The sequence below is a fragment of the Natrix helvetica genome (assembly GCF_964273705.1).
Source record: "Natrix helvetica genome assembly, chromosome: Z".
NCBI lineage: Eukaryota > Metazoa > Chordata > Lepidosauria > Squamata > Natricidae > Natrix > Natrix helvetica.
Genome location: NC_138554.1, coordinates 16,750,206 through 16,822,294, shown reverse-complemented (window position 1 = coordinate 16,822,294; position 72,089 = coordinate 16,750,206). Strand labels below are relative to the sequence as shown.

The window sequence follows — 72,089 nt, the reverse complement described above, 5'->3', positions numbered from 1 at the left end:
CTTTATCTTTAGTATGTGAAGATCTCTGGAATACTATCTGAAGATGGGAAAACACTTAAAAGATTTCACAGGTGTACAATTCACCGAAAGGTTCCCATTCTTATCCTATTTTTCTTGAGTAAGGATTGACTATTGATAGGAATATTGGGGTTATGTTATAAAATCATGTAATAAGTCTGCATGGATGTTCTTTACTCCCGCTAAACAATTTTTTCTAACTATCTCCTACTATTTTGAGCATACATTAGCCATTATATTTTGTGTAATTAGATTCTTAGACTGCCACCACTAATTCATTTGAGAAATGCTTTTATACACACCACAAACACACACATATGTGAAAAGCCAAGTTGAAAGTATTTTATATTCATTTTTATTTTAAAAATCCCCAAATGATCCTAAATGAAAGTTTATGAATCCCAAATTCAAATTATTATTTTTTTCATCAGACATGATAAAAAGAGAAGACATTGCCAAAAACTTTATTTTGTCCACAATTCCAATGTATTCAGACAGAATCCTCCAATATTTTAACACTATGGTTGTGTTTGCTCTTGGGAGATGTTTCTATACAATCCTATTAAAATTGTTTCAAAATTGAATTCCCGGCATTACATTGGAGGATATTTCAGAGTATATTGTCTTTGTTTTCTGAAGTATTTGAAAAAGTTATACTTTCATCTGACAAATGCTTGAAATTCCATAAATCTTTAGATTTCCAAGATGATGCCTCTGATAGCTGTCTCAGTGAAATGTTCTCTAATGGTTTCTTTTTATTATTATTATTCTCTGTGATTGTATCCTTACAATTTATATTGATTGTTTCCTAGTATGATTTGATTGCTTAATTGTACCCTATGACTATCATTAAGTGTTGTACCTTATGATTCATAACAAATGTATCTTGTATTTTTATGTACACGGAGAGCATATGCACCAAAGACAAATTGTGGGTCTAATCACACTTGACCAATAAAGAATTCTACTCTGTTCTGTTCTGTTCTGTTCTGTTCTGTTCTGCTCTGTTCTGTTCTTCTCTGCTCTACTCTACTCTACTCTACTCTACTCTATTCTACTCTACTCTACTCTACTCTACTCTACTCTACTCTATTCTATTCTATTCTATTCTATTCTATTCTATTCTATTCTATTCTATGCTTTGGTTCCCAGAGGCTTTCTTCTGAAGATTCAGATACCTAACAAGCATTACTTATGTAAAAGTTTGTTTCAGGATATTTTAAAACATATTTTGTTGGTAGGAAAGAAGTCACTTCCTAGGCCTTCTCTTTGTGTTCCTCTCCCTCCACAGTTTAATTTTTAAATGAAACCACTATATTAGGTCATCTGCTAGCTTGGGGGATGATATTATTGACATAATGAAGATACCAACTTATACCTCTTCACCACAAGCTGGCCAACTGATCCTGTTAAGTTCTTGTCCCAGTGTCTAAAACCTGTGCTGATCTGGAAAACTTTGAGTTAATCCTACTGAGTAGTTGTGGATTTTATGTCCTTCCTAGATGATGGGTTTTCCACCTTTAATCTTGGATCACATGTCCACATTCAAAAATAGTTCACAATCTGGAGGTTTTCCTGGTATTTGCACAGCTTCTTGTGTATCTATCATTTGTACCCTGTCCTGTATTAGAAAGCCATTCAGATGGCCACTCTTTCCTTTGTCATCTCATAATTTGACTTGCAATGCTCTCTACATAGATCAGCTCTTGAAGACTACTCTGAAGCTTCAATTGACCCCAAAGCATTTGGAAATGATGAGCATATGGCTTGTTTCTTTGCAAGCTGCACTTGTTGAAGGTATGCTTCCAGGTGAAATTCAAGGTGTGGTTATTACCTGCAGAGCCACACACATGACATACAGACAGATTATTTGAAGGACCACCTACTGTATTTCACATAGTATCTACCCAGAGATTAATTTTCAGCCTTGCCAAAATTCTTCTGAAATTTATTTCTGTCTTCTAGGATGTTAGTCGTTTTATCCCAATTTGTCTAATTTACAAATCTGAACGGCTTTTCCCAAGCTCTTTGGGTCATTAAAATATTGAAGATTAGACAATTGATGGGAGATTTTTGGGAAGCTAGAGAAGGAAGTGAGAAAAGATAGATCAAGAGATTGACAAGTCAGAAGACAGCATCTTAGCTCATAAATAGCAGCATGCTCAAATTAAAGAAATCTGGGAAGAATTCAAATCACTATAAGGGACTCTTCCTTAATTAACTCACTATAAATGAGGTTGAGAAATTTATCTTGCAGTTACCAAAACTCTGAATTTATCCCACTTTAGTAAAATCTATGTACTTGTTTTCTCTTGATTTTGCCCAAGTGTGTGGGGGTTCACAGGATATACAATACAATACAATAGCAGAGTTGGAAGGGACCTTGGAGGTCTTCTAGTCCAACCCCCTGCCTAGACAGGAAACCCTATACCATTTTAGACAAATGGCTATTCAACATCTTCTTAAAGACTTCCAGTGTTGGGGCATTTACAACTTCTGGAGGCAAGCTGTTCCACTGATTAATTGTTCTAACTGTCAGGAAATTTCTCCTTGGTTCTAAGTTGCTTCTCTCCTTGATTAGTTTCCACCCATTGCTTCTTGTTCTACTCTCAAGTGCCTTGGAGAATAGCTTGACTCCCTTTTCTTTGTAGCAACCCCTGAGATATTGGAACACTGCTATCATGTCTCCCCTAGTCCTTTTCATTAAACTCGACATACCCAGTTCCTGCAACCATTCTTCATATGTTTTAGTCTCTAGTCCCCTAATCATCTTGGTTGCTCTTCTCCACAGCTTTTCTACATTGTGATGATCAAAACTGAATGCAGTATTCAAGTATGGCCTTACCAAGGCATTATAAAGTGGTATTAACACTTCACGTGATTTTGATTCTATCCCTCTGTTTATGCAGCATAGAACTGAATTGGCTTTTTTGGCAGCTGCTGCACATTGCTGGCTCATATTTAAATGGTTGTCCACTAGGACTCCAAGATTCCTTTCACAGTTACTACTATTGAGCAATTTCCCCCTTTTCTGAAGATGGGAACCACATCAGCTTTTTTCCAATCCTCTGGTAGTTCCCCGGTGCTCCAGGATCTCTGAAAGATACAGTTCAGTGGTTCTGAGATCTCATCTGCCAGTTCCTTCAGAACCCTGGGGTGTAATCCATCCAGTCCTGGTGATTTGAACTCGTCTAGGGTAGACAGGTGCTCACTTACCATTTTCTTCCCTATTTCAACTTGTGTTTCTAATCTGATTTTTGTGGTGCTGTTTTTGATAGGTTGGACTGTTTTATCCCTTTGTGTAAAAACAGATGCAAAACATGAGTTAAATAGTTCTGCTTTCTCCCTGTTGCTTGTCACCTTCTTGCCACTTTCTCCCAGCAATGGACCAATTGTTTCCTTAACTTTTTTTTTAAAAAACATGTTGGAAGAAGCTTTTTTTGTTATTTTTTTACTTTTGTGGCAAGCCTTTCTTCATTGTGAGCCTTAGCTTTCCTCACTTCATCTTTACATGCTTGGGCTATTCTGCCTTAATTATGTCCCCCCCCCTTTCCACTTTTTATACTTATCTTTTTGGTCTTTCAATTTATCAGAGAGTTCTTTATGCAGCCATGCTGGTTTCTTTTGGGAGTTGTTATTTTTCTTCTTCATTGATATTGTGCTAGACGACTTTTGTAATCTCATTTTTCAAAATTTCCCAAGCTTCTTGAGTTGTTTTCCCCTTGAGGATTCTCATCCATGGAATTTTTCTCAAGCTCTCTCTAGGTTTATTGAAATTAGCTCTCTTAAAGTCCAAGACTCTAGTTTGATTTTGTTCTACTAATTATGTTTGAATAATGTTGTATTCCAATATTGCATGGTCACTTGCCCCCAGGGTTCCTGTGGCTTCAACACCTTCTATCATTTCCTCTCTGTTAGTGAGAATTAAGTCCAGTATGGCTGATCCCCTTGTTTCCTTCTCTACTTTTTGGAAAACAAAGTTGTCTGCTAGGTTTGTTAGGAACCTGCTGGATCTTCCACTTGGTGCAGAGTTTGTTTCCCAGTTGATGTCAGGTAGTTAAAATCCCCCACTACTGTTGTGGTATGCTTCCTACATATCTTAGTTAGCTGACTAGCAAAATGTTCATCTACTTCCTCTGTTTGGTTGGGTGGTCTGTAGTATAGACCTATGGCAATGTCATTTCCCCCCCAACCTTTAATATTGACCCAAATGCATTCAATATAGTTTTCATCATTGTTGTGCTCTATTTTTGTAGAGATGTAGTTATTTCTTATATATAGTGCAACTTCACCTCCTCTTTTATTTGGTGTATTTCTTTTAAATAATTTAAATCCTTCTAGCTGTATGTTCCAATTGTGGGTTTCATCCCACCATTTCCATAATGGCAACAATATCATATCTGCCCTCTTTTACTTGAATTTCTAATTCACCTGTTTATTCCTCATATTCTATGCATTGGTATATAGACATTTGAGTCCATTTTGATTGACCCTGTTTTTACTGTCTACATAACGGGCGTTATGCCTGACTGCTCCTATTTTCTTGCCACTTGTATGATTCATGCACATGATATGGCACTCACTATTAAATGCTTGGTTTTGCTTGACAGCAGGACTGATAATCTTACCTGCACAATATCTGTGTTACATGCACTGATAACCCTATGAGTTTTAGGTTGCTGGGGGACAGAAATGTTCTCTATCAATTAATTCTCTATCCCCACTGTTTAGTTTAAACGTTTATCCAGAAAATCTGTGAATTTAATGCCAAGTAACTCAGTCCCTTTCTTGGATGGGTGCAGACCATCTCTTTTGTACAGTTTTTCATTGGAGCAGCTGCAGGCATCATGACTAATAAAACCAAAGCCTTCCCTTTTACACCACTCCTTTAGCCACACATTAAACTCTGCTACACACTGGCCCTTCTCTTTTTGTTCCTTATATACTGGTAAAACCTCTGAAAAGATAAGCCTACAGCCTACACTACTAAGTTCATACCCCAAGCTCTGGAGATCATTCTTCACAGAAAGTACATCTTTTTGGGACAGATCATTTATGCCAAGATGTATAATAGCATAATAAATAAATAAATTTGGATTTATTAGCCGCTCCCTTTCCGGGCATCAACATCACAGTCCTTACTTGCATTCTTGACTATCTTAAGAATAAGCCTCTTGTCTCTGCTGGCAGTAGCATCTGGCAGACACATGACCTCTTTTGAAACCTCCACATCCTTTCCTAAATTTACATTCCTTATGATTGAATTACAATCAGAAGGTGACTTCTCTTTTTGCATATCTTGCTCTTCTTGTGCAACTCATGTGTGATATCTGGTTCCCCATTTTGCTTTTCCAAAGTAAGTTCTTCATTTTGGACCATGATCCTCTGCTTATTTGAGTCATCATTATCATAGCTACCTTGACCTGTCTCTTTAGTGTCCCCATTAGGGTCAGCAAGGGCGCTATATCTGTTATGCTGGGTTACAGCAAAAGCTTTGTGTTTATGGTTCACAGCTCTCACCCTGACAGATCCCACAGTTGTCCAGACTGCTCTTCTCCTGCAGGATCTTTGCGGTGGGGGGGCTGATAGCGTGGCATCTCTATAGAGTTGAATGGCCGAATTGTACACCTAATTTCTGCTTGGAGAGCACAGATTAGAGATTCTAGATAGGTAATCTGTCTATGTAGACTAGTAATTTGTTTACAAAGATGACAGTATCCAAATTTGAAAAGAGTACTGTGAAAGACAGGTGCAAGACAGCTATTACATTGAACTAAACCGGTCATTTTGAAATAAAATAAAATCACAATTTCAAGCACACTAATCCAGAATGTATTATTACTATTTTGGTTTATGAACATATGATTCATGTGCCATTAGGTGCGCGGGCCACTACCTACTCCTTTTTGTCTCTCTGCTTCCCCCCTTCCAGCCAGCAGCTCCAATCACAGGAAAGTTCAAATGAATGTAGGATGTAGGATAAAGTCTTGCTATAACTTATATGGGTATTATGAGGATAAGGTGGGACCCAAGGAGATTTTTTTGGGAAATAAACAGGAAGCTGAAACATTGAAAATTTCAAGATGAAATATGCATACTTTGTAGTTTGCATTTTCTGCAGGTTTTAGCATTTTAGTTTGATTTTGCTTGTGCTATATCTTTTTTGTGTGCAAATAGACAATCACTTACTCCATATTAGTCTCCCCTTTCTCTTTAGCAGTCTGCCAAGGGCTTCTTTCACTTGATTGTTTCTTAGACAGTAGATCAAAGGATTGAGAAAGGGTGTAATGGCGGTGTAAAAGAGAGTCACAGCCTTGGTGACTCCTAATTGACTTTCCCCACCTGGTAATAAATACATGCCTGCCACTGAGCCATAGAAAAGTGAGACCACAATTAAATGGAAAGAGATGGTAGAAAAGCCCTTCCTAAGACTGTCGGAGGTCTTGGCTAGAGTGAATATCACCATGCTGTAGGAGACCACGACAAAGGTTATATTGCCTATGAGCAGACCATTGAGACAAATCTGGCTGAAAATGGGAGCTTTCCCAAGTGGAGGGCAGGCCAAGGAGAGGATCGGACCAGGATCACACAAGAAGTGGTCAATGACATTGACGTCACAAAAGGACAACTTGGAGATCAACTTCGCTGGAACAAGATACCACAGAAAGCCAACAATCCAACAAACAGCCACCATCAGGTAGCAGAAGTTGTGAGACATAATGTATGGGTAGTGCAGTGGGCGGCAGATGGCTACATACCGATCCAAAGCCATTGTCGAGAGGAAGAAACATTCAGTGCAGCCCAGGGAGAAGAAGACGTAGAACTGGATGAAACACTCATGGAAGGAAATGATGCCACCAGGGACTGCTAAGTCAAAGAGCATGCGAGGCACCGTTGTGGAGACATAGCACATTTCTAACCAGGAGAAGTTGCTCAACAGAATGTACATAGGTAGCTGGCCCAAGTGGGTGTCCAGGAGCACCAAAATAATAATGGTGATGTTCTCAACCAAGGTGAGCACATACAGAATAGTGAAAAAGATGAGGAGTAGCAATCTGTTATGTGGCCCAATTCCGAATCCCAGCAACACGAATTCCTCAACTGAGGTCCAGTTGGATGAGACCATCTGCAATAAGATAAGATAGTTTCCACCTTGAACCATATTCTGTAACTTCATTTCGTGTCTTCTTGTACTATTCTGGGCTTCCCTTCCAGAACAAGAAGCTAAACAAAACTCCCCATCTTCCTCAGCAGGTTACATCTTTGCATACCATGATTAAAAATCAGAAGGGGGTGGGTAGGAGGAGAAGGAAGGAAGGAAAAGGGAGGCAGGGAGTGGGAGGGAGGGAGGAAGGAAGGAGGGAGGGAAGGGAAGAAGGAATGAAGGAAGGAAAGGAAGGAAGGAAGGAAGGAAGGAAGGAAGGAAGGAAGGAAGGAAAAGGGAGGCAGAGAGTGGGAGAAAGGAAGGAAGGAAGGAAGGAAAAGGGAGGAAGGGAGGAAGGAGGGAGGGAAGGAAGGAATGGAAGGAAGGAAAAGGGAGGGAGAGAGTGGGAGGGAGGGAGGGAGGGAGGGAGGAAGGAAGGAAGGAAGGAAGGAAAAGGGAGGAAGGGAGGAAGGAGGGAGGGAGGGAAGGAAGGAATGGAAGGAAGGAAAAGGGAGGGAGAGAGTGGGAGGGAGGGAGGGAGGGAGGAAGGAAGGAAGGAAGGAGGATGAATCTGAACAATGAACACAAAGTGTGGAGACCATGAAGTTTATAACATAACGGTTACTTGCCTTCTAGAGGATCTGTGAAATAAGTAAAGGAGGCATTGGCCTGACTGTACATTTTCATAGGTCTGGCTAGCATTAGATGGGAAGCATCTCACTGCTTCTCATGCAATGTCATTCTCTCTGTATCTATAAAAGGCAGGATAAAACATTGATGGGAATTTCCCCTCACTTCTCCTTTCCAAATATTTCATTGCCATCATCAGTTCCCTCAGCATAGTACAAGAAAACATCTCTGACATTCTCAAATATGATAAGTTTATCGATTAAAAAAACCATCTTTGGAAATAATTTTGAACTTCTCCATTGTGTTTCCCAGCAATGTAGGAAGCTCCCTTGTATCAGATCAGATTTTTAATCCATTAAATATAATATTGTTTCTTCTGGTACTCAGGCAAAGCTGCTTTCTTATTTTTTTTTCTTCCATTCTATCATGTTGGAGACTGTCTGGATATGTCCCTGCAGTCAATATGGCACAATTTTTTTTCCAGAAGCCATTTGCTATTGCCTCCTTCCGAGGACCGAGAGAGAGTGACTGGCACAAAATCATCAAGCTGGTTTGTGTTTAAGGCAGGTCTAGAAATCTCCTGGTTTCTAGTCTGATGCCTTAACCACTACACCAAATTGTCTCTCTCTTCCTCATTAGGCACTCCATAATCTTTGGAAGGAGATTTAATTGTACTGAAACAGATGTTCATTATTTGAAAATATTTCTTCCAAATCTTTCTCAACAGGGGATATTCAGGTAAGAGAAAGCAGAAGGAGCATCTGGTGTCCTGTTACTAAACAGTTTAGATGAATCCTTCATTTAAAATCTGATTGCACAGTTTGCAATCTGAGAAGGACAGTCTAGAAAATAAACACTATTTTGTGCTGAGATATAGATGGAAAGTAAAATAAACAGTGCTGGGTGTTTGTTAACTCTTATCAGCGAAAGCAGGCAACCCATTATATTTATCTGCCTGTTTTACAATTTAGAATGAAGTATAAAAAAACCCCACAGTCATGGCTTATTATTGCTAGTCATCCAATATTGTTCTCACACCATCTCACTGACCAAACCTCTTCTTTCTTGAGAAGATGGCAGCTTCTCAAGAAGATTAATTAATCAAATTAACTCCTCCATGGTCTTTTTTCACAAAATAAGTCCTTATCTTATAAGAATAGTTCATGTGTTACCTCAGTGTTACTCCCTCCAACAGAAAAGGTGTTGAAATAAGTTAGGATTAGGGGAGTGAGAGAAAGCTGTTATCCTCTAATTCTTACAGTGGTGCTTAAAAATCATATTCAGGGACCTGAGCAGGAAGAAAGGAAGTGCTGCGTGATTTACAAACCTTGAAGTTTGGTGTTAAGCATTGGATGCCCCTTGGCAATTGTGTCTCACAAGAACAGAGGTTGTTATCCATAAGCCCCAAAGAGTGTTTCTTTTGGGTTCTTTGGGGTTGTTGTTTAAAAAGAAAGAACATGCTATGTTCTCTTACGGTAGAATGAAGTCAGTTCTTGCAGATAATCAGTCCCTTTGTCTTGTCTAATGTCTATGGAGATTCTCAGTCATCCATGTCATGGTTGCCTCAAAAGTGCTTTTTCAAAAGGCAACTGGACTTTGTTTTTTCCTTGAGGAAGAAATTTCACTTTACATCCTTCAGTTTTCTGAAGAAGATGAGAAGCAAAACGTCTTCATCAAGGAAAAAAAACCAAAGTCCAGTTGACTTTTGAAAAAGCAGTTTTGAGACCACTAATGGTCACCTTTTCTGAGCTCACAAGTGGAGATAATGTGTTGTAGAGGAGGCAGTCACATTTAGAACATAGAACATAGAATAACAGAATTGGAAGGGACCTTGGAGGTCTTCTAGTCTAACCCCCTGCTTAGGCAGGAAACCCTACACCACTTCAGCAAATGGTTATCCAACGTCTTCTTAAAAACTTTCAATGTTGGAGCATTCACAACTTCTGGAGGCAAGTTGTTCCACTGATTCATTGTTCTAACTGTCAGGAAATTTCTCCTCAGTTCTAAGTTGCTTCTCTTCTTGATTAGTTTCCACCCATTGCTTCTTGTCCTATCCTCAGGTGCCTTGGAGAATACTTTGACTCCCTCTTCTTTGTGGCAACCCCTGAGATATTGGAACACTGCTATCATGTCTCCCCTAGTCCTTCTTTTCATTAAACTCAACATACCCAGTTCCTGCAACCATTCTTCATATGTTTTAGTCTCTAGTCCCCTAATCATCTTTGTTGCTCTTCTCCACATCTTTTCTACATTGTGGTGATCAAAACTGAATGCAGTATTCCAAGTGTGGCCTTACCAAGGCATTATAAAGTGGCATTAACACTTCATGTGATTTTGACTTTTTATAAAAAGGCAACATTAAAAATATGGTTTTCTGCCCGGATGGTCTCCTGCAGTGAGCCGATAGACAGAAAGGGGGAGTAGTGAGTTCCCTCCCATATTTGGGCATACCAGGGGTTGTAATACAAATACATACCTATTTCCCTGGCTCAGCTGATAAGGAGGAGAGCCTGTGGCTTAGTGGCTAATACATCTGCCTAATATGTAATACAGCCCAGGTTCGAATCCCAGTAAGGGTATTGCTAGCTGATGAACCACGTTTCTGTCCTGGTATCTGATAAAGGGCTCCAATTCACGGCTATGCAATTCAAGACCTTCTTAGAAGCACAGGGAATCAGACATGCCCTGGTCACACCGTTCCATCCGACCTCCAATGGTCAGGCGGAGAGAATGGTAAGATCTGCAAAAGAAGCCCTATCTAGGATGGGCCCGGGAGATTAGCAAACACAGGTTGACCATTATCTTCTAATTCAACACATCACGCCAAGTGCTACTACTGGGAGAAGCCCCTCCGAGCTTCTCATGGGTTGCCGGATAAGGTCCCACTTAGACTGGCTACACCCAAACTATTCTGCTGCATCACCCCCAGACTCCACAAGCAAAATTCAGAATTTTAGCATAGGGGATTCAGTTTACTCCCACAACTACACCGGGGGAACTCTGTGGATTCCTGCCACAGTGATAGGCATCACCGGGCCTCACTCTTATCTCATAGAATTCCAGGACGGTCAGAATTGGAGAAGGCACTTTGACCAACTCCATGGCCACCTCTCCAACTCCACTCTTAGGCAGCCAGAGGTAATTCCTGCATGAGTTAGCCAAAGCCCTACCCAAAAGAAGCATGAAGTCACAGCCAACTCAAACCCAAAGACACTGGGATACCTAGCTACTTGTGTTGCAGGCCTGCAGTGAGCTCCAAGTGAACCGGCTTTAGAAACTCCAGCCACGGCCTGTGAGAGGTTCCAAGAGCTTCCACCAAGCAAAGCAGCAGAGCAAACAGGTCCATCTGACCTGTCCGAAGAACATCCTCCGACTGAACTGCGCAGGTCTGGCAGAGCTACCAAAAAGCCCGCCTACCTGTGTGACTATGTTACCAGTAGGATTATTCCATCTAAGAGGGGAGGAGTGTTAGATACTAGCTACAGTTATTATGATTTCCATCAAGGTCCTCTGTTCCGGTGGGAATAGAGGTTTTATCTCATTGGTCGAAGGGTCTGTCAGCTCCCTATAAAAGGGCTGCTGTCAGACTCAACCTTCATTGGATTGTACATACTTGTTCTGTTACAATAAAGAGCTGTCGTTGCCTTTAGCCTGAGTGTGCCTTTCCATTACCCAATCTAACACTGGTCTTGTTGTATTTGGGTCTTTTCCCATGTAAGATTGAGATTGTCTTGGCAACGTTTCGCTGAGGTGTCACTTGCCATCTTCAGGCTGGTGTTTTCGGCTTAAAGCATGGTCGGAGTTGCCGTCTTTCTATAAATCTTGGTTTGTGTGTGTGTGTGTGTGTGTGTGTGTGTGTGTGTGTGTGTAGTCCTGGCTTTGGTTCAGTAAGTGGATTGATTGACTGTGTGGTTATATTCTGATTGGTAGATTGGTGCTGATTGGTGCTGGCTGTGTGTCTGTTGTTGTCTTGTGTTGTAACAGCCTGGGTGGTGGGTGGGGCTCATTTGTTTACCAGGGATGGTTTCCAGATATCTGGCAGGTGGAAAGTATCATCATGTTTATTCATGTTGTGGGGTGTTTCTCTATTTTGATAGCTTCCATAATTATTCTCTTGTTGAAGTGTTCAGTTTTGGAGATTAATTTGGTTCCTTCAAAATTAATTTCTCATCCTGTAGCTTTAAGGTGCTGGAAAAGGGAGGAACACAAGAACGCAGTAAGAAAAAAAGAAAAACTTCCACAGCCAGCACCAATCAGCACCAATCTACCAAACATGATACAACCACACAGCCAATCAATCCACTTACTGAAGCAAAGCCAGCACTCCACACACCCCCACCAAGATTTATAGAAAGATGGCAGCCCTGACCTCGCCGAAACACCAGCCTGAAGATGGCAAGTGAGACCTCGCCGAAACGTTGCCAAAACAATCTCAATCTTATATGGGAAAAGACCCGAATACAACAAGACCAGCATACCTACGAATCTAGTCAATTTATTAGTGGCATGGAGAAAAGTATGGCAAGAGAAAATCACCCTGATTTTGAAACCTGTTCTATGCAAAGCCTTTAAAGTCACAGAGAAGGAGATGAACATTTGAAATACTCAAAAATGTCAACTGGATATTGGGTTATGTTCTCAAGAACATCTTCTGAGCCTGATGGAAAGGAGTCGCTGAATGCATGGTGAAAAGACTGCCTTCAGAAGTATATCATAAATATACAATTCAAATAGTAATTAAGGAATTCAGCCTGTATACAAAGGAGCATGCTGCATCTGGATATCGGAAATAAGCTGAGAAGGGAAGGCATGTTTCAACAAAATAAATATTTTGGAGGCATTAGAATCCCACTTCAAGGTAGACCTTCTTGATGAGATGAGAGAGTATTGTGGTTGCAACCTCCCATTTTTTTCCTGTAAAAAGTGGTGTGTGTGTGTGTGTGTGTGTGTGTTCCTGAGAATCACAAGTGTCCACCTTGCCAGCTTCAACCTTTACACATTGAGTTTTCAAGTTGAATACCCTTGAGAAACATGTCCTCCATTGATTTATTCATTCTCATAGGAAATTTTGTTTCCCTGGCATTAAATCTATTCTCAACAGAGCAGTTCCCAAGAAGCTTTTCTTTGTTGGATGAAATCTGTAGCAACCTTTTTTGAAAATAAGAATAATTTAAATTCAGTATGACGCATATAACCAAACTTAAATCTTTTATTCCTTCACCAGCAAGTGAAATTCTGAGCACCAGACATACTGCCATGTCCCTGCTTGGCTGGAACTGCTCATCCTGCACAGCTATGGTAGAGAAATAATTCTTAACAAACCAAAATAGATAATATACTTTTAGAAGATAGATTTAGTCAAATATAATCCTCACAAATATAATCCTCGCTCCTGTTAATACATGTAAAATAAAATATACAATTTATTAATTTTTTCCTGGTACTATACCTAATTTAAAAAAACCATGTTTAAGTTCTACATGTTTTCCTAACATATTTACTAACCATATGCATATTTTTGCCTGAAATTTTTTTTCTTTAAATCCACAGATGGTAATATGTGCCAGATTTTTTGTTGCATTTCCAACATGTACAATACATATTTTTGAACATTTTGTTTAACCTGTCAGGTGGTAGACGCCATCTATAAAACATTTTATATAAATTTTCTTTATGTGAAGTTGCCATTGTTAATTTATAATTTCTTATTTTGTCAATTCTCTAATTTTATATTATATCCAAACATTTTTGACCACTATGTCATTGTTTCTTTTACTTTATTTTTGGGTAAGTTTCTGATAGACAGTCTGCAGCTGCTGACTCTTAGAATTTGCTTGGATATTTGAAGAGTTTTGCATAAAGAAATGATTTTGAAACATATATAGACACATATAGAAAAGAATGTGTATGCAAAAATCATAGAATACTAACTTTTTAAATAACCTCAGTGAATGGATGACGATGACAAGATATTTGGCAAAAAGAAACACAGCAGGTAAGACTTAAATCAACTTCTCTTTTAATAGGTATCTGACTTATTACAATCTAAATCGCTAATAGAGAAATGTATTGCATCATGATCCAGCAATTCTACAGTAGAATGGACTTCTCTTGGCTGCTATTTCCAAAACTTCTGTTGGCTGCTGTCTCTCCAGTTCATATCATTAAAAAAAAAAAGTTGGATCAGGTCTGATCAGTTCTAGGAAACTTTGGATCAACTGTTTCTCTGGGAACTGTGCTCCAGATGGAACAGTTTAATGCAACAACAATGCAGGAATTCATTCTGCTTGGCTTCAAAGTTGGACAACAAGGACGGCTTCTTCTTCTCATCTCATTCACAGTTGTCTACATCCTCACTTTGGTTGAAAACATGGTCATCATCCTGGTAGTATCTCAAGATGCTCACTTGTCTTCCCTTCCTATGTACATTTTGCTGAGCAACTTTTCCTGGCTGGAGGTCTGTTATGTAAGTGCTACAGTGCCAAGGATGCTCTTTGACCTGTCCTTCCCAGGTGGAGTCATCTCTTTCCATGCCTGCTTCATCCAATTTTATGTCTTTTTCTCCCTTGGCACCACTGAATGCCTCTTCCTCTCAGTCATGGCCTTGGATCGATATTTGGCTATCTGCTACCCACTACGGTACACGCAGATTATGTCTAAAAAGATGTGCTTCCTCCTGGTGACTCTTTGTTGGATTATTGGCTTTCTCTGCTACATTGCTCCAGCGTCCTTGATCTCCAGGTTGTCTTTTTGTGATCCCAACACTATTGATCACTACATTTGCGACTCTGGGGGACTTCTAGCCCTGGCTTGTCATCCCCCGGAATCTCTCTCTCTTTTCTGCTATGTCACCAGTTCTGCCTTGATTCTGGGCACTTTCCTTTTCATTGCAGTCTCCTATGTTAGGATTATTTTCGCACTGGCAAAAAAGTCCAGTGAAAACACTGGAAACAAGGGCTTCCAAACGGTATCTTCTCACCTAGCAGTGGTGATGCTTTTTTACGGTTCTGTGGCCACTATGTACATTGGGCACACCGAGAAAAACCGTACTGAGAATATTAAAGTGATGACACTGTTCTATTCTGCTGTTGCACCTTTGCTCAATCCATTGATCTACTGCCTCAGGAATAATCAGGTGCAGGAAGCATTGGTTAGGGTGTTGAGGAAGAAGGGAGTTATATAGGGAAATAAAAAGAAGTTGTAATGAATTACATCACGATCAAGTATTAGTCATACTTGTTAGGATAGATGAGTAGTTGTGAAAGTGGGGAGGCCAACTTCATCTGTGGGCAATGAGGAGTAAGGTAGTATTATGCAAGTTAGTAGTATGGAACCAATACACCTTAATACTAATATTGCCCTTAGTACCAATAATTTTAATTCTTGCCGTTTTAACAGCAGTAGAAATATTAAGATGAATAATACTTATTCTTGCCATTGTTTATTTCAAACTGTAATATTTCAACAAGGAAGTGATAACAGAGCAGTTCATTTGTACAGCTTCTCAAATTGACTATTCGGGAGAAGTTTAATAGATCCTTTGAGTAAGAAATTGTTGAACTCATATATTTCAAAAGGGTTGAGTTAATATCATCAGATGTCAAGAAACACATTCAGTTTTTAATACATTACACTTGTTAATTTTATAAAGTACTTGTCATTTATTTTGCATGTAACCTCCATCAGCATAATCTGTCTTCTTTCTCCCCCAATCTTTTCCTCTATTCTCTCCAATTTAAATCCTAATTCTGTCTAGCCAATCTATGCATCTAAAATAAAGTCAACAGCAGTTCTTGTAAATGTATGTTTTTCAATAAATTTTGTTTATTGAAAAAAAATTGAAGAAGATGCTCTATACTCTTTATTTATTTACTTGCTATAAGAAGCACGTGATTGTCATAGGTCAGGTTACACACAACAAGGCTATGGTTGGGTAGCATTTGGTAGGTCTCAAGGAGAGGCTGCTGGAAACACGATTGAAGGGGTTTGTGACACACACACACACACACACACACACACATTTATTCAATCTAAATGTTCTGCAAGCATGATATTTCCAATCATTCAATTAGCCTAGATATTGAACATTGTTGCTAATTTTAAGCAAGAACAAAATTGAAAAAAAGAAAAAAAAGAGGACATATAACTAGCTTTACTGCCATCTACTGTCTGAATTAGATCATGACACTGAACTGCAACCAAGGGCTTAAGGTTATAGTCCCCTAATGGCAAATCTATGGCACATGTGCCAGAAGTGACACACAGAACCATCTCTTTGGGCACGCCAGTCATCGCCTGTTGCTCTTCCAGGTTCCGGCACACACATGCATACTGTCCAGCTGGTCTTAATGCGTGCGGGAGTGCCAGAAACCGGAAGAACAGCTGCTGGCTGGTATGCGTGGGCAGGAAAACTGAGCTTCCGGTTTCTGGCAAGCGCATGTGTCCCGGCCAGCTGGTCTTTGCGCACACATGCGCACCAGAAACTGGAAGATCATGTGACCAGCGTGCATGCTGGAAAACGGAAACTCAGCTTCCTGGTGTGCACATGCATTTCCGGCACTCCCACATATGTACACCAGTAGTGGGTTTCAAAATTTTTTAGAATCTCTTCTGTAGGTGTGGCCTGCTTTGTGGGAGTGGCTTGCCAGCCATGTGACCAGGTGGGAGTGGCTTGCCAGCCATGTGACTAGGTGGGAGTGGCTTGGCAGTCATGTGACTGGGTGGGTGTGGCCAACTTGTAAAATGTTGTGAAACTCACTTAATAACACTCTTGCTTAGCAACCAAAATGTTGGGTCAGGAACTCTGGCATTTGAAGCACGCAAGCCTTAAAGCTGTCAAGTAGCAAGACCCTTGAACCCATAAACCTTTAGGAAAAAAAAACCCCAGGGATGTTCAAACTTGACAGCTTTAAGACTTGTGGACTTCAACTCCCAGAATTCCTCCTCTCGCTCTTCATCTTGATGATGTGGGATGGGCAGGGGGAGGGAGCTGGAACCGGTTCTAAATGGCATGGTAGATTTGTGGAACCTCTTCTGTAGAAGAGGTTAGAACTGGCTGGAACCCGCCCATGGTGTACACGGTCCTGTTATAGCACTTGGTGCTGAAAAGATTCATCAACACTGTAACACTCAATTGTCACTATATAGTGGGATTTTGATTCTTCATTTGGGATATTTCTAGGATAGATCAAACAATACTTTCTGGGAAAAGAATATTATTTTTCCATATGTTTCCATGTTTAAGCCCCACAATGGTGTGTGTGTGTGTGTGTGTGTGTGTGTGTGTGTGTGTGTGTGAGAGAGAGAGAGAGAGAGAGAGAGAGAGAGAGAGAGAGAGAGAGAGAGAGAGAGAGAGAGAGAGAGAGAGAGAGAGATGGCATGGGAAACATTTCAGAAGGCCCTCACTAGTTTCCCAGACACTAAAAGGAAAAGAAGTTGCGTTACAGTTTAAGACAGATAAAAATAGTGTAATATAAACTGAACAAGTTAATTGACAGAGATGGGAAGCAAACAAATAAGGTGCCAACTTCACTGGAATGGGTCAATATACACTTTCTTGATGGAGTCCTATATTTTATATTAAGAAACTTAATTGTTTCTTAATGGGAACTTCAGTCAAACTTTTTGACTGGAAATTTGTTTCTTAGGTAATGCCCACTTAAAAAAAAAAGATGGAGAATTTCAAAGCTGGCACTTTTGTTTTAGGGCATGGGGTAGTGTAGTTATTACATGCTGAGAATCAGTATAGTAGTTTCCACCAAGGTCCTCTGTTCCGGCGGGAACAGTATTCAAATCTGATTGGTCGAAGGGTCTGACAGCTCCCTATAAAAGGGCTGCTGCCAGACAGAGTCTTTGTCACTAATAAAGAGCTGTTGTTACTGAAGCCTTAGTCTGCCTCATCCGTTTACCCAATCTTACAGTAGTGGTAGTGGCGCTTAGGAAATAGTCTTGAAGGTTAGGGAAAAAAAGCTGCTACCAAGACAAAGGTCAGATAAGAGGGGATTGAACCTGGGCTAAGAAAATGTCCTGAGAAAATGCCTCAGGCAGTCCCTTAGCTAGTTCATACAAAGGTAAAGTGAGAAAGGAAGGAAGCACATTCAGAAGTGCAAGGTTCTTTTATTGTAGCTGTTACAATAAATGAAGTCATGACTTACTTATATGGCATTGATTTTTTTTAGGGTGGCCTCCTTATAGGGCTGACAAGTTGTTAGTATACTTGAGACTTGAAAAATCTGTATTTTTTAAAATCTGTACACATATTACATGCATGTGTAAGCATTTCTACAAAATAGAATATCATCCAGATTATCTAATTATGAAGCACTAGTTAACTTTCCCCACTTCTACAAATATCAAAAAGATTTTGAACTTCTCCCTTTCTCAATATTTGCAGTAGGGTTGGTAACAGAACTGTCATTTTGCACGTCATTAAGGGGCTCAGCGGCTAAGATGCTGAGCTTGTCGATCAGAAAGCTTCTGCAGTTCAAATCCCTAGCGCTGCGTAATGGAGTGAGCTCCTCTTATTTGTCCCAGCTTCTGCTAACCTAGCAGTTTGAAAGCGTGTAAATATGCAAGTAGAAAAATAGGAACCACCTTTGATGGGAAGGAAACAGCATTCCATTTGCCTTCAGAGTTTATCTATGCCAGCCACATGACCATGGAGACGTCTTCAGACAGCGCTGGCTCTTTGGCTTTGAAACAGAGATGAGTACCACCCCCTAGAGTCAGGAACAACTAGCACATAGGTGCGAGGGGAACCTTTACCTTTACCTAAGGGAGAAAAAATATTATTTTCCTGCCTTGCTCCCATGTATTCATTGTGGAGGATATTTAGAGAATGTTCAATACTATGAATTTTTGGAAGGGAAGCAAAAACAAAATTCGATGTTTGCTCTGTAAGGACCCGTGGGGGGGGGGGGTGACAAATGAATGGGTCTGGAGACAAATTCAATCAACTATCTTTCTCTGGAGAAAGATCCCCAAAACAATCTTTCACAAGAGGTTCCTCATCTATTGGATGATAAATCCCCGGAGTGTTTATTCAGAAATAGCCGAATGAGTCCCTCTCTCTCTCTCTCTATATATATATATATATATATATATATATTCTGTGATTTTTTTCTAGCACAAACTAGACAACAATCATTCAGAAAACTAGCATGTGGAAACCAACATTTCTCTACACAAATATGATTTCAATATTTCTGATAAACCTTTTTCTGGATGAAAGAACATTCTGATTTCAGCAGAGGTACAGAAATTGTTGCTTTATATGTGTATATAAAAGGATTTTGGGTTGAAACTACAGAGCGATGAGTGAGGTAGGTGATGATCTCAGAATAACATTTAAAGCTTTTCAAAAATAATTTTGATAGATCAGCACAAATTATGTTAAAAACCAAAGTAGGACAGAGGGATTGTGAGAGGTCTCTGGAATTCTAGGCTGCTTCCCAAATTTTAATTTAATTACATGAAGGACTTTAATCAGTTTTATTCCATATTTTATTTCACAGACACGTTTCATGATGAAGCAGAATTGTATCCTAATGATTTGTTACTATGTTTTAATGAGCCACCAGCTTTTTAACCTTCGTTTCTTTTTAGGATGCCTAAAGGAATGTGATTCTCTCTTGTGATTCTAGATGGAGTTGACCAATGAGACCACAATCCAAGAATTCATTTTGCTGGGGCTTCAAGTGGACCAGCAAAAGCAATTCATATTATTTATCTTTTTCTGCATTCTCTATGTGCTTACCCTGGCTGAGAAGATCACCATTATTGTGGTTTTAAACCCAGGTATTCATGTGTCCCAGCATCCTATGTACATTCTGTTGAACAATTCCTCTTGGACGGAAATGTGTCATGTGAGCGATGCTATACCTTGTGTGCTGTTTGATCTGGAATCTCCTGTTGGAGTCATCTCCTTCTGTACCTACCTCCCACAGTTCTACAGCTTATTTTTCTTTGGCAACATGGAATTCCTCTTTCTCTTAGCCACAGCCTTGCATCGTGGCTTAGCGATCTGGCTTAGCGAACTGACACCCGCTATTGTGTTCAAATGCTATGTGTTTAAATTCTTGTTATGTTCTAGTGGCTGGTTGTTGGAGTCTTGGTTTCCTAGGATATGGAGAGTTAGTGATCATGATTTTCAAATTACCTTTCTGTGGACGTAATATTATTGATCATTTTCTGTGCCAATTCTATCCTTGTCTTGTTCTCCTTTGAAAATATCCTCCTGATTTGCCAAATTACCATGCATACTTTTTTTAAAAGCAATGATATTTGTTTTAAATCTTTGTTATTTGTTTATATGTGGTTGTCATTTGATGAGAGTTGCAAAAAGAGATTTTCCACCATCTCTATGCATTTTTTAGTGGTGACACTTTTCTATGGCACAGAAGGAGCTGTGCATTGAATTCTAGGGACAGAAAACCACTCTGAAGTAATAAATTAATACTGTATTCTATGCTGTACACCATTTCCCAATCTCATGACCTAATGTCTAAGGAATGGAAGGTGAAACATGCACTAAACCAGTGATGGTGAACCTTTTTGGCACCAAGTGCCAAAAAGAGAGAGTGTGTGTGTACTTGTCAGCCACGCAACCCAGAAGAAGAGCTGAAAAGGGGTTATGCAGATGCATTCACCTGCCTGGAAATGAACTTCCGGTTTCCGGTGCACAAATGTGCACCAGCCACCTAGTTTTCCAGTTACTGGTGCACATTTGCACACAATGTTCAGCTGGCCAGCATGCATGCCCATGCCAAAAATGTTCCAGTTTCGAGCACTGCCCTGCCCACGAAGGTCAGAAAACTGGAAGAGGAACAGGCAATGCCATGTGTGCCAGACGAAATGTCTCCATGTGTCACTTCGGACGTGCGTGTCATAGGTTTGCCATCATGGCACTAGACAATCGCTCAGAAGAATGATGAGATTGCGGCTGAAATAAACCACAGTGTAAAAGAAGTAAGTCCAATACATGAAGCCCCAAATATTTTTAATATTTGTTATAGGGAAAAGAAAAGGTAGAGATCTAAATGTGTAAAATGCTTATTCAAGAATCTTGAGCTGTGTGTCCATGTGTAACTCAAAAGGAAAGGTTCTCTTGATCACCTCATAATTTCAAACTGTGTAATTTCCCTAATCTTTGTTTGGTCCCAAAGCAGAATTGGGATCATATTATTCAGTTCTGGATTGCAATTCTTTCCATATCTTGGATGATTTGAGATGTATTGCATTAAAGAAAAATAACCAAAGAAGGAGGGAATAGATAATGAATACTTTCAGAATGAATGGCATGTACAAGATTGAACTGAACAACTGGGAAAAACTACTTTAATTTGAAAGGAGGTGTTTTTTTTCTGATGCCACTGACCCTAAATTATCCACAAAGAAGAGTACACATTGGATACCATCTGTTTTCTCATTGGAAGGTTTTATAACCTTCTCTTTCAAACTCAAGAGAGTGACCTTTCCAATAAAGTAAAAGTCAGGGAATCATTTTAACTGTTTTTCCATTCACTTGCTTCTGATTTGGAGTATTTGTATGTTTGATACCCAGAAATGAACTGATAATAGTTTCATTTCTAAACCAGCTGCATAGTTTTGTTGAAGATAATTTCCCAGTGTATCAGATGATGCTTCATTTAATCCTAATATATGACATTAAATCTAAAATCTAGTCCACAATCAATGGTTAGTCACTTTGCTGCCCTGTTCTATGTATTTCAGATGGAGTTTCTCAATTCATCCACTATTACGGCATTCATTCTGCTTGGCTTCAGAGTTGAACAACAAGGACGCCTGCTGCTCTTCATCTCATTCACAGTTGTCTACACCCTCACTTTGGTTGAAAACATGGTCATCATCCTGGTAGTATCTCAAGATGCTCACTTGTCCTCCCTTCCTATGTACATTTTGCTGAGCAACTTTTCCTGGATGGAGGTCTGTTATGTAAGTGCTACAGTGCCAAGGATGCTCTTTGACCTGTCCTTCCCAGGTGGAGTCATCTCTTTCTATGCCTGCTTCATCCAATTTTATGTCTTCTTCTCCCTTGGCACCACTGAATGCTTCTTTTTGTCAGCCATGGCCTTAGATCGGTATTTGGCCATCTGCTACCCACTACAATACACACAGATTATGTCCAAAAAGATGTGCTTCCTCCTAGTGACTCTTTGTTGGGTTATTGGCTTTCTCTGGTACATTGTCCCAGTGTTTTTGATCTCCAGATTGTCCTTTTGTGGTCCCAGCTCTATTGATCACTACATTTGTGACTCTGGGGGACTTCTAGCCCTGGCTTGTCATCCCCCGGAATCTCTATCTCTCTTTTGCTATGTCATTACTTCTGCCTTGATTCTAGGCACTTTCCTTTTCATTGCAGTCTCCTATGTGGGGATTATTTTTGCACTGGCAAAAAAGTCCAGTGAAAACACTGGAAACAAAGGCTTCCAAACGCTATCTTCTCACCTAGCAGTTGTGACACTATTTTATGGCTCTGTGGCCACTATGTACATTGGGCACACCGAGAAAAATCGTACGGAGAATATTAAAGTAATGACACTGTTCTATTCTGCTGTTGCACCTTTGCTCAATCCATTGATCTACTGCCTCAGGAATAATCAGGTGCAGGAAGCATTGGTTAGGGTGTTGAGGAAGAAGGGAGTTATATAGGGAAATAAAAAGAAATTGTAATGAATTACATCACGATCAAGTATTAGTCATACTTGTTAGGATAGATGAGTAGTTGTGGAAGTGGGGAGGCCAACTTCATCTGTGGGCAATGAGGAGTAAGGTAGTATTATGCAAGTTAGTAGTATGGAACCAATACACCTTAATACTAATATTGCCCTTAGTACCAATAATTTTAATTCTTGCAGTTTTAACAGCAGTAGAAATATTAAGATCAATAATACTTATTCTTGCCATTGTTTATTTCAAACTGTAATATTTCAACAAGGAAGTGGTATATCAGAACTTTCCATTTGTACAGCTTCTCAAATTGTCTATTCTGAGAATTTTAATAGTTCCTTTGAGTACCTCTCTCTTTTTTGCTATGAAAGTAGAGAGGCCACCTTCAACTGTGGGCAACGAGGAGTAAGGAAATGTTATGCAAATTAATAGTAGGGAACCATTAAACTTTAATAGTAATGTTCCCTTTGATATTAATATTTAATAATGCAATTTTAATAAAAAATAGCGATATGAATAACAGTAATGCTTATTCTTGCAGTTGTTACTTCAAATTGTAATATTTGAACAAGTATGTGATATCAACACATTCCATGTATACCATACCTATTTCTTTTCCCCAGCAGTTCTCAAAGTGACTATTCTGGAAAAGTAGGAGTTTTCCATTGAATAAGAAATTATTGAAGCCACATACATCAAAACAATTCAGTCACTATCAGATCTCAAGGAACCCAATGGGTTTTAATACATTACATTTGTTAATTGATGCTCGTAATCTGTTTTGTATGTAACCTGTATCTGCATAACTAATCTGTCTTCTTTTTTTTCATCTCCTCTCCCTTTACTTCTCCTCAATTTCTGTCCTATTTCTGTCACTGTAGTTCATAAAAATGTATGTCTTTCAATAAATGTTGTTACTTGGAAAAGATGCTTCTGGACTCCTGATATTTTTGCCATAGGAAGTATGTGATTGTCATAGAAAGTTTTGATGACACTAGATATAGTTGTATCTCCTTCTTTTTGAAGTTTTGTTCTTACTTAGTAGCAAGCCATCATATATAGTCTAGTACAATGGTGGGAGAATCATGGTTATAGACTCTTGTACATTTAGATTGAAAGAATTTTAAACCAATGATTAATCCAAATTACCTTCATTCTCTCTGTAAAATTCATTGCAATGGTACACTTTGTAAGACATCGTTATCTTTGCAGATCTCACGGAGAGGCTGGTGTAAGCATGTTCGAAAGAATGTATGACTCCCATGTTTAGCAAAACAGCAATAGATAAAGTCTACCAATTTTTTTGCAGGGAACGAAGGAAGTTTGGATGAATCTCTCCATTGCATGGTTCAACATGAACTCTTGAGTTCAACATTCTTTCATTCTAAATGTACAACATTCTGCAAGCACAATTTTTTCCTGCCATTATAAATCAAGTTAATATTCCCTCTCCTTGCTCTTAATGTCAATCTTTAGTCCTTTCAAATATTATCCAAATACTTGGTTTATTTTCATTTTCTCTTTGTCTCTTCTCACAAAATCACTGACAATGTTAACAATTTTTTTAAAAACTCCCTTTTTAAGACCCCATAATCCTTTAAGTCAGGTCAACTGGATAGAGCTGGATGTTTACTGGCTGGATGCCCTTCCTGACGCTGCTGTGGATTTCACAGCAGATATTTTTTCTTTGCACTTTAGGAAAGAAACATTTGCTGCTCCCTAGAATTGATTTCTCAATGTTCTGAGTGGGAGAAAAGCATCTTCACCATGGATCATCATGCAGCTCAAGCAATTTTAGCATATATCTTCTGTAAATCCAATGTAGAAATGTTATCAGCCAATTTCATTTATATATTCTGTTCAGGTGATAGAGAAAGAATTGGTGATTACGTTCAGTAATTAAAACACACCTTACCAACAAGGCACTGTGAACTGTGGGCCTCTGTCAAACATGATTGGGAAAGTTTTGTTTCAGATAATGTGTTAAATAAATTATCCCAATAATGCAGAGGAAGCCAGAAGGAGTCAGATGATAACTTGGCCTTTGACATGAGGAAATCGATAACAAATTCCAAAAAAGCTTTATTCCAAGTTTAGGTAAGGATACAATTGACAAGGGTTAGAGTTAAGCAGGATTTGGAAGACCTTGTTATCTTGGCAGATCTCAAGGAGAGGCTGCTGTAAGCATGTTTGAAAGATGGCGTTGGTGGATGATCTCTGGAGGGCCAGAGATGGGGGTTGCTCCTCCATCTTGGTCCTATTAGACCTCTCGGCTGCTTTTGATTCCATCGACCATGGTATCCTATTGCATCGTCTAGAGGGGTTGGGGGTGAGGGGCACCGTTTTGCGGTGGTTCTCCTCCTACCTCTCCGGCCGAGTGCAATGTGTGCTGACAGGGGGGCAGAGGTTGACCCTGAGGCCGCTCACTTGTGGGGTGCCGCAGGGGTCGGTCCTCTCATCTCTCCTGTTCAACACATATATGAAGCCGCTGGGTGAGATCATTCGTGGTTTTGGGGTCGAGTACCATCTGTACGCTGACGACACTCAGCTGTACATCTCTACCCCGAACCACCCCAACTATGCCGTCGAAGTGATGTCCCGGTGCCTGGAGGCCGTACGGGTCTGGATGGGAAGTAACAGACTCAAGCTCAACCCCTCCAAGATGGAGTGGCTGTGGTTACCGGCCCCCCGGTTCAACCAGTGGGTTCCATCACTGGCCATCGGGGGCAAACAGCTGGCCCCCGTGTAGCGGGCACGCAATTTGGGCATCCTCCTGGATGCACGGCTGTCAATGGATGACCATGTGATGGCCGTGGCAAGGGGGGCATTCCACCAGGTTCACCTGGTGTGCCAATTGCGTCCCCTATTGGACCGGAACGCCCTTCACACAGTCACCCATGCGCTAGTGACGTCCCAACTGGACTATTGTAATGCTCTCTACATGGGGCTTCCCTTGAGATGCACTCGAAGGCTGCAGTTGGTCCAGAATGCGGCCGCGCGGACAATTATGGGAGATACTAGGTACTCTCATGTAACACCTCTCCTGCGCGGGCTGTACTGGCTACCTGTGGCTTTTCGGGTGCGTTTCAAGGTGTTGACTATCATCTTTAAAGCGCTCCATGGCACAGGACCTAGGTATTTGCGGGATCGTATCCTGCCCCATACATCCCTGCAGCCGATTCGCTCTCACAAGGAGGGACTCCTCCGGGTGCCTTCCACTAGGCAATGCCAGCGGGCGACGCCCAGGAGTAGGGCCTTCTCTGTGATGGGCCCGACCCTTTGGAATGACCTCCCCCCCGATATTAGAATAACCACCGATCTCCGCTCCTTCCGCAAGAAACTTAAGACCCACCTGTTCAACTTAGCTGGCCTGGCCTAACCGTAGTTTTAATCCTTCTAGCCTGTATTTTAAAATTTTAGGGGTAGATTTTTAGGTTGTTTTAATTTTTATCATACTGTACAGCCTAGTATTTAATTTGATTTTAGGGGTATCTAAGAGTATTTAATTTTGTATACTGTTTTTTATTGTGTTGTCTGTACACCGCCCCGAATCCCTTCGGGGAGAGGGGGTGGTCTATAAATTTAATAAATAATAATAATAATAAATAAGAATTTATGACTCCCATAAATTATGCTGTTATCAAAACAACAACAGAATAGGTCTACCATTGCAATGAATTTTATGGAGGGAATGAAGTCAGTTTGGATTAATCATTGGTTCAATATGAACCAATATGAATGCTATCCTATTCCCTTTTCTCCCTCAGGGTCCTCTCCAAACTCCCAGCTAGTATGCTGGATAAGTCACACACTGGCCACGCCCAAGTGGCAGTTGGAACAGAATTATTTTCAGGTTGGGAGGGGGAGTCGAACGTGTAACTCCTCAGCATCAGAGCGTGTTAATAATAATATAAGAAATACTAACGATCTGATGGTCATTTCGAAAAATCCTTTCTCAGCATGTATCTAGAAGTCAAAAAGAACATACGTGCCAAATTTCAAGTTCATAAGCTTTACAGTTCTGAGATTTCATGATTCTGTATGAGTGACATTTCACTTTTATATAGACAGATTGGGAAATAGCATTTCTTTGATAATTGATAGACTGTGCAACTCTGAAATGCTAGTGCAAACACTCTGGAACATAGCTGGAGTTTCCCTCTTGTAAATCTACATTAGAGTCCTTTGTGCTCTTTGCCTGATTGTTTTAAAGGTGCTTTTCCAACAGGTAACTGGATTTCCTTGCTTTTTTAAAAAATAACATTTTGCTTCTCATCCAAGAAGCTTCTTCAGTTCTGGAGAACTGAAGAACTGAACAGAAGTGAGCTGAAAGACTGAAGAAGCTTCTTGGATGAGAAGTGATATTTTTTTTAAACAACAGCCAAGAAAGTCTTTTGGAAAATCACCTTTGGGACAATCATGACCTAGATGATTGAGAATTTCTATAGACACTCTTTGCTGATTGGTCCTGCAGGGAAAGGACCATGTCAGGCAGTTGAAAGAAAACTGTCCCTCCTGAATCATGATGAAGTCCTTGGGCAGAATCCTCCCAAGGGGAAAAGATGACTTAAATCCTACTGGGGTATGAGAAGGGAATGTTTTTGGAGAGAAAGGACTTTCCATGCATTCACTCTCTGTTCCTTTGTCCTGGAGTGCAAAGTCTCTGATCATGGATATTGTGGAAGGACAGAAAAGAATGGAAGATTTAGTATATTATTTCTAAGCTTTACTCCCAGCAATGCAGAGAAGTCATGCGACAAAACAAGAGGATCTGACTTGACTACAATGCACTTTGGTTTCAGTAGGTCTATCTGTGAGTCTGCCTGAGGCTCTGAGCAACAATGCTGGATTGGGAGCTTTGTCAGGCTTTTACAAAGGATCCTAGAAGGACAGGAGACTTTATAGCACTAGCACTTGGACTTATATATCACTTTACAGTGCTTTACAGTCCTCTCTAAGTGGTTTACAGGACTCAACAATCTGGGTCCTATTTTACTCTCCTCGGAAGAATGGAAGGCTGAGTCAACCTTGAGCCTTGTGAGATTCGATCTGCCAAACTGCTGGCAGTGGGTGATCAGCAAAGGTTGTTGTTGTTGTTAATTGCAAAGTCATGTCCGACCCATCGTGACGCTAAGGACAACGCTCCTCCAGGCCTTCCTGTCCCCTACCTTCCTCCGCAGTCCATTTAAGTTCACACCTACTGCTTCGGTGACTCCATCCAGCCACCTCGTTCTCTGCCATACCCATCTTCTTTTGCCCTCAATCGTTTCATCTTTAGGATCTGGCCTTCTAGAGAGCAGTCAGGGTTAATGTCCTCTAGGACTGACCGGTTTGATCGCCTTGCAGTCCAAGGGACTCACAGGAGTCCAGCACCAGCACCTGCAGTACTGCACTCTAACTACACTTTATACTCTTTATACTTTATACTCAGATTGTACTAGGATTTTGCAGGGGATCATGGAAGGAAAGGAAATTTAGATATATTTTTTTAGAACAATATAGTTTTTCTGCGAGAGGAAGGGCTCAAATGTTTTCAGCAAAATGTCTCTGAGCCAATGCTGGATTAAGCCATATGGACATGTGCCATATAGAAATTTTTATGCTCATAGTAGGGGCATATTTTCCAAGTTTAGGATTATTAGTGAAAATACCACAATAAAACAGATAATTATTTGTCAGTTTAAAACCAAAATATACTCTGTAATCATTCTGTATTGTTTTTGGTTACAGGGCAAAACAGATTTGTGAATTGTTTGATATATGAGTTGATCTTGATTCTTGAATTACTAATGTTTGCTCAGTTATTGTTTCATATTTTTTTATGACCATTTCGGCACACCTTTTTGGAGCTTCTGAAAAAAACAGTGCTTTTCAAATATTATAATTAAACTTCCGAGCAATCTTTTTTCCGCCCGAAGCATCATACATCTACATGATGCAGATAAATATTGGAACAATCCATCTTTTTTGCTGGTCATTAGGAAAAATATGGTAGAACTTTAACATTTCTGGCAATTTGTAGAAAAATAGCAACTGATTGCTAAATGAACATATATATTCATGAATATGTTTTTCTTTCAAGCTAATGCAATAGGCATCTGAGATGATAACAATAACATAGCTTTATATGATAGTGATTCTTATATACAATTACAGATGGAGTTGACCAATGGAACAGCAGTCCAGGAATTCATTTTGCTGGGATTTGGAATGGATCAGAAGAAACAATTCCTGCTGTTTGCTTTCTTGATTGTCCTTTACGTGCTCACTTTGGTTGAAAATAGCACAATCATCACTGTGGTCCTTATAGATAATCATTTAAGTCAAGTCCCCATGTATATTCTGCTAAGCAATTTTTCTTGGCTTGAGATTTGCTATGTGACTACCAGTATTCCCCTCTTGCTTTACAATCTGGCAACCCAAAACCAAGTCATCTCCTTCCATGCCTGCTTCTTCCAATTTTATACCTTCTTCTCACTTGGCAACACTGAATTTTTCTTCCTCTCAGCCATGGCTTTAGATCGCTACTTAGCGATCTGCCACCCCTTGCACTACCCCACTATTGTGTCCCCAAACTTCTGCTATAGACTGGTAACTGGATGTTGGTTGGTGGGCTTTCTGGGATATCTTCCCTCAGTTGTTTTGATTTCCAAATTGTCTTTTTGTGGAGATAACAGCATTGACCACTTTGTCTGTGATCCTGGGCCAATTCTTTCCTTAGCTTGTCCTCCTCTTGGGAAAGCTCCACTCCTCCTGCAAATTAGCATGCAAACTCTGTTTTCGGTCAATGTCTTCTTTTTGTTATTCTCCTATGGTAACGTGATCAACACTTTGATGAAATCCTTCAGCAAAAGCCGGTGCAGGAAGGGCTTCTCTACCATCTCCATGCATCTCCTAGTGGTGACACTTTTCTACGGTACTGTAGGAGCAATGTATGTAATTCCACATGGTGAAAGCCACCCAAACATTAGTAAGGTGATCACAATATTTTATGCTGCTGTCACACCATTTCTCAATCCCTTGATTTACTGTCTGAGGAATGACAAAGTGAAAGAGGCACTGGGCAAGCTGATCAGAAGAATAGGATAAGATTTCTGCTGAAAAAGATCACAGTAGAAAAACCTGACTGGAGAAAATCCAAATTCTTTTTAATTGGCAAACCCTAAAAGGTAAAAGTAAAGGTTTCCCCGCACATGCTTGATAGTCATTTCAGGCTCTAGGGGTGGCGCTCATATCTGTTTCTACACCAAAGAACCAGCAGTGCCCAAAAACGTCTCCTTGGTGATGTGTCCAGCATGATGAAACACTGAAGGCTCACAGAGCACTGTTAGTTTTCCACCAAAATGGTTCCTATTTTTCTACTTGCATTTTTATGTGCTTTTGAACTGCTAGATTGGCAGAAGCTTGGACAAATAACAGGAGCTCACTCCGTTACACGGCACTAGGGATTCGAACTGCTGAACTGCCGACCTTTCTGATCGACAAGCTCAGCATCTTAGCCACTAAGCCACCACGTCCCTTGGCAAATCCTACTCTCTTCTAATTTTATCACTAATCCTAATCCTAGTTGGGCAGTGAAATATCTGCCAGCAGACAATCAAGCTCAGAGAATGCAAAGAATCTCATAGTTCAACCCTGGAATAGAAAAAATCATTTCTATTGGTCTTCTCTCTAAACCATGAAAAAAAGAGAGGATAAACACATGAAACAATGCCCATAACTACTATAATGATAAAGAAAGTGTGCAAGATCATACGTTTAGATGTAGGATGCAGTTATATTCATTGCAAATCAATTGTCTGTTGGTGGTTTTTTTTTTTTTTTGCCTGATATAGTTCATTATATAGCACCAGGTCTCATGAATTATAGAGAAAGCCTTTACTGATCAGTTCTGGACTGCTTATACTTTTACTTTGCATTTCTAGTTCATAAAATCCCATTTCCATTAAACCCATTAAGTAATCACTACAGAAAATGATGGGTGATAAATCTCTTGAATCTCGGGATATTTGCTACATTCCTTTTGCAATCTTTTACTGGAAAATTTGCAAATAGTTTCCAGTGTGATTTCTAATAAAAATTTCTTATGAACAGAGTTCATGGATGAACAATCAAACTGTATTCTGCAGAATAATATTGAAAGAAATGACAATCTCGTTATATTCGCCTGAATACATAGTGGAGAGTGAAGAATAGTTAATAAAGTAGATTTCTTTTTTTTCTGGGGGAAAGAAAAAAAAAGATGACTGGGGGACTGGAAGCTAAAATGTACAAAGAACTGGGTATGTCTAGTTTAATGAAAAGAAGGGGAGACATGATAGCAGTCTTCTGATATCTGAGGGGTTGCCACAAAGAAATGGGAGCCAAACCATTCTCCAAAGCACCTGAGGGCAGAACAAGAAGCAATGGGTGGAACTAATCAAGGTGAGAAGCAACTTAGAATTAAGGAGAAATTTCCTGACAGTGAGTACCATCAACCATGGAACGGCTTGCCTTCAGAAGTTGTGAATGCCCCTTACAGGACGATAGAAGCAGAGGTGGTATGGGGCTACCTGACTGGGAACTCTACTACAATGCAGCAGCACTAATTTGGATTAAAGATTGGATAAATTTAAAAAACAAAAGAATATTAGCAATAGAAGGCCATGACCTGCAAACAGGATGGCACTTTTTCTTATGGGAAGAGAGTAAAAAGAAGCAAAAATATTTCCATAGACATTACATTAGAGAAGCATTGATTCAGGTCTGGAACAAAATTAAAGCAAAACACTATATGAAAATACCGGCATGGCTTTCCACCATGGAAGCCATGACACACCCCAAAACGCTAGATCTATCAAAAATGGTTAGGTACAGTGAAATTTTAGATAACCAGGGGAATCTGAAAACGAACCAAGAACTAAAAGAGAACAATATCAATATAGATTGGTGGCCATACCTCCAATTACAATCAAGATATAAAAAAGATATAAAAGAATATGGAATATATATGGAACTGCAACAAATAGACAAAATCTTAATTGGCCCAGAAAACAAATTTATAACGAAAATGTATAAATATTTGTTAGAAATAAACTTAGAAGAAGAAATAGTTAAAGGATGTATGATAGCATGGGCCAAAAATTTTGGTTATAATATAGATCTAGCGGGTTGGGAAAAAAATTGGAATATAAATTATAAATTAACGAGATCAGCAACACTGAAAGAAAATATATATAAAACGTTTTATCGTTGGCACCTACCACCAACAAGATTGGCAAAAATGTACCCAACACTGAAACCGATATGTTGGAAATGCAAAAAAGAACAAGGGACCTACTACCACATGTGGTGGACCTGCCCGGAATCGCAAAAATATTGGAAAAGAATCTGGAAGTGGGCACAAGAAATTACGGGGGAACAAATAAAGTATAAACCCGAAACCTTCTTACTAGGAATAATTAAAGGGAACTACACAAAAAAAATTAAATATCTACTAACACATATATTAACTATAGCTAGAATTGCCTTTGCCCAATGCTGGAAGCAAAATAATACACTGCCAGACGAATTAGTGATAAAAAAAACCTTGGATTGCGCAGAGATGGATAAATTAACTCTAAAATTAAAGGACAAAGAAGAATCGGAATACTACGAAATTTGGAATAAGTTGTATGAATGTTTGGATAATAAGAAAAACAATTAAGCCAAAAACAATATACATAAATAAACATAGAACTGTATGTAAAAGTAGGTAAATATGTAAAATATCATAAAAATGTATAGATAAGATGACATAAGGATTGTAATATATGGTAAAGAGAGGAAAACATACATAGATACGACGATGTAACATTGTACAAACTGTTGATATAAAGATTGTAATATGTGATAAAAAGACAAAAACAATAAAAAATTATTACAAAAAAAAAAAGAAGAAGTTGTGAATGCCCCAACACTGGGGGTTCTTAACAATAGACTGGACAGCCACTTGTCTGGAATAATATAGGCATGTGTTGGTGAACCTATGAATGCCTGAAGTGGCAAGCGAAGCCATGTCGCCTGTCATGCATGGCATTGCCTGTTCCTCTTCTTCGTTTCTGGCATGCATGTGAATGCAATGATCATCTTGGTGCATGCAGCAGTGCCGAAACCTGGAAGAGCTGGTCTTTCATTTTCCAGCGAGAGCATGCACACTGGCCAGCTGATCGATGCATGTGCATGTGCTGCAGTAACTGGAAGACTTGCTGGCAGGCGCACATGTTCACACCAGAAATTGAAATTTTATTTTTTGCCACGTGCATCCCCCTGGGTAAGCTCCTCTTTCTGGTTGCAGCCCAGATGGGTGCACTCCCCTTTCGGCACTCAGTTCGCAATCATTGATAGAGCGTCTCCTGCTTGAGCAAAGAGTAGAACAATGGCCCTCAACGTTTTGGTTGGGACCACAGACCAGTTCCATAGAGAGAGCTTTTTCCATGGACTGGAGGGAGTGTGGCTTCATGCATTGCCTACCTCTCGTGGATAGGGCTTCGCTTGTTTGCATGGCCTGGTTTCTGGCATACTACAGACCAGTGCCAGTCCACAGACCATGGGTTGGAGACCCCAGCACTAGAAGACCTCCAAGGCCCCTTCCAATTCTGTTCTTAAAACTTTCTTAGATATTTTCTTCGGAAGGTATTTTTGAGGAAATGTTGGTATAGGTAGAATTCTTTCTCCCAAGATATGTTATTTAATTGCAAATTGGCCTTGTATATTCCCAAGTTCCATTTCCAGATAATGATAACGGTCAACTGGGAGAATCTTTCTACAATATTCAATTATACATACATAGTGAGCCTTTCTACTATCAATCTCACAGCATGATTTATTCTGCATCGGTCTTCTAGACATGTACCAATAATATACAGCAACCAACTTTTCTGATGAGCTTACCATTATAGGGACCAATATTTTTACTCTGCTAAGGTATGAAACTTGAAATTCTATTTTTGAGAACTGTCGGGTAGGAAGAATACAAAAATGAACTGTAGGGGATGATACTTCCACTTAAAACTTCAAAGTCTATCCAGTGTAATTTTGGCACATTCCCATCATAAATCAAGAGATAAACAGATTTTCATAGCTTTCCCATTTATTTTATTAACACAAGGCATCACACACACCATAGCTACCTAGTTTGTTATAGTAATTAATTGAACATGCAAAAAAGAATGAAGGTTATCAAATATTAGTAAAAAAGAAAGAAAGAAAGAAAGAAAGAAAGAAAGAAAGAAAGAAAGAAAGAAAGAATAGTGTATCTTGTTCTGCAGCTATCAAGCACCATAATATTGTTGTATTGTTCAATGAACATCTAACCTCATTATTTTAATAGTCATTGGTATGAGGAACAAAATTCAGTTTAGTTTATGATATACAAAATGATTACATCACGGTCCAAGGTGCAGTTGTAATATGGGTGACTATATGAACCTTTTGAAGCTCAAATGTTTTGGCCACCAAATGAGAAGAGAGGACTCACTGGAGAAGACTTTGATATTGGGAAAGGAAGAAAGCAAAGGAGAAGGGGATGGCAGAGGATGAGATGGGTAGATAGCATCATCACACAGTGGGAGTGAGTTTGGGAGACTTAGGAGACAGTAGTGAACAGGAGACCTACTGTGCTGCTGTCCATGCTGTTGTAAAGAAATGACCCACAACATAGCAACTGAACAACACATATACATTTTTTATACAATAGTGATTTTATTTTATAATTCCAGATGGAGTTGGCAAATGGGACTGTGGCCCAGGGATTCATTTTGCTGGGATTTGGAATGGATCAGCAAAAAAGCTTCTTGCTGCTTGTTTTCTTGATTACCCTTTATGTTCTAACACTGGTTGAAAACAGCACCATTATAACCCTGGTCTGTCATGATAACCATCTGGGCCAGGTTCCCATGTACATCCTTCTGAGAAACTTCTCCTGGCTGGAGATGTGCTACGTGACCATCACGATTCCCCGCATGCTTTTTGACCTTGCGACCCAAAACCAGGTTATCTCTTTCCATGCTTGCTTCCTCCAGTTTTATCTCTTGTTCTCTCTTGGCACCACTGAATTCTTCTTCCTTTCAGCCATGGCTTTAGATCGATACTTAGCCATTTGCCACCCATTACACTACCAGACCATCATGTCCCCACATTCCTGTTACATTCTGGTAACCGCTTGTTGGATCCTTGGTTTCCTGGGATACATCACACCTGTTGTTTTGATCTCCAAGTCATCCTTCTGTGGACCCAACATTATTGACCATTTTTTGTGTGACCTTGTTCCGTTGCTATCTGTGGCTTGTCCTCCGCTTGGAAATGCTCCTTTGATTTGCCAAATTATTGTGCACATTCTGTTTTTAAGCAATGTATTATTTGTTATGCTATCCTATGGCATTGTGATTTACACTTTGATGAAATCCTCCAGTAAAGGGAATTGTAGGAAGGGCTTCAACACTATATCTATGCATCTTTTGGTGGTGACACTTTTCTATAGCACGGTAGGAGCAATGTATGTCATTCCAGTTGGAGAAAGTTATTTAAAGATTAATAAGACAATAACACTCTTCTATGCTGCCATTATACCTTTTCTCAATCCCTTTATCTACTGTCTGAGGAATGATCGAGTGAAGGAGGCACTGCATAAATTATTGGCAGAAATATCAAGGTTGATTATGACAACTATCACAATGTAAAAAAGAGTTTTGTACATGGTGGTACAAAATCCAAATTATATTTATTTTTCTGCATACGTAGCCCTGAATTCATACAATTTCCTTCCCTATTTCTCTTCAAGTCTGCCTCACAGAAAAAACAATGCAAAATCCTAGATTTGTCTTGACCAGTTACTTCCAAAGAGTTGACTTACTACTTAGCTAATGGGTGGCTCTAAAGATTGACTCTGAATAAATTATTCCACTCTAATATGCAACTCATTTTGAAATAGTCCAATATTTTATTTTAGAAGACAAAGAGAGTCTAGACCAAACCTATTTTATAGCATGAATTAAATGGAAACATCTACATCAGGGATGGGCTGCTGAGGATTTGCAGGGGTTCGGGCAAATCTCTAGCTAAGATTCTATGCAGTTTGGAGAACCCCCAAATCCTACTCCTGGCTGACCCCAGTTGCCAAGTGCACAAAATGCAATCACATAGCTATAGGGAAGGTAGCCATCAGAACTTTGAATCCTGCTCATAAGTAGTCCTAGAGAGGTCTTACTTTTGAACATTTGCCAAGTAACCAGTTGTAAGTCAAGGAATACCTGTATAGTCAAAAGGGTTTTTCTTGTTCATTTTAATATGTCTATGCATAGTACACTGTACATCCTGATCGGAAATTCATTTGAGGATCTAAGGGGGAGTTGATATTTGTACTAAGAATAAAAATTGCATTAGATAAAAGAATTACCATTGATTAGTTAGATTAAGTATGTTCTTTATTAAAGGTAAATGTTCCCCTTGAACATATGAGCTAGTTGTTCCTGACTCTAGGGGGCAGTGCTCATCTCTGTTTCAAAGCCAAAGAGCCAGCGCAGTCCGAAGACATCTCCGTGGTCATGTGGCCAACATGACTAAATGCCAAAGGTGCACGGAACGCTGTTACCTTCCCACCAAAGATGGTCCCTATTTTTCTACTTGCATTTTTACATGCTTTCGAACTGATAGGTTGGCAGAAGCTGGGACAAGTAACAGGAGCTCACTCCATTATGCAGCGCTAGGGATTCGAACCGCCAAACTGCTGACCTTTCTGATCGACAAGCTCAGCGACTTTAGCCACTGAGCCACCGCGTCCCCTATGTTCTCCATTAGCCAAGAAAAAAAGAGAATATAGTGAATACCATACCACCAATGGATGAAGAATGCCAAGGAAGCAATGTCCATAATTACTACAATGACAAGAAAACTATTACTTTGTCATAGATGTTGAATGTTAATATACTAGGGAAAACTATTGCCTGATGTTGACACTTTGCATGGATTTTTTTTTGCACTGTACATTGTATTATATTGTAGTTCTCATTATTGTTCAACACCCGGAATTAATAAAGTGGATTTCTTTTATTGGGGAAAAGTACAACTTTCTTATGTATTTTTTTAAAAAAAATATGTTTGTGGAAATTTGGTATAAGTAGAATTTTCCCTCCCATGATACGCTATTTCACTACAAACTTGCCTTGTTCCTGAAAAGCATATTCCCCAGTTACATTGCCAGATAATGATAGAACTCAGTTGTGAGAATCTTTGTACAACTTTTGAGCTCTTACTAATTACATAATGATGGTGACTCTTTCTACTCTTAATCTCACAATATTCCTCCATTAGTCTTCTGGACAAGCACCCATGCTGTACAGCAACCCATTTTTCTGATCAGCTTTCTGCTATAGAGACCAATCTTTTTACTCAGCTAAGGTATGAAAATAGAAAGTATATTTTTGAGAACAGCTGGGCAGGAAGCAAAGAGAAATGACAGTTCCTCTTGAATCTTTAAAGTTTATCCAAAGTAATTTTATTATATTTCATCAAAGATCAAGAGATGGGAGAGCTTGACATAGAATTCCAATTTATTGCATCTAACAGGAAGTCAATACCTTGCTACAATTTGTGATATTAACATGTGGAAGGAAGGAAAGAAGGCAGGAAAGATATTAAACTATATTTCATGCTACTGAAATAAATAAACCATGTGAAATTTTTTCTGCAGGTTTTTTTCCAGAACAGATATAAATAATCCTGAATAAATTCAGTGGGACTAATAGCTAGAAAAGTGCATTTATGATTGTAGACAAGTAACATTAAAAAGGTTGAAGGTTATATCATCCCAAAAGCTGCAACTTATTATAATATAAGCTATATCTAAAGTTTAGCAAGTTGGCTTAATTATATTTTTCTTACTTTTTTCACATCTCTCCTAGAATTTTTAAAATGTTTATACTAATAGGTACATGCTTCTATCTGCATTTTTCTTTGAATATTTTATCTAAAATTCATGCTGTTCACCAATAATTCTCCTACATCTTTTGATACATTTTCCCCAACAATAAGCAGTTTTGTGCAGACTTTTCTCCAACATGCTTTTCTTCCATTTGAACACTGCAATGTGAGATTTAGAGAGATTATATTTTCCAATGATGGCTAAATTCATGTAGTGATACTTTCCAGTATCCTTTACATACATCAAGGACCAAAGTATGTTATTCAATGAACATTGAAAGTCTTGATTATCTAATTTATTATTTCAGACGTCATTAATACAAGGCATAATACTCTGTCAGATTTTTGATATATAGAATAGCTATCTTGTGCTTTGTGAACTTATATGATTCCAGATGGAGTTGGCGAATGGGACTGCGGCCCGGGGATTCATTTTGCTGGGATTTGGAATGGATCAGCAAAAAAGCTTCTTGCTGCTTGTTTTCTTGATTACTCTTTATGTTCTAACACTGGTTGAAAACAGCACCATTATAACCCTGGTCTGTCGTGATAACCATCTGGGCCAGGTTCCCATGTACATCCTTCTGAGAAACTTTTCCTGGCTGGAGATGTGCTACGTAACCACCACCATTCCCTGCATGCTTTTTGACCTTGCGACCCAAAACCAGGTTATATCTTTCCATGCTTGCTTCCTCCAGTTCTATCTCTTGTTCTCTCTTGGCACCACTGAATTCTTTTTCCTTTCAGCCATGGCTTTAGATCGATACTTAGCCATCTGCCACCCGTTACACTACCAGACCATCATGTCCCCACATTCCTGTTACATTCTGGTAACCGCTTGTTGGATCCTTGGTTTCCTGGGATACATCACGCCTGTTGTTTTGATCTCCAAGTTATCCTTCTGTGGACCCAACATTATTGACCATTTTTTGTGTGACCTCGTTCCGCTGCTATCTGTGGCTTGTCCTCCGCTTGGAAATGCTCCTTTGATTTGCCAAATTATTGTGCACATTCTGTTTTTAAGCAATGTATTATTTGTTATGCTATCCTACAGCATTGTGATTTACACTTTGATGAACTCCTCCAGTAAAGGGCATTGTCGGAAGGGCTTCAACACTATATCTATGCATCTTTTGGTGGTGACAATTTTCTATAGCACGGTAGGAGCAATGTATGTCATTCCAGTTGGAGAAAGTTATTTAAAGATTAATAAGACAATAACACTCTTCTATGCTGCCATTATACCTTTTCTCAACCCCTTGATCTACTGTCTGAGGAATGACCAAGTGAAGGAGGCACTACATAAATTATTGGCAGAAATATCAGGGTTGATTATGACAACTATCACAATATAGATGATGTTAATCTCTCCCGCTGGTAGTTTATTTTCCTGTTTGATGGTGACTATGGCACATTTGTCCAGTCCAAGTTCTATTGCAGTATCTTCGTTGTATATACAGACTGTTCAATCAGAATGGAAATGGAAGGTACCAATGTATGTCAGTAGAAAGAGTGTATACCTTTATGTATATGCTGCAGCCCTGAATGTACAATACAATACAATACAATACAATAGTAGAGTTGGAAGGGACCTTGGAGGTCTTCTAGTCCAACCCCCTGCCTAGGCAGGAAACCCTATACCGTTTTAGACAAATAGCTATCCAACATCTTCTTAAAGACTTCCCAATGTTGGGGCATTCACAACTTCTGGAGGCAAGCTGTTCACTGATTAATTGTTCTCACTGTCAGGAAATTTCTCCTCAGTTCTAAGTTGCTTCTCTCCTTGATTAGTTTCCACCCATTGCTTCTTGTTCTACCCTCAGGTGCCTTGGAGAATAGTTTGACTCCCTCTTCTTTGTGGCAACCTCTGAGATATTGGAACACTGCTATCATGTCTCCCCTAGTCCTTCTTTCTCTTAAGGTAAACATACCCAGTTCCTGCAACCGTTCTTCATATGTTTTAGTCTCCAGTCCCCTAATCATCTTTGTTGCTCTTCTCTGTATATATGTATATAATTCTCTCCCTATTTCTCATCAACATTGACTCACACAAAAATCAACGAAAACCCAATATTTTTCTTGAGCAGTTGCTTGCAAAGAAATGATGTATTACTTGGCTAATGGTTGGTTCTGAAGATAGAATCTAAATAAGTCGCTCCACTCTAATTTCTACGCTTCCTGCCTTGAGGTGATTTAGTATGAGAATAATTTGATTTGAAAAGGAAAATTGGCCAAGACCAATTATTTTTTTCCAGCATGAGTTAAATGGGGGAACCATTTGTCTACAATGAAATTAATCTTTGCCAATATTACTACTCTTCTCTAGAAATAAGGAGAAATTTCCTGACAGTTAGAACAATCAGTTAGTGGAACATTGGCCTTCAGAGCTTGTGGGTATTTCAGCACTGGAAGTTTTAAGAGAAGATTGCATAGCCATTTGTGCAGAATAGTAGAGGGCCATGATGGAGACCCTGTGGCACAAGTGTCAAAAGTGGCATGCAGAGCCATCTCTCCAGGCACATAAGCCATCGCCCATTACTCTTCCGAGTTCCAGCACACCGATCAACTAGTCTTCACACATGCAGGAGCACCGAAAACTGGAAGAGCAGCTGCCCGGTATGCATGCGCATGTCAGGAAAATGATTTCCCAGTTTCTGGCACATGCATGCACACTGGCCATCTGGTGTTCCAGTTTCTGGCATGCATGTGCATGTGGAGACCAGCTAGCCAGTGTGTATGAACATCTTCCCAGTGCTTGCATACACACTGGGCCTCTTCTGGCTTCTGGCACACACACACACACATGTGCGTGCATGCGCTTGCTCCCATTTCAGCATTCGATGCTGAAAAGGTTCACCAACACTGTCCTAGATAGATGATTTTCCATAATTAAAGATGGAGTTTCTATGTTTAACATCTTAACTATTGCAGTGATACAATACAATACAATAGTAGAGTTGGAAGGGACCTTGGAGGTCTTCTAGTCCAACCCCCTGCCTAGGCAGGAAACCCTATACCATTTCAGAAAGATGGCTATCCAACATCTTCTAAAAGACTTCCAGTGTTGGGGCATTCACAACTTCTGGAGGCAAGCTGTTCCACTGATTAATTGTTCTAACTGTCAGGAAGTTTCTCCTCAGTTCTAAGTTGCTTCTCTCCTTGATTAGTTTCCACCTATTGCTTCTTGTTCTACCCTCAGGTGCCTTGGAGAATAGTTTGACTCCCTCTTCTTTGTAGCAACCCCTGAGATATTGGAACACTGCTATCATGTCTCCCCTAGTCCTTCTTTCTCTTAAGCTAAACATACTCAGTTCCTGCAACCGTTCTCCATATGTTTTAGTCTCCAGTATTGATGTCCCAATATATTTTGAAAAGTCAAAACATGTAGTCTGCGTAACATTTTTGTTTCATACGTTATGTATCATCTTTGCAAATCAAGACTGTTGGAAGAGCTATGGTGGCAGAGTGGTTAGAATGAAGTACTGTACTGTACAGGTTAACTCACTGCTCACTCCAGGAGTTCGATCCTCAGCCTTCCATCCTTCTGAGGTCAGTAAAATAAGGATCCAGATTGTTAAGGGCAACATGCTGACTCTGTAAACAATTTAGTGGGGGCTGTAAAGCACTATGAAGCAGCATATAAGTCTAAGTGCTGTTGCTGTTTCTATTGCTGTCATCACTTCAATTAAAAGGATATTCTAAGAAAAAGAAAATGTATGGAATCATGGCTCATGTATCAAATACCATTTGAATTAATGCCAGTTCCATGACATGAGTTCAATAAATAAATGCTAATTATAATTAATTTCCACTAGACTTGTGATTAGCTATATCTGTGTGCAGGTGTTTTTATGGGTCTGCTGTTTTAACTCCCGGTAATTACAACCACTGCATTGAGGATGCGGTGACTCAGTGACTAAGACACTGAGCTTGTCGATCAGAAAAGTAAGCAGTTTGGCGGTTTGAATCCCTAGCGCCGCGTAACAGAGTGAGCTCCCGTTACTTGTCCTAGCTTCTGCCAACCTAGCAGCAGTCGAAAGCCCGTAAAAATGCAAGTAGAAAAATAGGAACCACCTTTGGTGGGAAGGTAACAGCGTTCCATGTGCTTTGGCATTTAATCATGCCAACCACATGACCATGAAGACGTATTCGGACAGTGCTGACTCTTCAGTTTTGGAACTGAGTTGGGAATGACTAGCACATATGTGCGAGGGGAACCTTTACCTTTAATTACAACCACTGTCATCAGTGGTGAGGAACACTAAATATTGAAGTTCTGACATGTTAAGAATAATATAAAGATTCCCCTTCTTATTGCAAAGGGTAGTGCATACAAGCATAAATGAAAAACAGAACATCCCAAATATTGAAATAATGCAAGAAAAATATAAACCATCTTCATTGTCATCATCAAGTTCTGAAACTTTTAAGGTGCTATCCTAAATGCAAAGAAGGTGGGAGCCAGTGGTGCATCTAGGTTAGCATATAACACACGTGGAGCCATCAATGAGAAAAGAGAACCTCACTGCACATGGGTACAGGAAGATTCAGAGCCATTCTAAATAAATAGGGCTATCTGGTGGCTTCTGCCCTTTTGCAATTTTGGTGACATTCAGACAACAACACATATGTGTACCTGCCCTTTGTGTCACGATCAGTGCACATTTGAGGACCTCATAGCAGTGTGACGGAACACAATTAATGTTGCTAAGTCTGGGCAAGACCTGTTTAACTTGTACGTATTTTAATCTTGTATTTTATATTTTAAATTCTGTGTAACATCATGTGCCTTATTTTAATTGTGATGCATCTGACACGAATAAACCAACAAGCCAATGAGGAAGCTTTTTTTTTCTGGTCTAAACCACTTTCCCTTTTCTTTAGCATCTTTCATGGATTCTCTCAATATTCATCTGAATATATAAAATCATGTCTGGGAAGGTTGTTCCTTATTTGTCAACATATGTGCCTTGGTGAGCAACGTCTCACAAGATAAATTACCAATGGCCAATTTCATATTTAAACCACATTGTTTTCAATGTTCTAAGGACATTCTTACAATAAAAGTCTGGTGGGAAGAAGTAAAATGGAAGTTCCCTTGGTTTGAACCTGACTCCTCCTCACAGTTTTTTCAGGGATGAGTTTTGTTGTCAACAGCATAGAAGAAATCAGAACACAAAATACAAGCTGGGTGGACACAAGCTTGTAGATGACCTTCACTCTGTCAAGGACCTTGGAATACTCATATCTAATGATCTAAGTGCCAGAGCCCACTGTAATAACATTGGCAAAAAGGCATTAAGAGTTATTAACCTAATCTTGTGTAGCTTCTTCTCTGGTAATATAATACTCGACTGCAGAAAATATGACTTCAGTAACAGAGTGGTGAATGCCTGGAATGTACTACCTGACTCTGTGGTTTCTTCCCCAAACCCCCACAACTTTAACCTTAGACTGTCCACTGTTGACCTCACCACATTCCTAAGACAGTTAGAACAATTAATCAGTGGAACAGAAGTTGCCTCCAGAAGTTGTGAATTCCCCAACACTGGAAGTCTTTAAGAAGATGTTGGATAGCCATTTGTCTGAAACGGTATAGGGTTTCCTGCCTAGGCAGGGGGTTGGACTAGAAGACCTCCAAGGTCCCTTCCAACTCTGCTATTGTATTGTATTGTAATGTACGTAAGGGGCATGCATAAGTGCACCAACGTGCCTACCATCCCTGTCCTAATGTTTCTTTTTATTCGTATCTATTTCAAGTATCCAAAATCATGTTTATACATATACGTATATGTTGTCTAATACATGATTGACGAAATAAATAAATAATAAAATAAATAAATGTACCATTACTTCTTTTTGCAATTTTTTTTTTAAAAATTCACAATCTAGCCTTCATTCTGGGATTTCTAGACTGGGAATTTATAATAGTCTGCTATCTGGCTATAAAACTGGTTTAACATTCATTAACTTCTTGAGATCATCCAAGTATGCCTAGAAGTAGCAAACCACTTCTGAAAAATCTTGCCAAGACAATTGCAGGGACTAGTCCAAGAAGTGATCAGGAGTTCAAAACGGACTCTCAAAGGTGTCTCCCCCTAAAAAAAAAAAGTCTTGTGGTTCTTCAAGGTCACTCTGATTTCTGGTACCTTCAGATACATGTCCTTGCAATTTTCTCAGAAGTGCTTTGTCATTTCATTTTCCTAGGGATGAGAAAGAGTGATTGGCCCAAAGTCACTCAGTGGGTTTTGTGTCTAAGGCAGGCCTACAATTCATTCATTGTCTCTAGTGTCTTTAACCTCTACACCAAACTGGTGAAAAGTATCAACACTTGTTCCCACAACTCCCCAAAGACAGGGCCAAACAAAAATGGGCACAATGATTGTGGAAATGGGATGACCGCCAAGTTAGTCTGGAACAACTGTAAAACAAGAAATGGACATATTTTCCCATCACTCCTATTGTTGTCAAAAGTAAGTACTTTAAAGATTATAGCCCAAGAGGTTACCTAGTTGTCTTTTAGACTCATCTCCAAGGTCAATTATTTATTTTGGCAACTGTTTCTAACTAGGGGCATGACTTGTCACTTACTCCCTTAAGATACAATGAAGAGCTGGTATCCCAAAGGCTTTGATAAAGAGTAAATTACTATCTTTGTTAATGCAAGAACTATGATCAATATTGCAAGCTCAAAAGAAGGGTGACCAATTAACTTGTTCCTTTTCTCTGAAGAAGAATTTGTGCTTTTTTTTTTTTTACACTAAAAAACGGCTTTAGAGATCTGTTTGGAGCTGGATGACTGAGAATCTCCATAGATGATGAGATACATGGTTCTTAATCCTTTTTAGCTTTGTAATAGAACTTGTGAGATAGTTCAGATGATCACAGACCCAAAAATCACCGAGGCAGAATTTGTAGCTATCCAGATTTTGATCTGTGTTCCTTTCTGACTTTTATACATTGTACTTCATATTTTCTCTCTCCTTCGCTTTTGTCCCTTCATTGTCCTCTAGATAGGAGTGAAAAGATTTCAGGTCTAGGATTTACTCCGGAGTATTTCTACCAAGCATCCATTCAAGTGGTTGCTAAACTGTTTGTGATCAGATCAAGAATTTACTTTCAGTTCAAGAACTGAGTGGAGACATCCATTCTTGGTTCTTTCTTCCTATCCCCATTCTTCTTTGTATTAATAGTTTCAGTTATGATATTTTGTTGTTAGGTCAAACAATGAGGCCTGAGAAATATCTGCTGATCTACATATCATTAAAATAGATAGTATGTTATGATAGCACTACTAAACATCACCTTTGCTATGAGGAGATCTAGATCCAAGTTTGTTCCACCTCTACTTTAAAGTGATACAAGGAGTGAGGTTTTACATTAGATACTATTCTTCACTTGCTTTCTTCCCATAGTTTGCATGTCATCATAGAGAGATCTATATGTATTTATGTTCTCTTTAATTAAAATACTTATCTTAGAATAACTGAGTTGGAAGGGACCTTGGAGGTCTTTTACTCTAATTCCCTGTTTAGGCAGGAAACCCTACACCACTTCAGACAAATGGTTATCCAACCTCTTCTTAAAAACTTCCAGTGTTGGAGCATTCACAACTTCTGGAGGCAAGTTGTTCTACTGATTAATTGTTCTAACTGTTAAGCAATTTCTCCTTAGTTCTAAGTTGCTTCTCTCCTTGATTAGTTTCCACCCATTGCTTCTTGTCCTACCCTCAGTTGCTTTGGAGAATAGTTTGACTCCCTCTTCTTTGTGGCAGCCCCTGAGATATTGGAACAATGCTATCATATCTCTCCTAGTCCTTCTTTTCACTAAACTAGACATACCCAGTTCCTGAAACTGTTCTTCATGTTTTAGTAGTCCCCTAATCATCTTTGTTGCTCTTCTCTGCACTCTTTCTAGAGTCTCCATCTTTTTTTACATCATGGTGACACCTTTTCTAATGTTTTACAGTATCATTTTAATACGTCAACAGTTCAAGAAATCGGAATAATCTTCTGGAGAAATACTGATGTTGACCAACAATCAAGGTATCATACACTTCACCAAAGCAAATCTAGTACTTGAGAGCAAGAAGTATAATGCATTCTTGATATTTCTAAATAACAAATAAGTCTCTAATTTGGAGATATTGGCTGGAAAAATGGGCTGGGGGAATGTTTCAGACCCTGATGCAGTTAGATTCTGTTTAGAATCTGGTCTTGAGATAATGTTTATCCTATTGTTTGTTGGAATGCCAAAATCTTGCCCTTAAACCACCCTCAAGGATAAGCTGAATACATTTGTAGGCTGCTAAAACTCTATGTAAAATATAATACTCTTTACTTCTTGTAATGAAACAAAAGGAAGATGTCGTTGGGTTTAGGGAGGAAAAGAAATCCTACTCCAATTCTTGTTTCATTTATCATATAAAGATTAAAATTGTTGCCCTGCTTTTCAAGGCCATAGCTATAGCACTTCAGCAGAAGAGCCAGAGTGCATGTTTTCAGAGATTTCAGTGATCAGGCAGAATGTTCGCTCCTATTTATCCATACACAGAGCTGAGACTTCACAGTTTTGTTCAGGAAATAATGTAATATATCTACAGGAAGGATAGACCTTCTAATGTAATTGACAGAACAAACATGTGCATGATATTCAGCAGTTAAATCTCATAAACCAGTGAGGATTACTCTTGGTTAAGTGAATAGAAACACAGTGCAGCAGCAAAGTTTGTATTGCTGAATAAGGGATAGTGTTAAGGGCAGAGACTTGACAATAACATCATTTACGCAATTCTATAATGTTCTACCTCTGTCATTATCTATCTGTCTATCTGTTCATCTATTTTATCCATTATCTATCATCTAAATCTATCTAACTAATATCTAATTATCTCTCCCCCTCTATCATCTCTCATCCATCTACTATCTATCTACCATCTGTCTGTCTGTCTGTCTGTCTCTCTCTCTCTATCTATCTATTGTCTAATTCTCTCTCTCTCATCTACCATCTATCTACCATCTATCTATCTATCTATCTATCTATCTATCTATCTATCTATCTATCTATCTATCTATCTATCTACCTACCTACCTACCTACCTACCTACCTACCTACCTACCTACCTACCTACCTATCTATCTATCTATCTATCTATCTATCTATCTATCTATCATCTATATCTATCTATCTATCTATCTATCTATCTATCTATCTATCTATCTATCTATCTATCTATCTATCTATCTATCCACCCACCTACCTACCTACCTACCTACCTACCTACCTACCTATTATCTAATATCTAATAATCTATCTACCTGTCATCTTTATCTTCTCTCTCCCCCTCTCTCATTTGTCATCTTCTTTATAAATAACATTTTATTCTTAGATTTCAAAATATTTCTAACATTTATTTATACATTCATTGCATGCTTATCTCATCTTTATTTTTGGTAAACTCAAGATGGTGCATTACTTAATGCTCCTGCTTTCTATTTATTTCACAACAACCCTATGAACAACCCTATCCACTTAGTTTCTAATCTGACAATCACCATGGGCATGGAGTTTATTTAATATCTACAAGAACCAAAATGAAATATTTTGTTTTTAAATATCATTGGTCATCTCCTTTATAAATTACCTTTTTTTTGATAGCTCAAAATATTTCTAACATTTATTTATACATTCATTGCATGTTTATCCCACCTTTATTTTTGGTTAAACTCAAGATGGTACCTTACTTAAACTCTCACTTTCTATTTATTCCAACTCTAAGAATTAGGTTGGGATGAGGAAGAGGGACCAAAAGTCACCCAACTGGCTTTTATGCCTAGGAGAGGGAGAGAACTCATGGTCTCAAGAATGGAACTTGTAAAGAAGCATTTCATTTCTAGTTTCTATTGATGAGTCCCCAAATTCACAACAATGTCAATTTCTCTTCTTCTAGGTCTACTTGCGGCCCTCAATGATTCTACTGTCACAGAGTTTATCTTCTTGGGTCATTCCAATTCTCGGCCAATCCAGCTTCTTCTCTTTGTGTTAGCCTTGGCTGCTTATACAATATGCCTGATGGGCAACCTTCTCATTGTAATGACAGTGCATGGAGAACCCCACCTCTCTCAGTCACCCATGTACTTCTTCTTGGCCAACCTGTCTGTCTTTGACATCACTTTGGGCTCACTGGCTACACCCAAGCTTTTAACAGATTTAGTGAGCTGCAACAGGACCATCAGCTTCATGGGTTGTATGATCCAGATCTTCTTTATCCACTTAATTGGGGGCTCTGAGATGCTCCTTGTAACCCTCATGGCTTATGATCGTTACATGGCCATCTGCCACCCTTTGACCTACATGGCCAGTATGAACCGTCCACGTTGCATCAGACTTCTTGCCTCCTGTTGGGTTGGAGGCCTCATTCACACCACCACCCAGATGTTTTTGCTTCTCCAGCTCCCATTCTGTGGGCCAAACACTCTGGACAACTTTCACTGTGACCTCCCACAGGTGATCAAGCTGGCTTGTGTAGACACTTACATCACTGAGCTGTTGGTTGTGGCCAATAGTGGCCTTCTTTCCCTTGTTTGCTTCCTTGCCTTGCTTGCTTCCTACAGTGTCATTGTCAGCAGCCTTCGAGGCCATTTCAGAGAGAGTGGAGGCAAAGCCCTGGCCACCTGCAGCTCCCACCTCATTGTGGTCTTCATCAGCTTTGTGCCCTGCATCTTTGTCTATTTAGTGCCTTTCTCCAGGTCTCATACGGACAAGGTGGCATCTGTCTTTTACACCTTAATCGTACCTTCTGTCAACCCAATGATATACACCCTGAGGAACCGAGACATGAGCAATGCAATGAAGAAATTAAAGAAGAGGTGCCCTTTCTTACAATCTTCTGGGAAAATAGAACATATATGAGTTGTTTTGGTCCACCCAGCTGTGAAACAAATTCTATTTGGTTATTTCTTTCCCACCTCTGGTTCCCATTCATGTAGGTGACAGTTCTACCTGATCTTCAAGTCAGTACTGAATTCATGTCCAAAATATCCAGGGGCAGCAGGCAACATATTGATATGTTCAGCAGTGGGATTCACTTACCTTCCTTACTGGTTCGCAAATGTGAGCGCATACATCGCATCTGCGCATGTGCAGTGCTCATGCATTACATTGGGGTGGGGATGGGGGTGGGCAGAGCCTCCCACAGCCGCCACTACCGCTTCATCCAAATTGCAGAGAATTGGCTGAATACCACCTTTGGATATGTTGGACAAAGAGGTTTAATGAGTAGAGAACATCCACAGCCACTACTTGCATTCCATTGCAGCATGAAAACTGGAGATGTAGATAATGCACCGTTAACATGGGAAAATGTTATACATTCAACTATTTTCATCATTCCCTTCTAGACAGGTTGAAAGTTTTCCTCTATTATTGAGCGCTCTCCTCTATTGAATCCCGTTATTTCTTAACTGGAAAAAGGAATACATCGACAAGGTTTGGTAAATGGAATAATCTTAGTGATTTGTGTTGATGTAAGGATCCACATAGACCAAGTTCAATATTAATTCAGCTCCATGTAGGAATTTTAATTAAAATACAACTGACAAATGGCAATTGCATCCCTACTTGGATTGAGGGCCTCCCAGAGTCATCTACTCGGATGGATGGTTATAGAAATAAAACAAACAAACAAATACTTGTAGACATACAGTGAAGGAGATTTCAGCATCTTTTTGGGGGGAAATGCCCTTTTTACCTACTATTTTGACTGTAAAAACACCTTATATTTGTGTCTTGATTTTTTTAAAATAAAACTTATCGGGTTTAGATCTTAGGTTTGCTTGTAGTAAAAGGAGTGATATCAAGAATATGGAGATTGGCAAAAAAAATCAATATATTGAACTATTGAATAATTAAGGAAAGATTATAATTCAACAAAATATGCTACTTTAATTGTGTTGAATATGAAGGGTATTGTTTTACTTGTACTATCATGTAACTCTGGTTCCACACTGTTTACACAACAATGTGCTTGTAGAAAAATTAAAAAAACTTCTTAAAAAAGAATGTAACATTCACTATATTGCCAAAAGTATTCCCTCACCCATCCAAATAATCAGAATCAGGTGTTCCAATCACTTCCATGGCCACAGGTGTATAAAATCAAGTACCTAGGCATGCAGACTGTTTTTGCAAACATTTGTGAATGAATGGGTCGCTCTCAGGAGCTCAGTGAATTCCAGCGTGGAACTGTATAGCAGTGTTTTTCAACCACTGTTCTGCGGCACACTAGTGTGCCGCGAGATGTTGCCTGGTGTGCCGTGGGAAAAATTGAAAAATTCGAAAGATTAAAAAAAAAAAAAAACCAGGAGGACCGGAGCAGGAGGAGACGGAGTAAATATAAAAGTAATAATAAAAGTAAGGGCTCGCCTCTTGCACACGGGCGTTCCGATCAGATCCGCCTGGCGGGGACGAGAAGCGAGGAGGCAGAAAAAGAAACGGAGGCTAAGGAGCTTCCCCCCCGCCTTCTCCCAGCAAAAATCTAACTGGGGAGCCGGGCGGGCAGTAGCAAATTAGCCGATCACGCCATGTGATCAGCTAATTTGCTACCGCCTGCCGGCTCCCTGATAAGATTTTTGCGGGGGGGGGGGAGAGAAGCTCCTTGCCTCCGTCTCTTTTTCTCCCTCCTCGCTTCTTGGGGCTCCACCAATGGGGGAGCAAGGCCCGCCCAGCGCCAGGCTTTGGGCTAACACAGAGGTCTGCAAAGGTGGCTGTTTTAAGACTGGTGGACTTCAATTCTCAGAATTCTGGGAGTTGAAGTCCACCAGTCTTAAGAGCCAATTTTGCAGATCCCTGGGCTAATATGATTGATGCCCTTGGTGGACTTCAACTCTCAGAATTCTGGGAGTTGAAGTCCACCAGTCTTAAGAGCCAATTTTGCAGATCCCTGGGCTAATATGATTGATGCCCTTGGTGGACTATAAAAACAAAATACAGAGAGAGACTGAGAGCTGTTGACGAAGAGCTACGCGTGTGTCTTTCTTCGATTCCAGCCAGAATATCAGCTTTGTGTTCAGCCAAACAGGCCCAGGTTGCGCACTGAATAAAGTATTTTATAATTTTTCATATTTCTGTTTACTATTTCATAATAAAGTAATTATAAAATACTTTCTTTGTGTTTATTTGATTCCTATTCAAGAGAATTACTTTATATATAGTCAATATAGGCACAGAGTTAAATTTTTTAACATTTTCTAATGGTGGTGTGCCTCGTGATTTTTTTCATGAAACAAGTGTGCCTTTGCCCAAAAAAGGTTGAAAAACACTGCTGTATAGGATGCCACCTGTGCAACAAATCCAGTCGTGACATTTCCTCGCTCCTAAATATTCCACAGTCAACTGTCATCTGTATTATAAGAATGTGGATGTGTTTGGGAACGACAGCAACTCAGCCACAAAGTGGTAGACCACGTAAACTCATCCCACATCAGTGTGTGACCTCCCAAATGCGCTTCTGGAAGAATGGTCACAAATTCCCATAAACACACTCCTGAACCTTGTGGACAGCCTTCCCAGAAGAGTTGAAGCTGTTATAACTGCAAAGGGTGGACCGACATCATATTGAACCCTACGGATTAGGAATAGGATGTCACTTACAGTAAGTTCATATGCGAGTAAAGGCAATGAGCAAATAATTTTGGCAATATAGTGTATCTTTTAAACACACCTATTGGAATCAGATCTTGCACTTGAGTCAGAAACGCCACGGTGCTTCTGGATTGAAAGGATTAGCCGGTGACATCACCATTGCCCTGCGTGGGGAGGGGGGGTCCTTTCATGTCCCCAGTAGAAACTTGGTGAGTGAAGGACCAGAGCTTAAGCCCTCCCCATGTCAACTCTCAGGTCTCAAATGTGGGCTCTCCAACCACCTGCCCGGCATCCCAACAATTTGAGCCACTGTGCTCCTTGTTGAATCAAGATACCACTTAGTGCCATGGTAGGTCAGGGACAGGGGTGAAATCCAGCAGGTTCTGAAAGGTTCTGGAGAACTGGTAGTGGAAATTTGAGTAGTTCAGAGAACCGGCAAAACCACGTCTGGCTGGCCCCAGAGTGGGATGGGAATGGAGATTTTGCAGTATCCTTCCCCTGTCATGCCCACCAAGCCTCTCCCACCAAGCCACACCTTTCCCACCAAGCCACGCCCACGGAACCGGTAATAAAAAAAATGAATTTCACCACTGGTCAGGGATGTCAAACTGGATTGCTTTGAGGGCCAGATCAGCATGGTAGTTCTCTGTAGGCCAGGGTGGGGAGTGGGGGTAGGGGACAGATGCCTCCTGCAACAACCTGCCAGTCAAAACAGGGCATGGGTGATCTGCATGCAGCCCCCCTGTGCCTCGTTTTCACCCTCCATGGCCTACTGCAGCACTCCGCCAGCTGTTTTCGGGCTTTTTGGGGCCGTTTTCAGCCAGCAAAGTGCTCCAGGAGACCATGGAGGGTGTAAATGAGGCACAGGGCCTCCTGCACGCAGCTCATTTTAGCTGCCAGAGGCACTGCAGGCTAGTCTTTTGATATTTCCAGGCCGGCCCAATGGGCTGGATTTAAGCATCCCATGGGCCAGATCTGGCCTTGAGTTTGACACCCCTATAGGTTGTCAAAACAGCCCACCTTTAAGCACCTCTTAGCTGGACATAAAGTGATTTATATTAATGAAATAAAAGTGTTGCTTATACAATGGCAGCATATACTGTGCTGCAACTGCAATTTTATTAGATAATCACCAAACAAGTGGGATAACTGTAAAGCTCGTTGGAGCAGAAGGTTGATGGGGAATGACTCCCCTAAACTCTCCCCAGTATGTCTCCCATTCATAGCCATGGAGCATGAATGGATGAATTCATAATTACAGCAGTCCTTGACTTATGACCACCTCTTGGACTAACGGAGGCTGTTGTTAAGCAAATTCTGACCTGGCACCATTGGTTTTGCTTGTCAGACGCCAGTTGGGAAGGTCGCAAGTAGTGGCCATATGACCCCAGGATGCTTCAACCAAACTTCCCAAATACATGCTGGTTTCGAAGCGCCTAAACACAGGCAGTTCTTTTAGAAGAAATGGGCTTTTAAGAGCACAAATCATTTACCGTATTTTTCGGAGCATAAGACGCACCTTTTTCCCACAAAAAAAGAGGCTGAAAATCTGGGTACGTCTTATACACTGAATACAGCATTTTTTTTGCCTCCTGAAACCCCGCCCCTTCACCAAAATGGCCATGCATAGCTTGTAGGAGGCTTTCAGAGAGCTCCTGGGGTCTGGGGAGGGCAGAAATGAGCAAAAATGTGCTGTTTTTTGCTCAAATTTGCTCTTCCAACCCCCAGAAGTTTCCTAATACCCTTTATTTGGCAAAAAAGAACTCGTTTTTGCGAAAAATGGGCTGTTTTTTGCTCATTTTTGCCCCCCGCCCCCAGAGTACTCTACAAGCCTCCTAAGGGATATTCATGCCCTTTTTTAAAAAAAAAACGGGCCCGTTTTTGCAAAAAACGAGCCGCTTTTGGGAGGTTTGTAGAATGCAATTTTTTTTAAAAAAAATTTGCCTCTTAAAACCTTGGTGCAACTTATACTCCAAAAAATACGGTACTTTCCACAAGAAAATTAAATACAGAAGCCAAGTTCCCTTAACAACCATGTTACTAAATAACTAAAGTGATTGTCTGAGGAGAGTCATTCATGTCATGGTTGTCCCAAAGGTGCTTTTTCAAGAGGCAACTGGACTTTTTGGTTTTCTTTAAAGACATTTCACTTCTCATCCAAGAAGTTTCTTCAGCTCTGGCTGGATCCATTCCCCACTATCCAGCCAGAACTGAAGAAGCTTCTTGGATGAGAGGCTAAATGTCCAGTTGCCTCTCGAAAAAGCACCTTTGGGATAACTGTAGCAATTCACTTCCCAACTGTGGCAAGAAAGGTCATAAAATGGGGGGAAAACTCACTTAACAAATTTCTTGCTTAGCGACATAACTTTTGGGCTCACTTGTGGTCCTAAGTCAAGGACTACCCATAGTAACACTATGTCAATCTTCTACAAAGAAAACCAAAGGAAGCTCAGTGCTTGAGTTGCAATTATCACCATCATTTATTTGTCAATCTATATAGTATACTATATCTATATAGTAACAATCTATAGTTACCCAAGTCAACCAAGTGACTCTGGGCAGCTTACAATTCTGTCGTCATCATCATCATCATCATCATCATCATCATCATCATCATCATCATCCATTTTTTCCCTCAGATTATAAATATTACTTCCCATAAAAGATACATAAAAGTATCTCCTTGCGCAGAATCCTAAATTGCAATCCTAAATTGCATCAACAGAGGGATACAATCAAGATCAAGGGAGATACTAAGACCATTCTATAAAACCTTAGTAAGACGACATCTAGAGTACTCTATCCAGTTTTGGTCCTCACACTATAAAAAGATGTTGAGATTCTGGAAAGAGTGCAGTGAAGAGCAAGCAAGATGATTAGGGGACTGGAGGCTAAAACATACGATGAATGGTTGCAGGAACTGGGCATGGCTAGTCTAGTGGAGAGATGGACCAGGGAAGACATGATAGTAGTATTCCAATATTTGAGGGACTGCCACAGAGAGGAGGGAGGGCAAACTATTTTCTGAAGGCCAGACAAGGAATAATTGATGGAAATTGATCAAGGAGGGATTCGACCTGGAAATAAGGAGACATTTTCTGGCAGTCAGAACAACCAATGGAATAGAAGTTGCCTTCAGAAGTTGTGGGAGCTTCATCCCTGGAGGCTTTCAAGAAGAGATTGGACTGCCATTTGTCAGAAATGATGTAAGGTCTTCTGCTTGGGCGGTGTGTGTGTGTGTGTGTGTGTGTGTGTGTGTGTGTTGGACTAGATGACCTAAAAAGTCCCTTCCAACTCTGCTAATCTGTTAAAGATCCAACTATCCTAGTCAACTTCAACCATATGCCCTTTGACTTCTGCAATTATCTCCCCTGACTGGAGACCTAAGAAAAGGCTCATAAGCCCATTGTCTCAAAGGCCCAATAAAGGGTCACTGAAATGCTTCATTTGTATTGATTGATGCCCTAGAGGAAGGAAGAGGAGGTGCCCCTCCTTTATCAGACAGTATGCTTCATTTTCTACTCCTGGAAGAAGAAAAAGACAATCACGGTTTAGAGTTACCTTCATTCCAGCTTGGAGAAGCCACTAAGTGACTGGAATGAGCAGGTACTGTGGATCTCTGTCTCTTGGCTCTAGAAGAAGAGTAAGTGGGGGAGGGGGAAATGAGGAGCAATGTTCAAAGGAAGGACGCAACACCCAGGTTGAGAGCTTTTGAAGGTATTTTTATTCTCCTTTAATGAAGTTCCAAATGATAGATCTTTGATCTCTTTTGGTAAGGTGGATTTATGCACGAAATGAGAATAATTAGATAATTAGAACTGCAGAAACAACAATTGCTTACAATCTGCCTTCCATCCTGGACCTGTATACTGCACGAGTCAAAAAGAGGGCAGTGAAAATATCCACAGACCCCTCACATCCTGGACATAAATTGTTTCAATTTCTGCCCTCAAAACGACACTATAGAGCACTGCACACCAGAACAACTAGACACAAGGACAGTTTTTCCCACTATGACATCACTCTGCTTAACAACTAATTCCCACACTGTCAAACTATTTACTAAGACTGTATTACTATTATTCTTCTCTTCCTTCCTAGTACCTATCTCTTCCCATTTATGACTATAGCCATGTTGCTTGTATCTTCAAAATTTATATTATTTTATTTGTTTCCTAGTATAATTTGATTGCTTATTTGTAAGCTATGACTATCACTAAGTGTTGTATCTTATGATTCTTTTTTAAAAAATAATTTTTATTTATTTATTTTTTCTTTGCAAAAAAACAAAGACAACACATACAGAACAAAAGCAAGGAGAAAAAACGACTTTCCTCAATTTCATCAAGCATGTCGTTTGGTTACAAGTTTTTGTGCAACAGTTTTTACAATTAAAAATAAAGTCACTGGTTATCCATTAAACATAACTAAATATTTCATTGAGCATTATGTGTTCAGATTACCATTAATATTCTTTCATTTGTGACAGCCCTTATTTCCTTAAATCCATAATTATCTATTAAGTAACAATAAGTCTTTATGAGAATTATAATATCGCCTATCTCTAGAGAGTCAAAACAAAGATTAAAACAAAAGATTCCCATTAATTCATATTGCACATTTATACTTTCAATTAACCATAATGTTAATAATGTAACATTATTGTATCATAATGTATCTTATGATTCTTGATGAATATTGTATTTTATTTTTCTTTACATACCGTGAGAGCTTATGCACCAAAGGCAAATTTCTTGTGTGTCCAATTACACTTGGCCAATAAAGATATACATTCCCCTTTATTAAATTAATTTTTACATTTTCCTTTACCACTCAGGAACCTCAGCTCTGAAGATATCCTAATGCAGCTCAGTGCTAGCTCAGAAAATCAGATCTGGGAACAAGAAGGGGAAGAATGTATTGGCCCGAAGAAATGGACAGTAAGTAATCATAAAAGAGAGATGGCTTTAAAAGTCTACTTAGAGAGGAACCAAGTTATGATGGCATCAAAACATTCTGTCGTGCTGATCTGGAGGAAGAACACCTCAAATAAGTTTCGAATATATTATTTTTGTAGCTGTTATTGTAGTTGTTGTTGTAAATGAAATTTATTGGCTGCAGATGTCTATGGAGATTCTCGGTCATCCAGGTCATTGTTGTCTTGAAGATGCTTTTTCAAAAGGCAATTGGACTTTGTTTTTTTTTTTGCTTGAAGAATTTTGCTTCTCATCCAAGAGGTTCTTCAGTTCTGACTTGAATGGTGGAGAATGGAAGGATCCTTTCATATAAATCCTGCAAGGAATATAAATCCTTCCGTTCTCCACCATTCAGTCAGAACTGAAGAAGCTTCATGGTTGAGAAGTGAAACATCTTCAAGCAAAAAAGAAAGTCCAGGTGCTTTTGGAAAAAGCACCTTTAGGACTTCTTACTACAAGGTAACTCTGAGTGGCTTACAATATTACAATATAATATGTGATTAACAACTACAAGAATTTTGGTGGACTATATAAATCCCTGATATTACTTATGCCTTTCTGTCTTGGAAAGAATCTTTCTATGTGGTCACTAGGAATAAAAAATGATTTGATGACACATAATCAATTAACCATCAATCAATGTCTTAGTGGAAAGGATCTCTCATTCTACTACCACTGATTGCTACTATAAAATCAAGCAAACCAATGATCTCTTAAAAATGAAAGAGAATCACAAATCTGGATGAAAATAAATTAGCAACATTTTCAATGGTAAAAAGCAGTCACTCCAGTAGCTAGCAGGTCACTGAATTTTATCTCTCTCTCTCTCTGTGTGTGTGTGTGTGTGTGTGTGTAATTATATATATATATATATATATATATATATATATATATATATATATATATATATGTATATGTATATGTATATGTATATGTATATGTATATGTATATGTATATGTATATGTATATGTATATGTATATGTATATGTATATGTATATGTATATGTATATGTATATGTATATGTATATGTATATGTATATGTATATGTATATGTATATGTATATGTATATGTATATGTATATGTATATGTATATGTATATGTATATGTATATGTATATGTATATGTATATGTATATGTATATGTATATGTATATGTATATGTATATGTATATGTATATATATATGGGTTTACAACAGCTGTCAAGCTCCAAACATATCCACCAGTAGACATATGTAAATGGGAAAAGGCGAGTGCTGAGGCGAGGCTACCTCACCGTGAATGACTGCCTGTTTAGAAAAGTCTCTAAAAAAGTGCCCTCTACTATGAGGCAGGAGAACTGCATGCCTCATCTAGTCTGACTTTTTAGGTGTTTTATGATCGCTCGAGCAGAGTTAAGCGAGGGTTAGAAGCCTAAAAAATACCGAGGTAGTTGAGGCACACAGTTCTCCTGCCTCATAGTAGAGGGCGCTTGTTTTAGAGGCTTCAACTCTGTCATTCTGTTTAAAGCTGCAGTGTCGCCCCGCTCTTCCTCCATTTCTGATGCCCCCACCCCCACCCCACGCTACCTCTTTTCCTTCAAATTTCCTTTTTTTCTTTTTTCTTTAATAAATGCAATGCCAGTTGCCATTTGGATTGAGTCTTCTCTGTTGAGTTAACCTTGCATGTATTGCAAAGGGAGGAAGATTGGGTGGGGGGATGCGAGCCTACCAAAGCTTCCGACAAATAGGTAGTCAGTGGGTTGTCGAGGGAAAAGAGTGAATGCCTGAGCTCTGCCGCAGGCGAAAGAAAGTGCTTTCCCCTAGCAAGCTTTCCCCCGTGGTCCGGGCCAAGCTACAAATGATCAATTGGCAGTTGCGGCTCAGATCTGGTGCTTCTTGGTGGGCTGGAAGGCGAAGGGGAAAAAAGTCTTTTGCCATGCCGGGAAACGTCATGGCAAAAGAAGCAGCTGGTGAGGTTGCTGGGAGAGAGCCCAGGAGGAAAGGTGCAGGCGCAGAGGAGAGGAGAGGAATCTAAGGCGAAAACAGCACGTAGCTCTCCCCACAAGTTTCCTTGCCCCTTGCTGCTTTTCTCCGGTTGCTGCATTTTGTTGGAAGTTGCCCCCCCCCCGCCGCCTGCTGGAGCATGGATGCAAATTGGCAATAGCGCTTTTTATTATCCGAAGTGGGCTAACAATAGAATCCAGTCATTTCTCCTGAGCTAAGTCCACGCTTATTCCCTTTTAACCACCTGAGGTTCCTTTGGTAACAGACGGGGATGGCTGCTTCCTACCCCCACCAAGCTCCAGGAAGAACATGTTTATTCTTCATTGTTTTCTAATTTCTACCCACCCCTACCTGCCATTGAGGGCTTTAAGCATACTGCTGCTGAGGGATACACTGGGGGAAAGAGAAGGAATTCCTCCCCACCACTTGCCTTTCATCTCTCCTCCTCTTCGTCCATTCTGAATTAAATAGTGCCTCACCAGCCATAAACCTCACCACACATCACTGGTGTACAAATACTTACTGTACAAGAAATACTAATGGTCTGATGGTCATTTCGCAAAATCCTTTCTAAGCGAGCACCTAGAAGCCAAGAGGAAGATATGTGCCAAATTTCATGTTTGTAGGCTTTACAGTTCTGGAGATTTTCTGCATGAATGGTATTTCGCTATTTTTTTTTTCCGTAGAAGTGTGAAACTGGGGGAGTCTTGCAAAGAGTCATGGCTTAGATGAATCTTAGTTGGATTCAGGAATCAATTCTTATTACCCAATTCTTTTTGCCTTATTAGCTATATCTTCATAGTTACATATGACTTTAGATTTCCTTGTTTTTCAAATGTAAAACAAATCCATTCCCTTAGAATTTACTGCTACTAATATTAATATACAATAATGTATTACAGACATATACAATATTCTACAAGAAAATGCTTCTTCTATAAATCTGCCAGGCCTGGGGAAGACAGTCACGCAATAATAAATTAACTTCGTTAATAAGGTGAATAACATTCACTTTATTTAATGTCAGTTTAACCAAAGAAACTTTAATGAGACTTGGTGATCTACGAAGTGAAATATTGAGAACATAAAGCACAATATTTGGTGATGGTGGCATCAGGGTTCCAGAATCTCAGCTCACTTTAGTTAAAATGTGGGATTTCCCCCCAGCTGGAACTGTAATCAGCCAAACATTTCAGGACTACAAAATCCAGTATCCCTAGTCCATAATAGGGCTTCAGGAGTAATGTAAGCCAGAATAGAATCTGAAAGGAAACGGTTCACTGCAAACTATTGTTTTTTAAAAAATCAATATTTTCTCTTTGCATTACAAGACTCAAGGAGTACATTTTACTTTTTATTCAATGAGAAAAATTGTTCCCTGTTCCCTGTTGTCGTTGATTAGTACGAGACAGTTGTAATGACAAAGATTTATTTTTTCTTCTTCCAAGGTCCTGTCACCTTCGTGAATGCCTCCAGGGTCACCGAATTCATCTTACTGGGTCTTTCCAGGACTTGGTCCATCCAGCTCCTTCTGTTTGCCCTGGTCATGTTATGTTATACTGCCATTCTGCTTGGCAACCTTCTCATTGTACTGACTGTACATGTAGATCCACACCTTAAAAAGCTGCCCATGTATTTTTTCTTATCCAATTTATCCATCATTGATACATCTGTGGGTTCAGTGGTAGTCCCCAAAGTAGCAACTGATCTGGTCACCAGTGGCAGGACTATCTCATTTGGGTGCTGCATGTCCCAGCTCTTTTTCCTACACTTCTTTGGGGGTACAGAGATGCTCCTCCTAACCCTCATGGCCTACGATCGCTATGTGGCGATTTGCCATCCACTCACATATACAACCACAATGAACCGACCACGCTGCATTAGACTCCTGTGCTTCTGTTGGGTTGGAGGCCTCCTCCACTCTTCCAGCCAATTGTTCCTGGTCTTACGGCTTCCATTCTGTGGGCCAAATGGGGTGGACAATTTCTTTTGTGATGTTCCACAGGTAGTCAAACTGGCTTGTGTTGACACCCATGTGACAGAGATACTCATGGTGGCCAATAGTGGCTTGCTCTCCCTGGTTTGTTTCGTCATCTTGCTGATCTCCTATGGCATCATCCTGAGCACGCTTCAAGGTCGCTTCAAAGAGAGTGGAGGGAAGGCTCTGTACACCTGTAGCTCTCACTTGACGGTGGTTAGTCTTTTCTTCCTACCTTGCCTCTTTGTATACCTTGTTCCCATCTTCAGTACCAGTCTGGACAAAGTAGCATCCGTATTTTACACCACAATCACTCCTTTCCTTAATCCTATGATATATTCTCTAAGAAATCGGGAAATGAAAGAGGCAATGGGACGGCTGAGGAAGAAATTGATGTTTTCCCACTGGTCTCAAAAAGAAGCAGAAGGATGAGTAGATGTTTCAAAAAAAGCTTGCTTGTTTCCGATAATCTTATTTGGTATTGTAGTTCCTACTATTGTATATGTAATGGCAGGACTAGTGAACCTCAGCACCTAACCTCCAGTGGTGAAATTCAAATGTTTTAATTATCGGTTCTGTGGGTGTGGCTTGGTGGGCATAGCAGGGGAAGGATACTGCAAAATCTCCATTCCCATCCCACTCCAGGGGAAGGATACTGCATAATCCCCATTCCTGTGGGAAGGATACTGCAAAATCTCCATTCCCATCCCACTCCAGGGGAAGGATACTGCAAAATCCCCACTCCAGGGAAAGGATACTGCAAAATCCCCACTCCAGGGAAAGGATACTGCAAAATCCCCATTCCCACCCCAGTCTGGGGCCAGCCAGAGGTGGTATTTGCCGGTTCTCTGAACTACTGAAAATTTCTGCTACTGGTTCTCCAGAATCTGTCAGAACCTGCTGAATTTACCCCTCCCATCTATGGCTGCTGAGATAAGCACAATCAAACATATAAGTCAATATTTCCTCTAGGTACATTGGAGCACTGGCTTTAGTGGAAACATGAATGTGTTATACTTTATAGAGGCTATAGCCCTTCATTGTTCCCTGAAGGTCTTGAGCAGTTAATCATAGCATGTCATTTATGGATTAAAATGAAATACTCAAGAACAAAAGAGATGAATAATTCTAATGAACAAATAAAGGAATATGTGGACTGTAAAGAACTGGCTATGTTTTCCTATTTGGAGAGTAGGTTTTATAGAGCAATGTGACTATCAAGGCTTAAGTTTCCCACTTTCCAATGAAACTGTACCCATACTTCTTCCAAATGAAAAAAAATGGTGTCAACATTTTGACCTCATCACTTCTAGGAATATCATACTGTTGTTGACTGTAGAGCCAATCAAAACAAAAGAACGTAACTAAAAAGGTTTCCCCTTCTAAGGAATGAATTCACAAGAACCTGGTCTCTGAGAAACACAAATATTTGGGTTTTATTTGTACAACAAGCTTTTATTGAAAGGTGAACTATTTGAGGTTCATATCATGTGCTGATTAATAAATTAATCAATGAAGCAAATGGTAAAACTAATCATGCTTTGCACAGTATGTTGATAAGAACATAAAAACACAAGCATACATGGTAGTTGAATTCACATATGTAAAGTAAAAAGCAAACATATTGCATAATGTGAGGAACCTTTTAGATGTACATTATTGCAATAAATTCAAATATTTCATTGAATTGTTTTCATCATCCATTTATGTCCATTTTGGTGTTTGGATTTTTAGGGGAGGTTTGTACATTAAGGTTAACCTAAAGGGAGGTCTAATGATTCACCTTTGGTGATGATGGGCAGATCTATCTATCTATCTATCTATCTATCTATCTATCTATCTATCTATCTATCTATCTATCTATCAATCATCCATCTATCCATCCATCCATCCATCCATCCATCCATCCATCCATCCATCCATCCATCCATCTATCTATCTATCTATCTATCTATCTATCTATCTATCTATCTATCTATCTGGCTGTGTGTATATGTGTGTATGTGTTCCAGCATAACTCTGGAATGCCCCGAGCAATCTCAACCAAACATGGTACACATAGTCCTTATTCTCTGGAAACAAATACTTGTCTCTCTCTGTGTGTGTGTGTGTGTGTGTGTGTCCAGGTGTGGGTGTGTTCCAGCAGAACTACAGAACATCTGGGCTGCTGAAATGAAAAGAGCTGAATTATATCTATAGTGTCAAGTCACAGTACTTCTGAGAGCGATACTGTGCATTTTGGATTGAGGTTCTGTTGAAATACAGCCTGTTGTGCCTTAAAATGGCTTCTACTGTACAGCACAGTGAAGTTGCCATGGTAATGGCTTTGCAGTAGTCTACAAGAGGGCTACCTCTAATACAGGATTGGGATAAATACATACCTGGGTTACGCCGGGTTATCAGCTAGTACTAAATAAATACATAAATTCCCTCAACACCCCAAAAAATAAAAGGGGAAGTAAAGAAGAATAGATAAGGAACACCTGTCTTAAAGGTTTGTATGAACTATCCACAAACACAAACTACAGACAAAGTTCTTTTTTAAACAAGGGCTACCAAACAAGCATTATGTGGTGACTGCCAGGAGACCAAGGTTTGTCCATGCAGTTATTATAGTTTTGATAAGGGAATTCATTCCCTTTTCTTTCAACCTAAAAATGAGAAAAAGGAAAGAAAATGGATCCCTGGTGGCTTTGCAAGTGGACTTCCCTCTATCCATCTTGCTCAGCCAATAAGCAAGAGTCAAATTAGTTAATTAGAACAACATTGATGGGAAAAGTCTTCCAAAATTTTATCCTAATCTTCATTATTCTCAACGCCGTATAGTGTAAATGAATGACATAAACATGAAGATTTAATATTTTTCAATTCAAGTATTCTTCTTTCAGTGGGAAAGACTTTAAGAATATGGTCACATTTTTCTTGTCCATATCAGTGACCAAATTATGCAGTTGGCTAGGTTAAGCCACGAGGCACAATTGAAGTGGTACAAAGAACCAAACCCAATTGTTTAGGAAGTTGTGAGGGTCACTATACTTCTTTTGAACATCTCTATAATTTAGGAGGGATGTGGTGGCTCAGTGGATAAGACATTGCGCTTGTGGATCAGAAAGGTCGGCAGTTCATCAGTTCAAATCCCTAGCGCCGTGTAATGGAGTGAATTCTTGTTACTTGTCCCAGCTTCTGCCAACTTAGCAGTTCGAAAGCATGTAAAAATACAAGTATAAAAATAGGAACCACCTTTGGTGGGAAGGTAACAGCGTTCTATGCACCTTCAGCATTTAGTCATACTGGCCACATGACCATGGAGACGTCTTCGGATGGCGCTGGCTCTTCAGCTTTGATGAGCACCACTCCCTAGAGTAGGGAATGACTCGCACATATGTGTGAGGGGAACTGTCAGGCGTGCCTCCATCAATAACCAAGAAAGAAAACTCTCAATTCCATTGTTCATGGAAATTAAGATACTTTTACTAGTTATGAAAAGATAGCAGCGAAACAAAAGCAAGATCTGAGTTAAAAAGGTGTGAACAAATACATATTAAATGATTACCCAGCCCCCCTCCCTCCAACAACCCCACCCCAGTGTCCAATCTGCAACTCCCTAAGGTGTCATGTGGGTTTCATCTTCAAAAGGCATCATCAGATTGGTATGCAAGATGGTTGGCCTTGACCAGACTCAAACACCGGCCACCAGCATGCGCAGAAGATGGTGAGAACAAAACTCCCTTTTTTATATCTCCTCCAGTACCATATAATTCCCACCCCAAATACCATGCCCCCAACCTCCCCGTTTCTATGGCAGCCAATAGCAAGCAAGCGAGGCAGAGACTGACAGGAACCTTTACCTTTACCTATAATTTAAAAAGGAAGAAATTCCATATATTGTTTAGAAATTATTTGTAGGAATGTTCTACCATTTTAATTTTCCATCAGAGTGGCCTGGGTTGGACTGCAGTTTAATGATTACAGACTACCACAACCGCAGTGAACCAAAACTGTCCTGGAAAAACATACTCCCAACTAAGTTTCATCTGGAAAAAAAAGTCCAATTTTGTTTACCCTTTTCTTGGCTGTTAAAATAAACTCAACCCATTTATATGTTTTGCCTTTCTTCTTCTGAATCAAATCTTTATTTTTCCGAGTCCCTTTATCTCCATGTTCCCAATAGCAGAAAGGAGGTGTTGAAACAGTATATGCAGTTGCTAAATGAATCAGGTTGGCCTTTTAGTAAATCAGGCTTCTCTTATTGATTTTGCTTGTTGGAAGACAGCTGAGAAATTCAGAAATGGGAATCAAATGATCCCAAGATGTTGCAACTGTGATAGATGTGTGCCAGTTGCCAAGCAGGTGAGTTTTTGATCACATGAATGTGGAGATGTCGCAACAGTCATAAGTGCAAGGACCAGTCAGAAGTCTTATTCAACCAATCGACAACCCTAAGAAGCAGGTTGGCCTTTTTAAAGAAAGAAGTCCAAAGTGAACTAATGACCTTCCATAGTTGAGGCTAATCTAAAGCTTGGGTCCCTCTGCCCCTTTTCAACTTTGTTAACTACTATTCCACACTACTTCTCATCCTGATCATCATTATACTCTGTTAGAATATTCATGACTGGGAGAGACATGGTAACAAGGTCAGCCAACGAATAGGCATAGCAGCCTATGGTTCAGCCAATGGTAGCTGAAACAGAACTGAGCCTGTGTTGAGAATTGAAACTGAAACAAGACTGATCTCTGTCTGCTCTGAACTCTGAAATGAAACTGTTCTCTCATGCTTGTGTTCTGCTTGTAACTTCTACCATGTTGAAAGAATCTATTATTTGGAGTCCTAGTGGACAACCATTTAAATATGAGCCAGCAGTCTGCAGCAGCTGCCAAAAAAGCCAACACAGTTCTAGGCTGCATCAACAGAGAGATAGATCAAGAGCACGTGAAGTGTTAATACTACTTTATAATGCCTTGGTAAGGCCACACTTGGAATACTGCATTCAGTTCTGGTCGCCACAATGTAAAAAAGATGTGGAGACTCTAGAAAGAGTGCAGAGAAGAGCAACAAAGATGATTAGGGGACTGGAGACTAAAACATATGAAGAACGGTTGCAGGAACTGGGTATGTCTAGCTTAATAGAAAGGACTAGGGGAGACATCATAGCAGTCTTCCAATATCTCAGGGGTTGCCACAAAGAAGAGGGAGTCAAGCTATTCTCCAAGGCACCTGAGGGTAGAATAAGAAGCAATGGGTGGAAACTAATCAAGGAGAGAAGTAACTTAGAACTGAGGAGAAACGTAATGACAGTTAGAACAATTAATCAGTGGAACAGCTTGCCTCCAGAAGTTGTGAATGCCCCAACACTGGAAGTCTTTAAGAAGATGTTGGATAGCCATTTGTCTGAAACGGTATAGGGTTTCCTGCCTAGGCAGGTGGTTGGACTAGAAGACCTCCAAGGTCCCTTCCAACTCTACTATTGCATTGTATTATTGTACATTTATTCATCTGTTATTATGTATATAAAGACGTTAATGAATCCAGCTGAATCAGTTATCAGTGTGTGCTTTCTGGATTTGATTTTTTTGCAACAAACTCTGACATAATCTTTCACTATCTTATTTATGGCATAGGTCATAGTGATACATATTAAATAGAAATATATAAAACACTGATTTCTTTGCTTCAACCATATCTTCTGTAGCTTTTTCAGTTATCTTTCCTGATTGGCAACCTGGGAACGGCTTCATAAGAATGTCTCCTGAGAGTATAATAATAAGATACTGAAATATTTCTTAAGTGTACACCGTTGGAAGGAGAAGTAGGTGTTGTTCCTTGTTAATTTGACTGCTTGCTTTTCTGAAGAAAAAAGGTAATGGTGAATTTCTCCAGATGAGAAATTTCTCCTATAGGTGTTATCTTTATCCCAGAATTTCTTCTATAGGTGTTATCTTTATTCCAGAATTTCTCCTATAGGTGTTATCTTTATTCCAGAATTTCTCCTATAGGTGTTGTCTTTATTCCAGAATTTCTCCTATAGGTGTTGTCTTTATTCCAGAATTTCTTCTATAGGTGTTATCTTTATTCCAGAATTTCTCCTATAGGTGTTGTCTTAATTCCAGAATTTCTCCTATAGCTGTTGTCTTTATTCCAGAATATTCCAGAATTTCTCCTATAGGTGTTGTCTTTATTCCAGAATTTTTCCTATAGGTGTTATCTTTATTCCATCTTGGAGGTCCTCTTAGCAACTGGAATGAAGAAGTAATATGGATGTCTGCTACCTGACTTCAGAAAAGAATAGTTGTTTAGAAGGCAGGTAAGCAATGAACAAAAGAGTACCTTCGAATGGATATTGGGCATCAGTTTCAGAATTTTTGAGGTAATTTTGATAGGTTACTGAGGAAAAAAAATTAAAACATGTCAAATGCAAAGAAAGATCTCATCTATTTTGGATAGATGTTTGGAAAGGCTGAGAATAAAAGCCAGTAGATTCTATTTTTATATTTCCTACTTGTACTGTCCTGGGTAATTAATACTCCTATTATACAGACATCTGATATATATTTTTTTGTCAAATGAACTCTTCTCCCCCCCCCTTTTTTTGGACTTTATTTTTTTCATTGCTCGTGGGAGCACAGTCCAAAAATCTGAATTTTGCTTCATATATATATGAAGTAAAATAAAGGGGAAGGGGAAAGGAAAATGTTTTAATGATATCAAACAAATGCATCAGTGAGGCAAAACTTGACATGATGGGTGATAGTGGTCTTATGAACTGCTAAATGTTATAAGATACTTATCTCTAAAACAGGATGAATGGATGTGCTATATTTTCATATGGGTTGTAGATGTCCTATATTGCTCTACCGAATTCACAGGACTGTGGGAGTTGCTTATGTGCCAATGGGGAGGGAACAGGTTGCTTACATTCTGCTAGCAGTGACATGGATTACTAACCTAAAATCTAAAGTAGCTTTAGAAGCAAGGGAGACGTTGACTGTAGGTCAAAAAACTCTATGAGGTTGAGATGATTAGAGAGAAGGATGGATGGATGGATGGATGGATGGATGGATGGATGGATGGATGGATGGACAGATGACACACACACACAGAAATATGCAGGTCACTAGAAAATGTATGTACATGGATTAGCATTGCCTAGCTTACTACCAGAGAACCAAATCCCAACATTAGGTGCAAGTCATGTGTACAAGAAAAACCTCCTCCCAGCAATCAATACCCAGATAAGCAAAAATTAACACCAAATATTGGTACTAAGCCAACAGTCAAGCAGTAAACAATGCCCCAAATCAAAGAACCACCAACATAGACAAACAATCAAACAACAGTCTAATCAAGGAACCACCAAGAACACACCAATACTGACCGGGCAAACAATTTGTATATGCACAGAGACCCAATTCCCTTCTAACACTGATGATGTTATCTAGTTGGGTAATGAAATGTATGCTAGAAAACAACCAAGCTCAAGAGAGCACAAAGGATCCCAGAATTATGCTGCATTGCACATTTTATATGAATCTGAAAATCATTGTCACAGTTAGTGAGTAATTAAAACCTGACTCTTATACCTCCATTTGTCTCCTGGTCAGTAACGAAATTCTTTGAAATCAGATTCTTTCTGTTTCTGTCACTGTGAAAATGATAAAGATTAATAAAACAAAAATTGGATGGAAACAGAGTTGAGAATTTGCTCTCTAGTTCAATGCATGTTTTGGCTCCATTCCAGTAGGGAAGTGGTAGCCCACTAAATATTGAAGATATTGAAGAATCCACTGGATCATGGTAACCTCTATAATCTATGTTTTTTTAAAAAAGTAAGGGCAACAAAAATGCTGTAAAAACATGTCAGGAGAATTTGGAGGTACTGAATATTTATTTTATTCATTTAGTTTTCTCAGACATGTACAAGATAGCAGGAATAAGTTTAAACATGGACGTGAAAAAGGAAATGAGTAGAAATAAATGGGCACAGCAGGACAGGGACGGTAGGCACTCTGGTGCGCTTATGCACACCCCCTTTCCAGACCTTTTAAGAATGGGGTGAGGTCCACAGTAGACAGTTTAAGGTTGAAGCTATGAGGGTTTGAGGATGTGACAATGGAGTCAGGTAGAGCATTCCAAGCATTGACCACTCTGTTCCTGAAGTCGTGTTTTCTGCAAAATAGTTTGGAGTGGTTTACCTTGAGTTTGCATCTATTGTTTGCCTATGTATTATTGTGGTTGAGGCTGAAGTAGCCATTGACAGGTAGGACATTGTAGCAGACAATTCTGTGTACTATGCTTAGGTCAGACCGCAGGCAATGTAGTTCCAGATTGTCTAAGCCCAAAATTTCAAGCCTGGTGGTACAGCCTCAAGGACCGAAGGGATAGAGGGAACATGATTGAAACCTTTAAATATATCAAGGATGTGAAAAAAGGTTCTCAAAGGCAGTGTTTTCAATATTAAGCAAAAATCAAGAACACGAGATCCTAACCTTAAACTGAAGAGAAGGAAGGAAGGAAGGAGAAAAGGAAGGATGGAAGGAATGGAGGGAGGGAGGGAGAGATGGAAGGAAGGAAGGAGGGAGGGAAGCAAGGAAGAAGGAGAGGAAGGAAGGAAGGAAGGAAGGAAGGAAGGAGGAAAGGAAGGATGGAAGGAATGGAGGGAGGGAGGGAGAGATGGAAGGAAGAAAGGAGGGAAGGAAGCAAGGAAGAAGGAGAGGAAGGAAGGAAGGAAGGAAGGAGGAAAGGAAGGATGGAAGCAAGGAAGGAGGGAAGGAGGGAAAGAAGGAAGGATGGAGGGAGGGATGGAAGTAAGGAAGGAAAGAAGGATGTAAGTTCGAACGTCGTGTTAGAAATTATTACTTTGCAGAAAGAGTAGTGGATGTTTGGAGCCAACTTAAAGAGGAGGTAGTGGGTCAGTCATAAGTAACTGGGTTTAAACAGGCTTGGGATAAACACGTCACTCAAAAATTAAAATAAACAATTAAAAATACATAAAGACATAAATTAAAAACACAACAAAAAGCAAAACAAAAAACTCAAAGGGTAGAGTTGATGGACCCCTAGGTCTTTACCTGCCATCAGTTTTCTATGTTTCTAATTTATAGCAGTACCAGGAAGTTTATAATAGATACTGAAATTGACATTATTTCTCTTTCTGCTATGTGGCTCACTGAGTTCTCTTCATTTTTATTCATACCTGAAGAGAAAGCCCTGTGGCCACTGATTAGGAAGAGAAGATCCTGAACACTAAATAACTGTCTTTTCTCTTTGTAAGGTCCCATTGCCTTCATGAATGCCTCAAAAATCACAGAATTTGTCTTCCTGGGTCTTTCCCGCTCTCGACCCATCCAGCTCCTCCTATCTGTCCTGGTAATGATGTGTTACACTGCCATTCTGTTGGGCAACCTCCTCATTGTAGTAACTGTGCATATAGACCCACGCCTTCTAAAGTCACCCATGTATTTTTTCTTAGCCAATTTATCCATCATTGATACTGCCTTAAGTTCAGTGGTGGTTCCCAAGATGGCAACAGATTTGATCAACCATGGTAGCACCATCTCCTATGCAGACTGTATGTCCCAGCTCTTTTTTCTACATGTCTTTGGAGGTTCCGAAGTTTTTCTTCTCACTCTTATGGCCTACGATCGCTATGTGGCCATTTGTCATCCACTGACATACACAATCAAGATGAACCGTCCTCGCTGTGTTAGACTCTTGTGTTGGTGTTGGACTGGAGGCCTCCTTCACTCTGGTAGCCAGCTGTTCCTGGTCCTGAGGCTGCCATTCTGTGGGCCAAATGAAGTGGACAATTTCTTTTGTGATGTTCCACAGGTAGTCAAATTGGCTTGTGTAGACACCCATGTGACTGAGATACTCATGGTGGCCAACAGTGGCTTGCTCTCCCTGGTTTGTTTCATCATCTTGCTGATCTCCTATGGTATCATCCTGTACACACTTCAAGGCCGCTTCAAGGAGAATGGAGGGAAAGCTCTGTACACTTGTAGTTCTCACTTGATGGTGGTTAGTCTTTTCTTCCTACCTTGCCTCTTTGTGTACCTCATTCCCATCTTCGACTCCAGTTTGGACAAGATATCTTCTGTATTTTATACCACAATCACTCCTTTCCTTAATCCGATGATATATTCTCTAAGAAATCAGGAAATGAAGGATGCAATGGGCCGAGTGACAAAGAAATTCATGTTTAACCATTAGTATCAGAAGAAAGGAAAAATATAAGTTGAATTTTCAAAATTCCATTTTGGTCCTTAAGACCATCTTTTCTGGAGTTATCCTTATCACTACATAAGTAATAAGGGACATGCTCCACCGATCTATTACTTATAGATCTCTCAGATAAAAATCATCTTCATGATCCAAGACGGCGCCAACAACAGCTGCCTCAGTGAAATGTTCTCTAATTCTTACTATTAGTCTTCTCATTGTTCCTATCACCCATCTCCTCCCACTTATGACTGCAGGACTGTAATTTTGTTGCTTGTATCCTTACCGTTTATATTGATATTGATTGTTACTTATTTGTACCCCATCACTATCATTAAGTGTTGTACTTATGATTCTTGAGGAATGTATCTTGTCTTTTTATGTACACTGAGAGCGTATGCACCAAAGACAAATTCCTTGTGTGTCCGGTCACACTTGGCCAATAAAGAATTGTATTGTATTGTATTGTATTGTATTGTATTGTATTGTATTGTATTGTATTCTATTCTATTCAATTCCATTCCACTCCACTCCACTCCACTCCACTCCACTCTACTCTACTCTACTCTACTCTACTCTACTCTACTCTATTCTATAACAGGAATAATGCTTTTAAAACCAATGCTTGTTTATTAATTATTAGCTGGGCAGACATATATATATTATATAAATCACAAATTACCCCAAAATACTTGATCCAGGTGTATATTTTTTGTGGTATATTTGAACTTTGTGGTTAATGACAATGTGAGTGCCTTATATTTTGAAAAAAAATGTAGCTTTGCTCTCTGAAGTCCTTGAAGCATTAAGTGCTCAAATAGGGGAAGGAATCAGTAGATATGGAATAAGCCAATTAAAATACTAAAGAGATTATTATCTGCAAAGATAACTTTTGCTGGACCAATTCTTGAACACAGCTCATCTGTCTGGAACCCGCACTGCATATCAGACATTAATACAATCGAACGAGTCCAGAGATATTTTACGAGAAGAGTCCTCCACTCCTCTGCTCGCAACAGAGTACCTTATGCTACCAGATTTGAAATGTTGGGCTTAAACAACTTAGAACTTCACCACCTTCTATCTGACCTAAGGGTAGTACATAAAATTATCCGTGAATACTTCAGCTTCAACCACAACAACACATGAGCTCACAATAGATACAAACTTATGGTAAATCGCTCCAAACTTGATTGCAGAAATTACAACTTTTGCAACAGAATGGTCAAGGCGTGGAATGCACTACCTGACACTGTGGTTTCTTCCCCAAACTCCCAAATCTTTAACCTTAGACTATCTAATGTTGACCTCACCCCATTCCTAAGAGGTCTTTATGGGGTGTGCATAAGTGTACTTACCGTCCCTGTCCTAAAATTTTCATGTATTTGTATTCATTTCATGTGTACATAATTATGTTTATACATATACTTATGTTATTTAATTCATGCTTGAAAAAATAAATAAATAAATAAATAAAAGTAAGTGCTTTATACAACCTAAAAAAAAACCTTGCAATATCTTCCTATTTTGGGCAAATGTTTATTGTTCGTTGCAGGTACCAAGGCTAATGTCATATCTTTTTTCATTAAATTCTCCACCTTCCACTCAATGGAGATGTCTACTCAACATCTCTTGTGGAAGAAACTTCAGCTGACCAAAGTAGCTGGATTGCCAGTAAGTTTTTCCAAACTTTCTACTGGAAAAAAATCTTTTTTTTCAAGTCAAGTCAAGTTTTTATTTTATTTTATACTATTTATACATATCAATGTCAGGTTTCTGAAAGATGCCCTAACTAATTCATGAGCCTTAAACCAAGTTTCAAAGAAATCCAGTCATTTATTAGGGCACCATTTCAGCAATACCCCACTGAAGTCAG

The 72,089-nt window shown here is 39.6% G+C and overlaps 8 protein-coding genes across 8 annotated transcripts; 7 read left to right on the top strand and 1 right to left on the bottom strand.

Annotated features, from left to right (window-relative positions):
• Window positions 1-6,199: 6,199 nt before the first annotated feature.
• On the bottom strand, window positions 6,200-7,144 carry LOC309401313 (olfactory receptor 11G2-like; the record flags this gene model as incomplete). The annotated part of the gene is made up of 1 exon (XM_081970381.1): window positions 6,200-7,144. One exon carries the CDS (start codon window positions 7,142-7,144, stop codon window positions 6,200-6,202), a length of 945 nt encoding a protein of 314 aa, XP_081826507.1.
• Window positions 7,145-14,036: 6,892 nt separating this feature from the next.
• LOC309382210 (olfactory receptor 11G2-like) lies at window positions 14,037-14,975 on the top strand (the record flags this gene model as incomplete). Its single annotated transcript, XM_081933793.1, has 1 exon — window positions 14,037-14,975. One exon carries the CDS (start codon window positions 14,037-14,039, stop codon window positions 14,973-14,975), a length of 939 nt encoding a protein of 312 aa, XP_081789919.1.
• A 4,459-nt stretch (window positions 14,976-19,434) lies between these two features.
• Window positions 19,435-28,244, top strand: LOC309401312 (olfactory receptor 11G2-like; the record flags this gene model as incomplete). The annotated part of the gene is made up of 3 exons (XM_081970380.1): window positions 19,435-19,588; window positions 21,669-21,990; window positions 28,211-28,244. 3 exons carry the CDS (start codon window positions 19,435-19,437, stop codon window positions 28,242-28,244), a joined length of 510 nt encoding a protein of 169 aa, XP_081826506.1.
• A 392-nt stretch (window positions 28,245-28,636) lies between these two features.
• On the top strand, window positions 28,637-35,178 carry LOC309401311 (olfactory receptor 11H6-like; the record flags this gene model as incomplete). The annotated part of the gene is made up of 2 exons (XM_081970379.1): window positions 28,637-28,858; window positions 34,441-35,178. The coding sequence occupies 2 exons, from the start codon at window positions 28,637-28,639 to the stop codon at window positions 35,176-35,178; spliced, it is 960 nt and encodes a 319-aa protein (XP_081826505.1).
• Window positions 35,179-37,812: 2,634 nt separating this feature from the next.
• Window positions 37,813-38,772, top strand: LOC309401310 (olfactory receptor 11G2-like; the record flags this gene model as incomplete). The annotated part of the gene is made up of 1 exon (XM_081970378.1): window positions 37,813-38,772. The coding sequence occupies one exon, from the start codon at window positions 37,813-37,815 to the stop codon at window positions 38,770-38,772; it is 960 nt and encodes a 319-aa protein (XP_081826504.1).
• An 8,572-nt stretch (window positions 38,773-47,344) lies between these two features.
• LOC309401309 (olfactory receptor 4Q3-like) lies at window positions 47,345-48,328 on the top strand (the record flags this gene model as incomplete). The annotated part of the gene is made up of 1 exon (XM_081970377.1): window positions 47,345-48,328. One exon carries the CDS (start codon window positions 47,345-47,347, stop codon window positions 48,326-48,328), a length of 984 nt encoding a protein of 327 aa, XP_081826503.1.
• Window positions 48,329-59,436: 11,108 nt separating this feature from the next.
• Window positions 59,437-60,429, top strand: LOC309401308 (olfactory receptor 4Q3-like; the record flags this gene model as incomplete). Its single annotated transcript, XM_081970376.1, has 1 exon — window positions 59,437-60,429. One exon carries the CDS (start codon window positions 59,437-59,439, stop codon window positions 60,427-60,429), a length of 993 nt encoding a protein of 330 aa, XP_081826502.1.
• Window positions 60,430-69,280: 8,851 nt separating this feature from the next.
• Window positions 69,281-70,204, top strand: LOC309401307 (olfactory receptor 4Q3-like; the record flags this gene model as incomplete). Its single annotated transcript, XM_081970375.1, has 1 exon — window positions 69,281-70,204. One exon carries the CDS (start codon window positions 69,281-69,283, stop codon window positions 70,202-70,204), a length of 924 nt encoding a protein of 307 aa, XP_081826501.1.
• Window positions 70,205-72,089: the final 1,885 nt, after the last annotated feature.